The sequence below is a fragment of the Cydia amplana genome, chromosome 3, assembly GCF_948474715.1.
Source record: "Cydia amplana chromosome 3, ilCydAmpl1.1, whole genome shotgun sequence".
In the NCBI taxonomy this organism is placed as follows: Eukaryota; Metazoa; Arthropoda; class Insecta; order Lepidoptera; family Tortricidae; genus Cydia; species Cydia amplana.
The window spans coordinates 18,322,435-18,394,523 of record NC_086071.1 but is presented as its reverse complement, the minus strand read 5'-3'; the positions used below and the strand labels follow the sequence as shown (position 1 = coordinate 18,394,523).

General features: G+C 37.4%; 3 protein-coding genes across 5 annotated transcripts; 1 reads left to right on the top strand and 2 right to left on the bottom strand.

The window, feature by feature from the left end:
• Window positions 1–27,436: 27,436 nt before the first annotated feature.
• On the bottom strand, window positions 27,437–37,662 carry LOC134662774 (cytochrome P450 CYP12A2-like). 2 transcript variants are annotated; one of them, XM_063519068.1, is made up of 10 exons: window positions 37,572–37,662; window positions 36,085–36,206; window positions 34,481–34,614; window positions 33,693–33,808; window positions 32,964–33,080; window positions 32,531–32,809; window positions 31,939–32,107; window positions 31,116–31,328; window positions 30,129–30,300; window positions 27,437–27,603 (listed from the first exon to the last, which is right to left on the bottom strand). In XM_063519068.1, exons 1-10 carry the CDS (start codon window positions 37,628–37,630, stop codon window positions 27,452–27,454), a joined length of 1,533 nt encoding a protein of 510 aa, XP_063375138.1. In that variant the 5' UTR covers window positions 37,631–37,662; the 3' UTR covers window positions 27,437–27,451. The 2 variants fall into 2 exon arrangements, with proteins under 2 accessions (XP_063375138.1, XP_063375139.1); XM_063519069.1 differs by lacking the exon at window positions 36,085–36,206 and having other exon boundaries at window positions 37,572–37,647.
• Window positions 37,663–43,216: 5,554 nt separating this feature from the next.
• Window positions 43,217–47,929, bottom strand: LOC134662976 (carboxypeptidase Q-like). The gene is made up of 3 exons (XM_063519282.1): window positions 47,693–47,929; window positions 45,020–45,149; window positions 43,217–44,317 (listed from the first exon to the last, which is right to left on the bottom strand). Exons 1-3 carry the CDS (start codon window positions 47,911–47,913, stop codon window positions 43,217–43,219), a joined length of 1,452 nt encoding a protein of 483 aa, XP_063375352.1. The 5' UTR covers window positions 47,914–47,929.
• Window positions 47,930–58,703: 10,774 nt separating this feature from the next.
• LOC134662584 (carboxypeptidase Q-like) lies at window positions 58,704–63,381 on the top strand. 2 transcript variants are annotated; one of them, XM_063518857.1, is made up of 3 exons: window positions 58,704–58,948; window positions 61,408–61,537; window positions 62,250–63,381. In XM_063518857.1, the coding sequence occupies exons 1-3, from the start codon at window positions 58,749–58,751 to the stop codon at window positions 63,342–63,344; spliced, it is 1,425 nt and encodes a 474-aa protein (XP_063374927.1). In that variant the 5' UTR covers window positions 58,704–58,748; the 3' UTR covers window positions 63,345–63,381. The 2 variants fall into 2 exon arrangements, with proteins under 2 accessions (XP_063374927.1, XP_063374928.1); XM_063518858.1 differs by lacking the exon at window positions 58,704–58,948 and adding an exon at window positions 60,722–60,930.
• The last annotated feature ends 8,708 nt before the right edge of the window (window positions 63,382–72,089 follow it).

The window sequence follows — 72,089 nt, the reverse complement described above, 5'->3', positions numbered from 1 at the left end:
TCCTAAAATTCAAATGTCAAAAGTTATTATGCATGAGATACCATTATTTTACCTATAAATAATAAATAAATATTATAGGACATTATTACACAAATTGACTAAGCCCCACGGTAAGCTCAAGAAAGCTTGTGTTGTGGGTACTCAGACAACGATATATATAATATACAAATACTTAAATACATAGAAAACAACCATGACTCAGGAACAAATATCTGTGCTCATCACACAAATAAATGCCCTTACTGGGATTCGAACCCAGGACCGCGGCTTCACAGGCAGGGTCACTACCCACTAGGCCAGACCGGTCGTCAAACCTATACCCCGTCTTATACCTATATATAACGTCGAATGATGGTTCCTAATATGATGCTGGCTTAAAAAAAATTGAAGTTATACCGGATGTATCCTGTAACACGAGGAAATTATGAGGCAAAAAGCGGCCAAGTGCGAGTCGGACTCGCCCATGAAGGCTTCCGTATTTATAGATTTATGACGTATGTATTAAAAAAATACTACTTACTAGATCTCGTTCAAACCAATTTTCGGTGGAAGTTTGCATGGTAATGTACACCATATATTTTTTTTAGTTTTATCATTCTCTTATTTTAGAAGTTACAGGGGGGGGGGGGGGCACATTTTACCACTTTGGAAGTGTCTCTCGCGCAAACTATTCAGTTTAGAAAAAATATGATATTAGAAACCTCGATATCATTTTTGAAGACCTATCCATAAATTCCATTTATTATTTATTTATTATAATTACCCCACACGTATGGGTTTGATGAAAAAAATGTTTTTGAATTTCAGTTCTAAGTATGGGGAACCCCCAAAATTTATTGTTTTTTTTTCTATTTTTGTGTGAAAATCTTAATGCGGTTCACAGAATACATCTACTTACCATCCAACAGTATAGTTCTTATAGTTTCGGAAAAAAGTGGCTGTGACATACGGACGGACAGACGGACAGACAGACAGACAGACAGACAGACATGACGAATCCATAAGGGTTCCGTTTTTTGCCATTTGGCTACGGAACCCTAAAAAGTACAGTAAATGGTATACTTTTTGCCCTTTAACAAACGTAAGTACCAGTATGTTATGTACTCGTTTGTAGCCAGGCTCATCGATTAATTATAGAGGACTTAAGAGTAGCTTTCTCGAGATTAACTCGAAAAGTCAGTAATTTGTCGGGTGAATCCGAAGCATTTGCTAGGTTAAGTGCGCAATATATCTCACCCCAGAGACGGGTAAATAACAAAGACTGGTAGAGATAGATGTCGTATAAGTCGCTTATACTTAAAGTTTTTCTAATATCGAAAACAGGATAGGATGGTATAGTTGGTCAAACCAATTTGTCAGTCAGTAAGAACCAGGAAAACTATACTCATCCTTTTCTTTTGGGTGCTAGTACTAGTGTAAGACAAAGATAGTATGATTCTCTCTGTTTATGTTTGAAATGAAACAGTCCTTTGACAAACTATAGTTGGCATCCGTCGCTTTCAATCCCACGGTGTTAAAAAAAGAAGCATAATTATACTATTACATCAAATTCCTAATAAAATGAGAAAGGCGAGCATCATTATAAATGAAGTTCCTAATAATTTTGAACAGCGATCTATCTACTATATCATAATAATTTACACTACAAATAACTAAATGAATAACTAGCTTACTCGTAAATCTAAAATAGGCCCTTGAAGCATTGTACCAAGAATGCTTGCCTTTTAAATATCAAGTAACAAGAACCTGTATATCAAGATGACAGATACCACGAAAAGTCACGTGAGCATTTCCATACATTATTTAAGTTTCGATTAGCGTTTTCCATCAACGATTGTCTTGGATAGGCTCCCTGATGCTTCCAAGAAAGAACGAAACGAAACGAACGAAAGACGAGGTACCTACGCGCCGACTTTATGGACATTAACAGTCTTTGTTATCTACTTGTCTGTGCGCCTACGACAGGATTTTTACGACTGACCGATTTTCAGCTCACACTAATTGTCCGTACTTTGGATGCTAAATAAGTATTTATTAACCCCGTGAAGGATAAAATACATGTTTAATTTAAAACTAGAGAAAACTCCTCATCTCAGCACTTCTCTGAAGACTAATAGAAATTTGAAATCTATGTTAATTTGATCGCATTGCGATATTGGTGTAAACTTCATCTTATTTTGTCAAACTTCTATGAAATTATTATGTATGTATAAATAACACTTGCACTACGTATGCTTTCAAAATCGTTGCAGACTTTTCTTGGTCTAACTCTACGTATTTTTGCATTTTAAATTTGTTTAAGCTGGGGAAATTATTGTGAAATTTGGTAAGCAGGTTCGGTAGTTAGATAGAAATTTTCTATTGTTTCGTTTTTTTGGAAAATATTCAAAATGGTAGAAATTGGCATAAAGGACAGTAGGGTCTATAGCATTTTTAAAACTAACTCGAGTTCGCTGTGATAATGAGAATGACTCAACGAAGTATTTGACATTTTTAGGGAACCCTAAAACCCAAAGGGTAAAAACGGGACCCTATTACTAAGACTTCACTCCGTCCGTCTGTCTGTCACCAGGCTGTATCTCATGAACCGTGATAGCTATTAGACAGTTTAACAGATTATATATTTCTGTAGCTGCTATAACAACAAATACTAAAAAGTACGGAACCCTCGGTTGGCGAGTCCGACTCGCACTTGTCCGGTTTTTAAGCTTACAGAGCCACTATAGTCTACTATGTTTAATAATAGGCAAGTAACATAAACTTGTCGTAGTTATTTCTTTATTCACTACGTGTAGAGTGCTACATTGACAGGGACGAAAAACTTTGTAACCCTTATTTTAGATGCGGAAGAGGTAGCACGTAGAAAGGGTATATAAAAAGTGGGCAGCTTCGTTAACTTGAATAGTGGGTAGAAACGTGACTCAATGTTGGGCATTCACTAGTATTTTGATAAACTGAGAGGTCAATTCTAACTCAACAATTTGTTGTTAGGTCTGGTTTTGATACGACCGCAACGATCTTGGTGATTAGCGCACCTCACACACTTTCACTTCAAATGATAATAAAGTGTATAAGTATTCAATTTAATTAATTGGAAACTGGATGTATTGTAAATAATTGATTGTTAATGTAAATGTAAATGTTGTTGTTGTTGATTGTTGTTGTTTGTTGTAAATTAATTTTAAGATCAAAATGCATATTTTCATACTTTAGCGGAGCCCCTTTTTAAAATGCTAGAACAATTAAACAAATATACAATTATAATTCATTCTTGCGGTCTAAGAATGCTCAGTCTAATAACGAAGTTCATTAAAGAAGTAACTGCCTCATTCACAGATTCCAGCTTAATTAAGTCTAGACCACTTAAACGATCTTTCTTTTAGTTGGCAGCGAAGATAAGAGAATTCATTTATCTTATCTTTCATTTGACTCCATGTATGTGTACGGGAGTGAGGAATTTAAGGAATTAAAGGAGTTCGTGTCAGATATAATTGAAGGAAAATATAATTCATGCCCAGTGCTACGTCAAGTATGGAGCTTATTAAGTACGGATAAGGATGCAATGCATTGTTACCTACTGTCGAATTTTTGCAAAGTTAGTGTGGTCGGAGTCTAGAACGGGAGGTAAATATTAGTCATAAAAACCTCCTATTGACTAATCATGATCATAACTTAAGAGCTTTGCTCTTGTCGGTGGAGTAATCGCCAACCATTTATTTCTATTGACTATGTTAACAAATTTGTCGTTTGCGACCCGCCCCGGCTTCGCACGGGTTAACAAATTATACATAAACCTTCCTCTTGAAACACTATATCTATTAAAAAAACCGTATCAAAATCCATTGCGTAGGTTTAGATCTTCTAAGCATACATAGGGACAGACAGCGGGAAGCGACTTTGTTTTATACTATGTAGTGATGTATAGTTAGTTTAGATAATTTTCGAGGTTATATTTTTAAAGTTTAAAGTTCAAATATAGTTTAAGGAGGAAACCTATTTTCTGACACTAACTAACGAGAAAAGTTTGTAAAATCCTAACAGGATTAAAGTTCTTATAATACGCTATAACGAGGTGCTGTGCTGAACTTCTGGAAAGTTCCTTTCGGTACGGAAGTTTACGTTTTCTCAAGGGACATACTGCCGTATTCGAACTTCAAGATATTCACAAGAGACGACACGTACTAGATCCATTCTAGATACGTTATAGTTTAGATTTCAACTAGTTCTCTTTTGCAGCGCAATTCGGGCAACCAATCTGCAGTATTCGAACTTCAAGATATTCACAAGAGACGACACGTACTAGATCCATTCTAAATACGTTATAGTTTAGATTTCAACTAGTTCTCTTTTGCAGCGCAATTCGGGGAACCAATGTCACTTTTACTATAGATCGTGTTAGATATCTATTAGATGTGAATTAAATCTCTAAGTAATATCTTGTGGAAATCGTTCAAAAGTATCTCCAATCGCGGAAATGTCAAATTTGACAGGTTAGATCTTAAACATATCGTTATCGTATCTTGGCGATGTCTAATAGATATCTATTACAAAATCCGAATCGGGCCCTGAGAATGTGATTTTAAAAAACCGGCCAAGTGCGAGTCAGACTGGCGTTCTAAGGGTTTAAGTCCGATCCACGCTTGACTGCACATTTCTAATAGGTTTTCCTGAAAGATCTATTTTGTGTAGGTAAGTATTATATTCAAAATTTTAGACTCAGTAGTTTCGGAGATAAAGGCGGGGGGAATGGTCGGACAGACAGACAGAGGCACGAGTGATCCTATAAGGGCTTCGTTTATTCCTTTTGAGGCGCGGAACCCTAAAAAGTAGTTTTTAAAAGGCTCAGCGACGCACTTGTGAGACGTGATGGCAAAATACTTAAAAAAAAAACATTTTTATAAAAAAGCTTATAAAGGAGGAATAAGCTAAGGACAGACTAAAGCCCCTTTATTGAAAGTAACAGTATATATTATAATTATTACAATACCTACTAATAGGTGAAAAGCTAGAAGGGCGTACGAGTATATATATGTCGGAGCGAGACACCAGAAAGACGTATTGCAGCATTACAGTTCATAGTTAGACGCCTGTAAAAGTCGATTAGCAATGTTTGACTATGTATTATTTGCTTGTAACGAAATAATGAAGCTGCGTAGTGAGTAACGCCACCATCTATTGGCGTATTATTGAACTAAAATGACAGGTAGAAGGCTTTGGAACGTCAAGATGTGTATCTTGAGTGAAGGTAGGCACGAGCAGGCATTTTTGTCGTTATGTTGGTAGACTGGTCAGGCAGGTTTACCAACTTGAATTGGAGGCGGGAGCCGTTGGCTCCGCCGCTGGAACTGGCTTCCTTCTTCTTGATCGGACCGCGCTAGAGATCGGACGTTAGCCAAGCTCGTGCCTAATTCGCTACGTTCCTGAAGGCTTACACCTGAAGGATTATTCTGAAAGCTTATAGATTCTCACGTTGTTTAACCGTTTAGCTAAGTGTTTTATTCCAAGTGTTATTTTGATTTCTTATGTGCCATTAGAAGCTTACTTTTGTAAAAATAAAGAAACTATGTGTTGTTTTGAAAAGATATGTCCCGCCGAGTTTGTTGCCGGGTTAAATCTTCTCGGGTCAGAGGTGTAGGGTTGGAACCGGTTTAGTTTGACTTAAATAAAGATTTGAACGATTTCATGTGATCTTTTTATTTTTATTGAATTCCGATTCCATCGTAAGATCGTTTAGTTATTTTTATTATTTAGTACTCAAATAATAGGCACTAGTATGGTTAATGAGTCCGAATGTTTATTTCATGCGTTTGTAGCATACTTACCTACTATTTTGGCTGTGAAGTAATACATCTAGGTACTACCCCCACGCGCCCACCGCCATCGGGACCATCCGTCCCCGACATCAGCAAGTGGGATAGATGCGGAGTTTCATGTATTGCTTACACAGCCACCTGGGAGCGTGGTGTATTTCTGGTGACCTACATTCCATAATCTGGACACTTTGTAATGGTAAGCTCACGTGTCTAACCTTGATTGAATGGTGAGTGTAATTCATTGTTATTTGGTGAGAATTATTGTGAAATTGTGAATTATGATTGAGGCAGTCGAGCATAGCGGTCGTTACGTGACGTCATCTCTGGTATCGCCGCGTTTCTTTACAATTAATTTTTGTAATCCATTTAGATCGAGGCGATCTCGAGTTATTTTGATTTGAAATCCATACTGTTGATTAAAACCAAGTATTAGCTATCACGACGTGATATTATTTCATCGCTCACTTGTGAATCTACCCTCAATAATTGATTTGAAAATACAATTAATTTTTAAAATCTGTTGAAATCTAAGTGATCTTAAGTTATTTCGATGTGAAATCCATATTGTTAATTAAAATCAAATATTGGCTGTCGCGACGTGATATTATTTCATCGCTCACTTGTGCATCTACCCTCAAAAAAATATTTTTTTCATTAAAATACAATGCACCGTTAGAAATTGATCCTGCTGATTTGCCAATGCAAGGATTATGTAATCTTTACCCTGTAACGTTTAGTAATTAATAAAATTGTGACAAATTATTGCTCGTAATGCCGTGATAGATCACAAATCGTGCACACTATGGAAACATGAGCTACGCATATGAAAATTAATGTTACAGTGTCCTGCAGCCAGAGCCGAGCGAACTTGCAGACACCATTACGCCCGTGACACAGAGACAGCTGTGCAGTATCTTCTGTGCTGGAGATTTGGAAATAAAAGGACAGGTTTCGTTCTAATTGTATATTAGTGAATTTTATTCTGAGTGTAATGGCGAAGCATAACAGTCGAACGTAACTAATAAGCTGTCACTTTTCACATTGGCCCATTTTTATCGTGTTACTTATTTTTGGAACACGTGTTTGTTTGTTCATAGAATGAAATAAAACACATTCATTGAAGTTTAAATTTTATTCTGAGATTTTTGAAGTCCCGTATACATTGGAAATTGGAAACATGTTTTTTGTGTCGGCTACCTTGCATTTCATAAACCTTTTGAGTTTAGCCTGCATACATGATAAACCTGATACCGTGCAAATGATTTCAGTAACAGCCAGCTATGTTGAACCACATCGTGTCTCTCGCAATCTGCCGCAGCAACGGCAACGGCAAGCGGAAAGGATCAGCCTCCGTGCTTGGGTTGGACCTCACCACCACCACCTTTGACTTGGTCGCGTGCATCATACTTTATTAAGCTGGTGAGCAGTTCCCATTTCGTTGGGATTATTTTGAGATGTTTTACTTCTGCATAGAAGTCTTGAGCGAGTTTCTGTTGTTAAAGCTAAGGAAGAAAGCTATCTTTAGTGATTTTGATCAGTAATGTTCAGTTTCAGTTGATCAGTTGACGCTGATAGTACCAATGGTTCTGAGTAACATGATTTAAAGACCTGTTCTTATTTTCTTTTTTTTGGAATTCACTGTTAACATTGTTTTGCTTTCGACGGACTGAAAGCTTGTACTTTCGTAGGACTGAAATTACGCCCGATGGACTGGGCACTACTGTTTTGCTTTCGATAGACTGAAGGCACGCCCGATGGACTGGGCAATACTGTCATGCTTTCGATGGACTGAAGGCACGCCCGATGGACTGGGCAATACTGTTTTGCTTTCGATGGACTGAATGTATGCCCGATGGACTGGGTATTTTTTTAGTGACCGCATCAGAAGTGCCGGAGCATGTAATATGTGCACGTGGTCTGCTTTTTATGTGCAGAATGCTCTTTGCGAGGAGTAGCACTTACGCAGCTGAGATGGTTACTTCTGACGAGGGTCTGGTATCTGCCGAAGGACTGGCAATGTACCGAAGGACTGGTGTTGTTTTGTTAAAAATGAATTCCCGTTTATGTACTGTGTTCATATGAGTAAAATTGGAACTATCAATTCAGAATGTTATTTATTTTAAGATGTCTTACAAAAATTTAGATCACATATGACCAATTTTTTTTTTATGCCAGATTAATTTCCTCGTAAATTGGTATTGACGACAATAGTAGTGATACTGTCGAGCAATGAATTAGAGCTGTTGTGATTTGTTTTTGATGTTTGGGATTGTTCTGTTTTTACATAAACTTGAGAGTACCCGCCAGATGGAGGCGATGATTATTGGAGTGTATCCGTTAGATAGCAGCGATGATTACTGACGAGTATTTTTATTTAGTCGTTGCTCGATGGACTATTTTTGACTAGAGAATTGAGGATTGTTAAAGTAATTTTGAACAATTATTTTTTCTGGTTTGATTGATAACAGTTTGATTTTAATAGTAATTTGAGTGAGACCCAAATTGTTGGTCAGGAATGACCGAGCGATGAGGTACTGTGCTGAGTATTTTGTTACAGAATCAAATGCATACACCCACACACGAGGACGTGTGTAGCGCAGGACGGCCGGGTCGGAGCGAGACACCAGAAAGACGTATTGCAGCATTACAGTTCATAGTTAGACGCCTGTAAAAGTCGATTAGCAATGTTTGACTATGTATTATTTGCTTGTAACGAAATAATGAAGCTGCGTAGTGAGTAACGCCACCATCTATTGGCGTATTATTGAACTAAAATGACAGGTAGAAGGCTTTGGAACGTCAAGATGTGTATCTTGAGTGAAGGTAGGCACGAGCAGGCATTTTTGTCGTTATGTTGGTAGACTGGTCAGGCAGGTTTACCAACTTGAATTGGAGGCGGGAGCCGTTGGCTCCGCCGCTGGAACTGGCTTCCTTCTTCTTGATCGGACCGCGCTAGAGATCGGACGTTAGCCAAGCTCGTGCCTAATTCGCTACGTTCCTGAAGGCTTACACCTGAAGGATTATTCTGAAAGCTTATAGATTCTCACGTTGTTTAACCGTTTAGCTAAGTGTTTTATTCCAAGTGTTATTTTGATTTCTTATGTGCCATTAGAAGCTTACTTTTGTAAAAATAAAGAAACTATGTGTTGTTTTGAAAAGATATGTCCCGCCGAGTTTGTTGCCGGGTTAAATCTTCTCGGGTCAGAGGTGTAGGGTTGGAACCGGTTTAGTTTGACTTAAATAAAGATTTGAACGATTTCATGTGATCTTTTTATTTTTATTGAATTCCGATTCCATCGTAAGATCGTTTAGTTATTTTTATTATTTAGTACTCAAATAATAGGCACTAGTATGGTTAATGAGTCCGAATGTTTATTTCATGCGTTTGTAGCATACTTACCTACTAATTTGGCTGTGAAGTAATACATCTAGGTACTACCCCCACGCGCCCACCGCCATCGGGACCATCCGTCCCCGACATATACATATAATCTAGCCAACAATATCCGTTTACAAATTAATTGTAACGTGTGGAGAACGTTGTCTGTTCACAATATACGAGGTTATTATCGCAACCGAATTAAACAGGTGTCACAGATTAACTACCAGACTTATTGTACTGTGAAAAGTTTATTTACGAGTAAGGCAGCAACACAGAGCTTCTTTCCATTAAGTATATTTCTATTGTTTGTTCTTGTTCGTTTTGAATTTATTTAAGTGTTAATTTGGCGATACAGGCCATGCCTAGTGCGGGGTTCACTATAAAAAAAATGTTATTGTTATTGTTATTATTTAGCACAGACAAGACATCCTCTAGACTGAGCATAGTAACGCTACCCCCTCTGCCACTATATACGGTAGTTTTACTCCATCTTCGAGTCAAAGTGTCAGAATCCCGTGCCGTGATTGGTCCGTGTCTTCGAACAGACCAATCACGGCACCGGATTCGCTCACCTCGTCTCGCACCCCCGTATTTTTGGCAGCATCGGTTTCATGAAATAATTGCTCTAAACTCCGTCTAGAGGATTCCTAGTCTATGTTATTTAGTTACTACCTATTAATGTGTTGTATCTTTAAGGATTTTCTTATAAAGTGGCGTCCTCAGAAGCTGACCTGCCTCGAAAGTAACATTCTAAGACAGTAACCCCCGTTTTAGAATCCTATTTAGCACCAAAATGACCACACACAAAATAATGAACTATTTTCATTCACCTAGATTACGTCAAGTTCCTCTGCGGATTTTCATCACTAAAGAACAAAAACGTCATTGTTCTAGAAAGAAACTCGGCTCATGCAAATATAGTGCACAAAGGTTGTTTGTCCAATGCTACTGGGGCGGTTTACAATTCAAATTGCACGTCGACTAAACGGGGTTGCTGGGTTTAATAAGTCCTTGGGGTTCCGAAGGACAATAGAGACTTGAAAACAAATGCAAACGTCTCTTGCATCATCTTTAAAACGTTTCATAAATATATTTACCTACACGACCATTTTGTCAGTATCTTAGAATGTGCACATACATAAATATAATTACAGCTACTTTCCCACTAATAAGCACTTTCCGTGCCTATGTCGAAAATTTAAAGGGCCATAATGTACTGTAAAACGTTGTACAATACTTGTGCGAATAGGTAATTCGCAACTCGTCGATTTAAAACATATTCTTCGTCGTATCGCAATGCTGATACGTTGTGCGAGAAGCTCCTCGGTTACCAGTTACGTCAACCCGACGCTTCGCGATTTCTGGAAAAAACTTGTGTGCGCTGGGACCCCATAGACCTAGAGTTTCCACGCCAAAGAGTACTCTCTACCGGGGCTCTTATATTTATTACGTTTTAATATTTCGGCGCTTTCCGCCGCTCCGCCCGCTTTTACTTTAGTCCGTTGGAGGTGAGAAGGTGCCAGTGTGTCTAATCTCATATTACATATTAGAACAAATTAAATTATTTTCAGAAAATATTTACTGTTCTACCTTAGACCCAGGCCAGGGGGCGCCATAAGCCTTCAGTAAGATTTGCATATACTTGGAAAAATTCCACATATTACCGCTGTGGCCCGGTGGCCGAATGGTAACAGGCACCTGCCGCGATAGCAGAGGACGTTGGTTCGATTCCAGCCTGGGGCACTGGAGGCCTGGGTCACTTTTTCTTAGTCTACCTATGGCATTTATTTCAGTTTATAATTTCTTATTCATTGTCAGGTTAGATAGGTATTACTGAACCCTTGCACTAGTCCGGTTCACACTTGACCGATTTAAAACGTGCCACGGGAATCAAATTGGACGGCACGTTGTCACAGGAGCCGATGAATACGAGGGAACGGTAATTTGCGTAAAAAGGTCTCGTGTCCAATGGACTATGTTGTTACAGTGCATTTCGTTCGAATGTTACGTGTATTTATATAGTTTATCAAAGGACTGTCTCCTTTCAAACATAGACAGAGAGAATCATACTATCTTTGTCTTACACTAGTACTAGCACCCAAAAGAAAAGGATGATTATAGTTTTTTTGGTACTTATTTACTGCCATATTGGTTTGACCATCTATACATGTAACGTTAGCTACATTTTAAAGGATGACACGCTAGACCGGGCCGGGCCCGGGCCGAGGCGACCGACATGTAATTTTCTATGACGGCTGATCGGTGATCACGTGGTGCTTTCCATAGAGTGCATTTATTCAGTGAGAGCGAGAGAAGAATCTGAGGCCACGGGGCCTTAAGGATGACTCACGCTAGACAGGGCCGGGGCCGGGCCGGAGCTATGACAGAGATGACAGGTGATGTTTTCCATAGAAAACGAAGCGCCACGGAGTCATCACCTATCTAACGTGAGTCATCATTTAAGGCGCAGAATGCAACTAGCACTACCGACATAAAATTATACACATTTTAAAAATGTGTTTGTCGAGTATAATTAACCATTTTTAACGAACTAGATGACTAATAGTGAGTTAAGTAACTACCGTTAAGTATTTATTTCTCTTGAAGCACACTTCTAACTCCCTATAGGCCAGCCTACTCCAATGATAGCATAATATACAGCCAATTACTTTGAGTGGCTGCGATCCTCGGGGTTGATGTATCGAGGAAATAAAAAAACCGGCCAAGTGCGAGTCGGACTCGCGCACGGAAGGTTCCGCACTATCAACAAAAAATAGAGCAAAACAATCAAAAAAACGGTCACCCATCCAAGTACTGACCCCGCCCGACGTTGCTTAACTTCGGTCAAAAATCACGTTTGTTGTATGGGAGCCCCACTTAAATCTTTATTTTATTCTTTATTTTATTTTATTCTGTTTTTAGTATTTGTTGTTATAGCGGCAACAGAAATACATCATCTGTGAAAATTTCAACTGTCTAGCTATCACGGTTCGTGAGATACAGCCTGGTGACAGACGGACGGACGGACGGACAGCGGAGTCTTAGTAATAGGGTCCCGTTTTTACCCTTTGGGTACGGAACCCTAAAAAGAATAACGGCTGAAAAAGTTAACTAGATGCGGGTTTTTCTTTGAACCCTCCTCATTCTCAAGGTATAACTCACATGTGTTCTAAATTTGTTAAAGATCGGAAACGCACTTACAACCCCTCTAGTGTTGCTGGTCCATGGACGACGGTAATTGCTTACCACCAGGTAGTTCGTCTGCTCGTTTGCCTTCTATATAAAAAAAAAACAATCGATTGACCGCTTCTTCACCAAAATCGATAGTTATGTGGCGAGGCTCCCCGCCACCACCATAACATATGTATCCGTAGTATATAGGTATAGGATAAGTTAGAGCCGACTGCGCTCGGCGCGTAAGATTAGTCTCATAGTAAACACCAACTAATGGACACGCATCTTTTAATTTATTTACCGTACCTTCTGATCCCATAGTAGTACCCAATTACATATACTTACTTACATACGGTAAAGTGGTGACTCCCGACGTGTCTCAAGTGTTCCGCGCGCCAACTTAGAACTTTTGATTAAATCGGCTTCCGTACCTCGCATCACCATGACGGAGGAAGTAACTCAAGACCAGCTGCAGCCCAACCAACAACCTGTCACCCAGCAGTTCCCGCAGAAGCTGACCGCCATCACCCTCTCGTCGCGCATCCCTGAGTTTTGGCGGCAACAGCCAAGGCTCTGGTTCCACCAGTTCGACGCCATAGTGGATCCACAAAAGGCAAGTGACCTTCATAAGAGTCAACTTTTAATTGCTAAGTTGGGGAGGGACGAGTTAAGGGACATTAGTGACATTTTAGAAAATATGCCCGAAACCAATAAGTTCGAAACAATTAAAGCCCGATTAATATCTGTGTATGAAGAGTCAGAGTCGAGGCAGTTAAATCAACTTTTGAACGAAATTGAGTTAGGAGATCAAAAGCCTTCGCAATTACTCAGACGTATGAGAGAATTAGGTAAAACTCGCGTCCAAGACGACACATTAAAATTACTATTTGTCGGTCGTCTCCCTCAGTCAATACGTGCAGTGATAACGGCGTGTGACTCGGGGGAAGTAAAATTAGATACTTTAGCTGCGATGGCAGATAAAATAGTAGAAAGTACCAAACCATCGGAAATGGCCGCTATAGCATCATCTTCCACAACCTCTTTTAAACCCGATAACGACAAATTATTACGGGAAATAGCCAACCTAAAATTAGAAATACAGGCCATTACCAATAAATTAAACACGACAACGACTAGGAAATCGCGAGATCATGTCCGCCGCACGCGTTTTCAAAGAGATCCATCGCGAACACGTTCGAAAAGTAATAGCTCGAATAGAATCGCATTTATGTCCCAAGTAGCAAAACCAGGTGAATCTAATTATAAATGCTAAATACTACCATTTCACCTACGGACAAGATGCTCGCAAATGCGGTGATCTTACTAATTGTCGTCATACTTCCGGGTCGGAAAACTAACTCCGACACCGGCACGCATATACCAAGTTGTCGGTGTCGAAAATACATACCGTTTATGCGTTACCGACCATAATACAGGCACGCGATTTTTGATAGACACTGGTGCTGATGTGTCTGTTTTAGCCGGAAAAAGGCAAAACACTCAGTCAGACTACACTTTATATGCTGCCAATGGCTCAAAAATTAAGACATACGGCGACAAAACTTTAGCAATTGATCTTGGCCTACGTCGTACATTTATTTGGAAATTTATATTAGCAGACGTCCAAAGATCAATTATAGGTGCCGACTTTCTAGTAGCTAACAAATTATTAGTAGATTTACATGGTAAGAAACTAATAGATAAAATTACTCTACTATCACGAGCTGCTAGTATCTGCAAAGATGTCGAGCCAACAACTATTCGGTCAATTGACGTCAATAATGAGTATCACAAATTATTAGAGAAATTCCCTGACATCACTAAAAAAGAGAATTTCAAATTTAAATCCGAAACATGAGGTCCAACATCACATTTATACAACTGGTCCTCCAGTTTACGAAAAAGCACGCCCACTTAATCCAAAAAAATACAAATTAGCCAAAGCCGAATTCGAAAGAATGACGCAATTAGGCATTTGTAGACCATCTAATAGCCCTTGGGCAAATCCACTTGTGTGTGTCGATAAAAAGGACGGAAAGGAAACAAGACCTTGCGGTGATTATCGTAGGTTAAACGCACAAACAATTCCTGACCGTTATCCATTACCAAGACTTTTAGACTTTACATACACACTTAAAGGTAAATCAATATTTTCCAAAATCGATGTGCGCAAAGCCTACCATAATATACCCATGGCACCAGAGGATATTCCAAAAACAGCTGTAATCACGCCTTTTGGATTATTCGAGTATACTAGGATGAATTTTGGCTTACGTAACGCAGCGCAGGATTTCCAGAGGTTAATCAACACTGTACTCAAAAACCTCGATTTTGCATTCGCATACTTAGACGACATAATTATTAGCTCCGAGTCAAAGGAACAACACATTAAACACTTAGAGTTAGTCCTAGAACGACTCAACGACTACGGACTTACCATAAACACAAATAAATGCGAATTTGGGAAATCGGAATTAATTTTTCTCGGCTATCATATTAGTAAGGAAGGTATCAAACCAAGCGAAGAAAAAACGCAACTCATTTCAAACTTTCCGCTACCAAAAACAGTCGAGGAACTCCGGCGATTTCTAGGAATGATGAATTTCTATAGGCAAAGCATTCCAAAAGCCGCTGAAATTCAAGCACCATTAAACGCTTACTTACACAATGCTAGAAAAAACGATAAAACTAAAATTACATGGTCTGAAAGTGCATTAAAAGCGTTCAGCCAATGTAAGAAAAGCATTAATGAAGCTTTAGTTTTGTCACATCCGGAAGTGTCCGCACCCCTAGTTCTAATGACTGATGCTTCCGGAAACTGCGTAGGTGGCGCCTTACATCAACAGATAGGTGATAAATTAGAACCTCTAGCTTTCTTTTCGAAAAAACTCACCGAAACCCAATGTAGGTACAGTACTTTCGACAGAGAGTTATTAGCTATTTACATGGCTATAAGGCATTTTCGTCACATGGTAGAAGGCAAAGAATTAACTGTATTAACAGACCACAAACCATTAACATTCGCACTTACAAAAAAGGTCTCACCTTCAGATTCACCTAGACGCCTCAGACAATTAGACTTTATATCTCAATTTTGTGACAAAATCCAATACATCGAAGGTGATAAAAACACAGTAGCCGACGCCTTATCGAGGATAAATGAAATATCAATACCTAGTTTAATCGATTATAAATCGTTAGCCGAAGCACAAGAAAATGACGCTGAATTACAGAATCTGAAAACTCAAAATAATCTACAATTTAAATTAATCACAATGCCAGAATCCGGGATAAAAATAACTTGCGAAACATCAACTGATAACATCCGACCTTACTTACCATTACGTTTCAGAGAACTTGCGATTAAAACAATTCACAACGTGAGTCACCCCGGCATCTCTGCTACAAGGCATGCAGTTAAAAATAGATATTTCTGGCCGAGCATGAACACAGATATCAAAAATATTGTAAAATGTTGTATTCCGTGTCAGAAGTCAAAAATTCAGAGACATACCATCACACCAATAGGCGAGTTCGACAACGCTTCACGTTTCGAACATGTGCATATTGACATTATAGGTCCGTTGCCGCTATCTAACGATTTCAGATATTGCGTCACAATAATAGATAGGGTAACAAAATAGCCTGAAGTGATCCCTACAAAGGATATAACAGCCGAAACGGTTGCTAAAGTGTTCGTAGAACACTGGATAGCTCGTTTCGGTTGCCCCAAGCGAATCACCTCAGACCAAGGCCGACAATTCGAGTCCGATTTATTTACGCAATTATTAAAAAGACTCGGCATCGAACGTGTTCGTACAACAGCGTACAATCCGAAAGCGAACGGCATGATCGAGAGATTTCATAGGACATTAAAGGCCGCCATTACCGCCAAATGTAAAGATAATACACAATGGTCACAGGAACTACCTTTAATCTTACTAGGTTTACGCTCAGCCATAAAGGAAGACCTAGGTTTTAGTCCATCTCAATTCTTATACGGCACAAACCTTAGATTACCAGGAGATTTATTTACCAAACATAATACAAACATAAATACCAACGAATATGTGAATAATCTCGCTCACATCCTCTCATCCGTTCCGAGTATTGCGAACGCTACTGGTTCTCACAACAAAAACAACATCTTCATACACAAGGACTTAAACTCTTGTACACATGTATTCCTGCGTAACGAAGCTCGAAAGTCCTTAGTACCTGCGTACGAAGGTCCATTTCAAGTTTTATCTCGCCATCCAAAGTTCTTTATTATCACAGTCAACAATAAACATGTCACTGTGTCACTTGACCGTCTCAAGCCGGCTTATCTTTTAATGGCCGACGATATGACGGTTACGAGCCCCAGCATTCAACGAAGTGATACTGTAGCCGCATCTCCGGGTGTCATAACATCATCAACACCGACACCGCAGCGGAATGACACTAATGGCACCACTTCAACCGAACCGCTGGTGAGAACAAGATCCGGTCGCACGGTAAAGAAGACCGTGCGATTCAACATTTAGCATTCCATCACTCACAGTCTACATCAGTACATATTCGGACGTCGAGCTATATACATCCACTCTCAACCAAACATGGGGAACCCACCAAGCAAAACAATGATCGTGACCCAGAATGGTGTCGCGTTGGACACCAAGCTGAGGACATCGGAGAAGGAGGACACATCAGGAGACAACACAAACTTTAAGATGTCTCTCGCAGCCGTGGTGCTGGTCAGCGCCTTAATAACGCTAGCCACCCTATACATTGGCTGGCGTTACTGCAAACAACGCATTAGAGCAACAGTGGACTATCGGATAGAGAAAACCATAAGAAAGAGGACCGCAGCCGCCGTGCAAACCGGCGCTATTGGAGCGCCGCCGCCGAAACAACAAACAATCAACCATGTGATAGTGTAAATAGTGTAAATAGGTGAGGGTGGGGAGGGTCGATCCCTAGGGGACACTTGGTAAACTTCATTTTTAATCAAACCAAACGAGATACATTTTTTTGCACTGGTAACACTCATTCATTCGTTCCTAACTTCACGTTCTGTCATGGCACTGTATCGGAAAAGTCAGTGGTTCAAAAATGGCGGACGGTGAAAGATTTTCTGCGTACTATATTCAATTTTCGGTAAGCTTTAACTGGATTTATTTTATAATATGAGATGGAAATGATGTTAGTTAGTGTGCTTATTTTATTTGTTGTTTATTGAAGTGATGATTAACTTGGATTACATTGATATACGCGAACACACGTTTCGAGTACGGCACGTTTTATAATCTTACTATGTATGGGGAGACTTTGTCTTTTTCTTCAGGGGAGATATGATTCCGGGATCATGTCACCCCCAAAGCGATCAAGTATACATTGTAATAAATTTACTTACAAAATGATTCATAGAGATATCATAAATATTTTCTTTTTTTTAGTAAATCATGCCGCAAAAGTACGACCAGAGAAACACTGATTTAAACTTTCAAGATTTTTGACTCATTATTGTTTATTAAAACGGGATTTAATGGCGTATAATTCAGTTTTTAATTATATAACCGACTCCGAACTCCGAAAACGGAATTATCCCCGTGGCCTTTGAAAAGACTAACTAAACTTGACATCAACATTTTACGAACTACCCGCACATGGTCTTGTTTATCAAGTTAAACGTTTTACACACAGGGGATGTTACTCGGTCGACAAACAACACTTATAAGCTTATAACGATATTTGGTTTTCAACCGGCGATATTTGTTTTTATGGATGAAATGCTATTTCAATGGCTTTCCGACCTTATGTACTATAGAACCGACGGTCCATAGAAAGGATTTTAGGATTATGCAGCTCAAACACCGTCCTCGAAACGTGAGCAGTAAATTTCTAAACTTATTTATTATAGTAAACAATAACGACCAGAGATGGGTAAAAAATTTAAAATTGTTGTAGGTATCTGACGCTAAAAATACCTTCATAATAACTTTAAAAAATTTAGCTTGTTACAAGAAATTTTATGTTAATAACTTAGATTTTTGTTTTTTTTATGGATAGTACGATTACATTGTTTTTTAAAAGTACAAGATTATGGATTAATATGTGTTTGATATCTTCATATATTAATTTTCTGTAGATAAAGTGAATAAATTAATGTAGATACTACCCTCGAAATATGACATTGCCGCTTAAAATCTTTTTACCAAGTGTCCCCAAATCTGGAAGACTTGATCCCTTCGGCTTAGTCATCTGATTACCGGAAATACAACTTCAAAGCATGGAAGATGCAATATATATATGTTTGCTGTGTATTTTACAAATTATAGATGCATTGCTAATAGCGATCAGAGTTATATAATCAATGAGAATCTGGTATGAGGAGACATGGTAAAAATCTGTTTACCATGTGTCCCAAGAACCAGGGTCACTTGATCCCCCTAGGATCAAGGCTCCCGACCAGGGGTAAACAAGTCTCCCTTACATAGGGGACACATGGTAAAAGTCAACAGTATGGGTTTTCATTAAATAATGGTCTAATTTATCGCACAAATCTGTTCTTATTCAAACTATTAATGAAGAGATAAATTCTGAATCGTATGGTCTATAAAGTTTTTCAATACTACAAATAGTTAAGAAAATGTATGCTAAAAACAAAAGGGGTGATCAACCCTCCCCAGTTTCCCCTACTTAGTGCAATCCTAAGATTGAAATAAAAAGTGCGGGCCGGATTTTTAGCAATAGTTTTTTCTAGATTTTTCTAAGGGTGGAGGACTGTGGCGAGGCTCCCCGCCACCACCATAACATATGTATCCGTAGTATATAGGTATAGGATAAGTTAGAGCCGACTGCGCTCGGCGCGTAAGATTAGTCTCATAGTAAACACCAACTAATGGACACGCATCTTTTAATTTATTTACCGTACCTTCTGATCCCATAGTAGTACCCAATTACATATACTTACTTACATACGGTAAAGTTACAATAGTTATGGAACGGTGTGTCGTAACACACATAACCACATGTACATTATTACACGCCTACACAGAATGCTAACAGTCACATTAAAAAAAATGCGGGTAGGCTATTGTCAGGAACACAGCCGCACGTGAAACATGATAGTGAAGGCCGAAGGTTGTCTCCCATGTAGGGCCGAAGGCCCGAGGCGGACGGAAGAGGTGTGCCTACAAGCGAGGCCGAAGGCTGTGCTGCAGGAGGGTTGGTGCTCAAACCAAGAAGTAATAAAGTGCATCCACACAGTGCGTTTTACAAAGACTATATGCTTGTATTTAAATGTAGGTATGTACCTACATAATGTAATGTTGTATTGTGTGTACTAAATACAGGAGCTGAAATTTCTGCTCAAGGCGAAAAGTCTTCATATACTTAGCAGAACCTCATACAACACAAACACTACTTAATTGTTTCCCACCGTATAACGCTGACTGGGTCTTGGCCGGATAAAAGCAGGGGCAAATTAACACCCCTGAGTCACTAATAAAATCCCTTTTACCGAGGTTGTAATCTATCACAGCAGTGATGACTAGTGATGTGCCAAACACATTTTCATGTAAAATGTTGCCATATGGCTCACACTGTCAAAAAGTTATCAGAGCTACCGCGAAAATCGAAGTTCGCAAATTGCGGGCATTTTTGTCTGTCACTCTAATTACGCCTTCATTGGAGTAAATGAGAAAGATCCCCGGTTTTCGCGGTAGCCCCTCAGGTCTCATGTTCTCTACAAGCTGTTTTAAGGGTGACCCTTATAGAATATGAAACTTTGTGTTACCTTGACCACTTTAATTTATATTTTTTTCATATTTTTCATATTTCTTTATTCAGTGTTGATTATACATTGTCAAACAGATAACTTAACAGTAATATGTACAGATAGTGAAATTAATAAATTTTTATCAATATAGGTATTTAAACATTGAAAATTCTAATATTATAATTTAAACTATGATAAAAAATTTGCATTATGGGACACAACATACAATTATACATAGGTATCTAAAGAAGTTATTTTAACTTCAAGATTGACACGTCATGTGGAATTAGAGGTCAAACAAATGACTGGCTTAGATCTTATTTAATCAATAGACAGCAATGTACTGAAATATCAAAATTTGTTGAGATTGATAATAGCTTGCATAAATTAGTATACAGATCACCTTTACGTACGGTTGTTTCAGGAGTACCTCAAGGAAGTAACTTAGGGCCACTTTTATTTTTAATCTTTATCAATGATCTTCCTAAAGCCATTAAGCCTAAAACCATACTTTTTGCAGATGATACAACCATCGTAGTCAGGAGTCAAAACCAACTTACATATGAGTCAGATATCAACGATGCCTTGACAGAGATGAATGATTGGATACTTGCAAATGCAATTTATGCAATTTCATTCTTCCAGAACAACACCGCCACAAATTAACATTAATATTGACAACATTCCCTTACAGAAGAGTAATATCATGAAATTTTTAGGTTTAAATATTGACTCCTCACTAAATTGGAGAGAACATATTAGCTCAGTGTGTAAAAAACTAGACCGTTTCATATTTTCCCTAAGAAAACTACGTCAGTCTGTGTCTTATGAAGCCGCCCTCACAGCTTATCACGGTCACGTCTCATCTATTCTCAACTATGGCCTCATCATCTGGGGTAACTCTGTTGAAGTGGAAAGAGCGTTCAAATTACAAAAAAAATGTGTACGTGCAATATCTAACGCTCGAATTGGAAGTAGCTGTAGACCATTATTTAAAAACTCAAAATCTTACCTCTAGCATGTATGTACATTCTAAAAATCTGTATTTTTGTTAAAAAGTTTCCAAAGTATTATGTCAAACGTTCCGATATATATTGTTCAAGCAACCCTAGACCACAATACAAAAATATGCTAAATCAACCGCGATGCATGACTGACATTTATAGAAGGAACGCTTACAGTGCAAGTATAGTAATATACAATAAATTACCAGTCCAAATAAAGGAACTCGAGGGCAAGGAATTTACTAAAAAACTGAGATATTGGCTCACTGATCGCTGTTTTTATACTGTAAAGGATTTTATGAATCATACGGATTCTGATTCTTAAATTTTACTGATATAACTCATCGTTATGTTACCAATTGTCGCATTTATTTTGTATGTAGAATTTAAATGCTAAAATATCCTTTGTAATTGTAAAATTTGCATACTGTTTAAAACGGTCGGAAAAGGTGAAACATACTTATTTATTACACTAACACATGTAATCTTAACCCTTTTTCTGCGAATAAATTATTGTTTGTTTGTTTGTTTGTTTGTCAAGATTGTTTACCTTTTTTCTAATGCTAAAAAAACGAACTAAAAAACCAACCTTTGCCCTTGTAAAACGAATAAATAATTATTTTATTTGTCGTGCGATATCGTATTCAGTTCAGTGTTTGCTTGTTGACTTGTTTAGAAAGTATTCCCGGGAATTCCCCGGAACGGGATTTTTTTCAAGGCACGTCACTAGTGCTGACTGTAATTACGTTAAGAAAGTCACACGTGGGCATTGAGTGCCTTAATCATGTGCTTCATCACATTTAATGGGCCGGTGATAGCTAATGTACTTGGAAAAGGTTTTTGCTAACTTAGGAGTTACTCCCTACTATCCCTATAGTTTGTACACACAACACTTTTATTTAGCTTCCTACCGAACTATATCTCTTTGTACCTATCTAGGTGCTTCAAATCTTGTAACTTAAGTTTGAACCACTTCCCGGTGTCTGATTGAGCTGAAATTTCGCATACTTCCATATTTCCGATGATCTTCGATCAACACGGGCTTCCGACACGTCGAAACGAAAGGGATAGGCCCAAGCGATATCTTGACATTCAAATCATTCTGCCATTTTTCGCGGGGGGGAACGTGCACACAGTCGCACTTCTCACACACGTACAAAATCCAATCTGTAATGACGACACAAATACATAGAAAATGACACCCTACACAGACAAATCTTGCACACCTCGATCTGTTTTTGTGTACGGACAGTCACAAGTGTCACAACACGCACACTAACACATTTTCGTCAAGAGATGAGAAGTCGGATTTGTCGCTCGACCGATCCGCAATTTGTACTGGGCGAGAAAAATCGATAAATCTAACAATTACATGAAACTAAAATATACTAATTGTGTTTAAATGTAATTAAACGTATGATATGTAAAAAAAACTATTACATGTGAAATGTAACACCTTTTTTTTGTAAATTTGATGTCCCCGACCTCTTTTTACAACAAAAAACCAAGCAATTGGCATTTTTTCTGCTGCTGTGTTCACTAGCGCGTCTGGACTCGGTCTAGTTTAAAATCCGAGCGCAACTAGTTTTGTTACCCGCGCTAGATCAGTTGATCTTGTACCTAGGCAGAGGGGAAATAGTGCGAATGCCGCGTCCCTTCCGTGTTCGTCGAAGCCGATGACAGTGCATATGCTAACATGGCAGACATTTCAAGTAAAATTAAAAAATATATATATTTCAAAGTTTCGCACTTACATACTTATTAGAATTAGAACGTGACAGGCATGGTGACAGACGATAAAAATCCAGAATCTAGGCTACCCAGCCACGGTAATACTACTTGCCCCAATTCTTCGAGTACCTATATGCAATTTTACAAAGACTGCGTCTTTGATTTAGATATTTATTCTCATAATATGAAATGACATTAAAAATTATGCTAGACTAATCTACAATAATCTACATGAATTTGTATTATGATTGTTATTTAAATTTACATAATATTATTTAAAAGATACAAATTAAAAATGTCAATCTACAATAATATACATGACTTTATATTATGATCGTCATTTATATTTATAGCTGGTCAAGCAAATCTTGTCAGTAAAAAATGGCGCGAAATTCAAATTTTCTATGGGACGATATTCCTTTCGCGCCTACATTTTTCAAATTTGCCGCGTTTTTCTACTGACAAGATCTGCTTGACCAAGTATACATAATATTATTTAATAGATACATATTAAAAATAATAAATCTTTTGTCAACAATTTGATTTAATTTGTTCCCTAAGTTGTATTTTATATTTATGTCATCCATACCTCCGTTCTAATTATAGTGCAATTAAACTAGGTCGTTCACCTTCTGTGGTCACCGAGTCAAATTGGTATTGCTAGGCAACCAGGCAACCGACATTGTTTGATGTGGCAGACGGGACAAATCAGAATAGACTTAAAACTAAAACCAAGTATTCTATAGATATTTCACATACAGTCAGCTTTTTTATAACACTACAAATGTTAATAACTATTAAACTATAGGTAAACCAGAACTTTGGGAGTATTGTCAAGGGGGCGCTCGTTTTGAATTTTATATAGCAACAATTTGTATAGTGGGGACAATGGAAATTGGCAGATGATTTTTGTTTTATTCCGACAACTTTAATAAGTGCGAAGTTTGATGTTTGGATATTTCTTCGATTTTTACGCTTAAATGGCTGACTCGATTTAGATAAAATGAATAGCGTGAATATCATCCAAATCTATTTTCTTTTTTGCTTTCTTTTTTTTAGGTTTGGTCATTTAATTCCGCCCTTACGCCCTTCGCTAGCAATCCGTGATACCGATGCATGCAATACACCTAATACACAAATCAAATTATTACAAGACATCAACCAAATCGTGACGACCTGACTATAGTGACATTTGTCCATAAGTTTGAAACTTACCCGTCAATTCAGATGCTAATTTCGTTATGTTTTCTAATGGAAGAAATTTCTCTCCCGCACGTTTTTTTTCCAATAAATAACTATATACACTATTTACAACTTTTTTTCTCTGTAAAATCTAAAACTTTCGGCATGATTATTGCAGTCTAATAATAATTCACACGAAACTAGACAAAGCAATGTTTACATTGTCAATATTGACAACTATCATAGAGGGTAGATGTTGTCTATTATTAAAATTGTTGCCATTGCTAGAAATTAGTACCAACAAATTTCCGTAACATGGCGCACCCTCAATAGATCCTGGTTCACCTATATCTATTACCAACGCTTAAATGAGACTTTAATCTCAGGGTCGTGGAATTGGGCCCCACGTTGGGCGCCATGTGAAATAGAAAAGGCCTTAGAAAAAAAATGAAATGGAGTATTAAAGGAAATGTTAATTAAATAAAAAAATAATCGTTAGTAATGGCGGCAATATTTAAACTGCCAAAGAGGCGGGGAAAAAAGTAGCATCTTTTTTTCTTTTTTTTCTAACTTAGGCCGCGAATATTTCAGCCTGGTCGTTTCAGCCAGCAGCTTAAGTTTAACTGAAAAAACCCTGCCATTCTCGACACAGTTGTTGCTAAGAAAATAGGCGTTCTCTTAAGAACATAGCATCGTTAGAGCCGTGTTAGAGCCATATATTGCCGTGAACAAGTGATTGGCAGTGAGAAATGAACATGCGTCTTGCGGCTAGCATCGTATTTGTTCCCAGCAAATGAAAGAAAATAGAAAAACTTTGTAACAAGGAACTGACTTTAAAAAGGTTGACAATAGGTACTTTACAAGTCTTAATTACCTAGTTAATTTATGTTTTATCCTTTTCTTACTAATACATTAGTCAAGATTAGACATTAAGACAAATGAAGCGTTTAAGAAAGCGCAAGGTCACACAACATAATTCAAAACAAAAAGGCTCATTTGGGTGAGTATTTAGTATTATTCTTTATTTTAATTCTTAGGCTAGGTGATTTATAATATGAATATGAAAGTAAAATATAAAAAAACTTGCAAAACAATAAAAAATACATATAAACACATTATAAAAAACCTAACCTAGGGTGCCGCCGACAGCGGGGCAAGGCCCAAGCTGCCAGTGGTCAGGGCTGCAGAGAGAGGAACCGGCGGACTATCCGCGCCGTGTCCAAAATTACCGTCTTCTGCATCTGGCCCTTGATCCAACCACCTAGCGAGAGTCTCTCAAGATGTTGGTCGAAACTCTTCGCTATTATTATAATTATTAATTGTCGCATTTATAGAACTTAGGCACTGTGTAAAATCAGGTAGATTATCTGCACACTTGCACAGTCTGTGGGCATATAGACACTGAAGATTAACACTTCATTATCCTGTAATGATAACTTAACACCTTGGCAGACGGGAAAACACACTATCTCCATTAATAGGGCTGTGCCTCTATGTGGTCTATCTCGAAGAATCCCCGCCGCTTCTATTTTTTACAATAATAAAAAAATCAAACGTAGGGCATAGCTATGGTTAATATACAGCAAACTATCTACAATTTTTGAAGTGAAAACTTCTTTAGCGGCGCTGGGCACTTTTTGAGGTGGGGAAAAAAAGATAAACTCGAGACAGCGTAAGGCGATCACGTGACCGTAAGGGGCGTAAGGTTTAGATGGCCACTCATAATTTAGATGGCATTTAAATCAATAAAGAAAAACTCAATATTATTTGACATTTATGTTGCGGACTCCTTTTCAAGACTCTTTACCTATGTTCAAATAATTTGACGTTGTCATGACAGCATGTAAATAAACATGTCAATGAAAAAGTGTGATCTTATTTGAGAATGATAATAATATATAATAAACAAATAGAATACCTCCGCTAAACGTATGTATCGTGTTACCGGGCGTCGGTAACATAGTGAGGTGAGTTTTCACTTTTATCGGCACTCCCGTTGTTGCTTGTTTTTCATAATGTCAATATCCAGAGAGGGAAATGGGGACTACGTTCGTATGGAGAAACGGCCGTCCAATTTTCTCGTAAACAAAAGTATTTTTAGATAAGGATAAACGTCTGTTACGCGGAGCCAAAATTCATTCCGTAAACAAATGAAAGTGTAAAGCAAGTCTTTGTTAGCCTTTTGTAAGACAGGTTATCTTTCAAGAGGTGATACAAGTTGAATAGAAATGGGGCCCTTGGCGAGATTAAAATAATCTCAATGTCCTAAAGTTCTCAGTAAAAGGAAATTTTACATTTTCAAAATTCCGGCTTTCCACTTTTGGTTGATTTTTTTCAGGCTTAAGGATGACTCACGCTAGAACGGTCCGGGCCCGGGTGGAGCTTTCGACACTTCAGTTTCCTATAGAAACATCACGCGATCACCGGTCATCTGTCCTATAAAAAGAAGTGTCGGAAGCCTCGTCCCGGGCCCGGACCGTTCTAGCGTGAGTCATCCTTTATGATTACGAAACTTGGGTACCGTAAAACCTACCAAGTATAGTCCATAAGCTGCCAACTGAATTGCATTTATAGGCACCTACATGTTGAAAAAACCGGCCAAGTGCGAGTCGGACTCGCGCACGAGGAGTTCCGTCCCATTACGTAAAAAACGGCAATAAAATCACGTTTGTTGTATGATATTTACTCACTTAAATATATATTTTATTTTGTTTTTAGTAAGTATTTGTTGTTATAGCGGCAACAGAAATACATCGTCTGTGAAAATTTCAACTGTCTAGCTATAGTAGCTATCATGGTTCATGAGTTACAGCCTGGTGACAGACAGACGGACAGCGGAGTCTTACTAATAGGTTTCCGTTTTTACCCCTTGGGTACGGAACCCTAAAAATGTGACTGTTAAAACATTAGTAAACTAGTTGTACGTTATAGGTAGGTACCTTTCTAAATTCTAACTCCTAATAATTCTAACTTACAATAAAACTTCAGTTTGAGTACTACATTATGGTGTTTATCTTAATATTTTTTGTGAATGTCTGCTGGTGTCTGATTTACAACTGATGCAATGTCATGGTTTTGTTTTGTATCAGAAGTAGGTATTTTTAACTACATTTTTTAACTACATTACTTAAACTTTGTACAACCGGTTTATAGTATTTCTAGCGTATCGAGCATTTGTGTGTATTCTACATTCTCGTTGTTTTCTTATCTTTGCTATTTTTAATCGTTATACAATGTAATTCAATGGATGACTGTTATTGGCCTTATTTTTATGTAAGCATTAATATGTCTTAGTTATATTTACGGCTGTTGTTGTCCTGAATACCAATAAAATAAAAAAATAAAAATAAAAATTATAAAAGTGTATGTTGTTTATTATTATAAAAACTTATTCATTATTTGTCTACAAGTCTTTAAATACAAAATAAAAAGGTCCTGTTATATAGTTGAGCGAATTGGCAGTGACGTTGATGGATCCACCCGTCCAGTCGATATCGAAATTCTCTACGACTTTCGATATGAGTGTCTGCATCTCTAGCTCTGCGATGCGGCGACCTGGGAAAAAATATTATGTTGTTACACATATATAGGTAGTGATAACCGATAATGAGCTTTCGCGTGTGCAGCCCAACAATCGGTATTGGAAAAGGTCACATCACTATAGCGATAGCGCGGCAATGACTGACAGGTGAGCATTGCCGCAATGGCGGCGTCGTAGTGGAGTTTCCCAAGTTATGCCTTTTTAGGGTTCCGTAGCCAAATGGCAAAAAACGGAACCCTTATAGATTCGTCATGTCTGTCTGTCTGTCCGTCTGTCCGTCTGTCTGTCTGTCCGTCTGTCCGTCTGTCCGTCTGTCTGTCCGTCCGTATGTCACAGCCACTTTTCTCCGAAACTATAAGAACTATACTGTTGAAACTTGGTAAGTAGATGTATTCTGTAGAAAAAAAACAATAAATTTTTGGGGTTCCCCATACTTCGAACTGAAACTCAAAAAAAATTTTTTCATCAAACCCATACGTGTGGTGTATCTATGGATAGGTCTTCAAAAATGATATTGAGGTTTCTAATATCATTTTTTTCTAAACTGAATAGTTTGCGCGAGAGACACTTCCAAAGTGGTAAAATGTGTGTGTCCCCCCCTGTAACTTCTAAAATAAGAGAATGATAAAACTGAAAAAAATATATGATGTACATTACCATGTAAACTTCCACCGAAAATTGGTTTGAACGAGATCTAGTAAGTAGTTTTTTTTTATACGTCATAAATCGCCTAAATACGGAACCCTTCATGGGCGAGTCCGACTCGCACTTGGCCGCTTTTTTTATTGCATTAAATCCTTTATTTGATGATGATTGGTGTTTTAGTTTAACAGTAGGTAGTCACAAAATAAGTTAAGTGTATTCGGGTTTCTAAAAGTTAAAAATGTCGGGTGATTCCACATAGGGATTCTATTCTAATATTATGGAATTATGGGTGATTTATTATCACAATTTGACGACATTTTGAAGTACTACCCCACGCCCTAAGGAAGTTACACACCCATTGTGTATATAAAGACAGGATTTGATTTGAGTTCACAGTTTTTTGATGATATTGGGGCGTTTTTAGGGTTCCGTAGCCAAATGGCAAAAAACGGAACCCTTATAGATTCGTCATGTCTGTCTGTCTGTCCGTCTGTCTGTCCGTCTGTCTGTCCGTCCGTATGTCACAGCCACTTTTCTCCGAAACTATAAGAACTATACTGTTGAAACTTGGTAAGTAGATGTATTCTGTGAACCGCATTAAGATTTTCACACAAAAATAGAAAAAAAAACAATAAATTTTTGGGGTTCCCCATACTTCGAACTGAAACTCAAATTTTTTTTTTTTCATCAAACCCATACGTGTGGGGTATCTATGGATAGGTCTTCAAAAATGATATTGAGGTTTCTAATATCATTTTTTTCTAAACTGAATAGTTTGCGCGAGAGACACTTCCAAAGTGGTAAAATGTGTCCCCCCCCCCGTAACTTCTAAAATAACAGAATGATAAAACTAAAAAAAATATATGATGTACATTACCATGTAAACTTCCACCGAAAATTGGTTTGAACGAGATCTAGTAAGTAGTTTTTTTTTTATACGTCATAAATCGTCTAAATACGGAACCCTTCATGGGCGAGTCCGACTCGCACTTGGCCGCTTTTTTTTTGTTGTCCCCTACACTTTTTTCAAATTTGGGATTTTTTATGTTATTTCTACTCAGAATCACGAGCTCTTTCTATCCTTATAGGAGAAAAAAAGTGTCCTAAGGTTTTTATTTCCATTACGTCACCATTTTTCATAGACTTTGTATGGCGGTCGCGGAATGGAAAGATCAAAAAATGTATGGAAATTTTGGGACACTTTTTTTCTCCTATTAGGATAGAAAGAGCTCGTGATTCTGAGTAGAAATAACACAAAAAATCCCAAATTTGAAAAAAAAGTGTAAGGGACAACAAAAAAAAACGCCCATTGGGATACAAAAAAAATACACACACATAAGAATAATGAATAAGAATTCGTTTATTCATGGCAAACTAAACTACATTTAATACATAACATCATATAATTACCTTATGTTTGTTCGTGAGATAGCTACTTATTGCACAGAGACTTAATAATAAGATTATCGGACACGGCTGATATCTTATCAGCCACTTTTATATAAGTACATATAACAATATTTACATATCAATATTATCAGCACCGCCTGTCGTTTACCTCTGCTTGTGTTTGCAATACTCTTTAGTATTTGTATTGTATTGTACCTAATAAGATTTTACCTAGTGTACGTTCAGTTGACGATCTGTTATATGCTTGCATGAGATTAGCTTTTCTGGTTATTATTGTACATAATCTTACCTAAAAAACAATCGAATTTTATGGCTTCGTATGCGGTAAAGGGTTAAAAATAAATAAAAAGAATACTTACCTGTATAATTCTAGTGTAGTATGTAAGTACAATTAACCTTGTTTATAAGTAGCCGAGTAACAAATGTGGACTGTATATTATCTAAATAAAAAATAAAAATAAAATAAATAAATAAATAATCTTACCTATGCACATTCTCACACCATACCCGAACGGACTGGTAACGAAGGGGTGAGTATTGCCATGATAAAAGGGATCCTCCTTGTCAGATAGCCATCTTTCTGGTATGAACTCATCCGGTTTTGGATAGTGTTCCTTCATATTAGACATGTACTGGTGGGGAAATATTACCACAACCTGAAATGTTTTTGAGTTTTTACGTTCGACACTGATCACAACTTATGAGTGATATTACTAGGAATTGTTCTGGATTGTTCTAGATCGTACTGTACTACAAATATGAATTATAATGTTATTTTAAGCTTCGAATAAATTTAAAAGTGGAAAAATTACTGTGTTGACTGTCGAGACTTGAACTCACGGCCTCTGGATGTTATTTTACTTAAGATTACTGATGTAACTAGCGATATATCTGCCGATTTTTTTAACCCTTTAACCGCCATAGAATTTGTCATCGAGCGTGCTCGTGTCGCCGGGGGGTACGAAGTTACACGAAGTTTTGTCTTATTTATCAGACAGCGGCGAAATGAGCCAGAGTATGGTTTATCATATCAGTCTACGGCGGTTAAAAGGTTAATAAATTGCGTTTTCCCGTGACCACAGTGCTGCGGCCATAGAACGTTCAATCCGTCACTCACTTTATCAAGCACATTGATAGTGATCGCTGCAACAGTGATGTCGCATTTGAAATCGAAATGATATCGTTATTATGTGTTCCGTTCCACGTCTGAGATCCTCATCATAATATATGCATATCACGTTTTCAAGTAGGTACTCACTAATTACAGTAATTAAAAGAATTTGCTAGACTTGATTACACATTTTCAGGTCAAACCAGTTTAATCTGATAGGTATATTTCATTTTTTTTAACAAGCAGAAACGTCTGCGATCGATGTTATTGATTGCAGAGGCCGTGACTTCAAGTCTCACCCAAGACAGTAATTTTTCCACTTTTAAATTTATTCTAGATATATTTCAAACCAAAACTAACGTCCTTTGGAATCCTATATCCCAGCAAGTTGTACTCCTTAGTAGCCTGTCTCATATTCCCATTAACTACTGGTAGAATCCTCATAGACTCCTTAATGCAGGCCCTTAAGTAAGGTTTCTGAGATTCCTTGGCTAAAACTTCTTCTCTAAGCTTCTTTTGTTTATCAGGATTAGCTGCAAGAAAGTACAATGTAGCAAGTGCGGTGTTTGCAGCCTGAAAAGAAAGTCATATTTAAATACCTAGGTTACATCAGGAGCTTTTGGCTGGTTTTCTGTCAAAGAAATGTCAGATTCGTAACTGCTTAAGAACAATGAATTATCATCAGAACGGGCCCCTGGATCTACACATTGAACATTGAACTATTTAATTTTAAAAAGCAGCTTCGTCTAGGTCCCTTTAAAACATCTCATATCGCATTACATTGACAATGAATTCATCGCCGTCGTATTAATTCACATTTCCCAGAACATTGGATCCAATGTATGTTAATGGTATGCAGCTTGTACAGGTAATGTTGATGACTTAATTTCTGTTGTGAAACACCAGTTTGTTGATGTTACGCCAAGCAAGATTCTTGTCCCGAAATTGTACTGAGTTGTCAACATTTTGTGTCAGCTCTCGTGATTCGTCCTATTAAGATTGTACTTTTGCCAATATTGTTTAATAGTTTGTCAAAGGACTGTCTCATTTCAAACATAGACGGAGAGAATCATACTATCTTTGTCTTACACTAGTACTAGCAGCCAAAAGAAAAGGATGAGTACTTATAGTTTTTTTTTTGTTATTATTTACTGACAAATTTGGTTTGACCAACTATACTTACCGTATCTACTCCAGCCATAAGCATGTCTGATGCCATAACATGTGCTACTCGAACGTCAATCTCGAGGAGCTTTTCCAAAATGGGCTTCTCTGAATTAGGAGTGTCAGTTGAGTTATTTTTTGACTTTTCCATATTTTTTATTGCTTGGTCGATAAAGAATTTTGTTAAACTAACAATAGAAGAAACATATACATATTAATAGACGTATACACGTAAAGTTATTGTGTGCATTTTTAGGGTTCCGTAGCCAAAGGGTAAAAACGGGACCCTATTACTAAGACTCCACTGTCCGTCTGTCTGTCTGTCACCAGGCTGAATTTCATGAAACGTGATAGCTAGACAGTTGAAATTTTCACACATGATGTATTTCTTAACAACAAATACTAAAACAGTAATATAAATATTTAGCTCCCATACAACAAACGTGATTTTTTTGTCGTTTTTTTGCTCGATATTACGGAATGGTACGGAACCCTTCGTGCCGACTCGCACTTGGCCGATTTTTATTTATAGAGTGTATGGAGTTACTTAATTCGGATTTTATGGGTAAAGAAACTAACGTAACTATTTTTCTTGAATGAGTTTTGTTTACCTTTCTTGTTCTTCAAAAACTTTCATAGCTTTTTTAAACATCGGTGTGGAAAAAAATCTCCAAGGGCTTGGTCCGAAGTCAACCTTTTCCACTATTTCAAAGGTATCATGTACATTTTGTATCAGTTTCCTTGCAGGAGAATCCGCTGGTAGATTGGGGTCAAAACAATTTAATCGGGTCCCCAGTGCTACCACTCCAATAGACTCCAAAGCCCATAGATTCATCTCAATGTCTATTTTCTTCGTTATCATGTTGTTTTCGTCTCTGTCAGATCTTAATCTAAAATCAATAAAAGAAAAATGCTTTATTTATGAAATCAAGAAAAAAATACACACACATTTTGAAGTAAACCGGTTAAACCTGGAGTTAAAGTACAATTTGACACTGGGTTAACGGTTAACTGCGGGTTAGTGGGATAATCTTAATGTCTTACTTCGCAACCATATCATTGGCAACATCTTCTAGAACATCCTTGTACAATTTGATCATCTTCGGTTGTAGCATGATGTGATTAACCTTTGATCGAAAATCTTTCCAGTTTTCGCCGTGACTGAAACAATGAAATTAAGAGTGTTTTAAAAATCCAGAGGTATTCTTTGCGCTACGACATAGGATTCTTCAAGAAGCGGGTATATATAAGAAGAACCCTAAGTTCTCAAGATGTCGCTTATGTGCAAGGGCGACGATGACCGCTGCCCAACAGGCGGCTCGTCTGCTCGTTTGCTGACTATAACGTAAAATAAAAGCCAGACTAGAGTTCGTGCTAACTTTGCACCGACTTTGCAGCAACAAAGAGGTGCCACTATGAAAGCGACAGTGGAAAATGGGACATGTCAACGTTTCTTTTTTGATAAATTTCGTTGCTTCTATATTTACACTTTTCGTTCTTATATATAGAGAAATATAGTAAGACAAGAGTGCTCACTCCATACATCAGTTTTAATACCAAAAAGACTATTAATTTCAGTGTCTACATCTAGCAGCGGTGCTACATCTATTGTCAAGTAGCAGTACTGATAGTTCTGCTACTCGATGCTAGATCTTTTTGGTATCAAAACTGATGTATGGAGTGAGCAATCTATGTATTTTTATCTCTATGATTTAGGTTATAAGTATATATACGATATCCTGTAAGTGATGTAAGTTATAAGTACATATTTACTCGGATATCAGGCCGGTCTGTCGTTTGGGATCGTAAGTCTTGTTGTGTTGCTTGCGATAGTACTCCAGGGAAGGGAAGCCTGGTCGTATTGGCATTGTGTTCTCAGATCTGAGGACCTACAATGTATTTAAGATTAAGTATTAAAACAGGTAACAAAATAACTTGCATGCTAAAATTATGGATATTTCAAATCTTTTATACTAAAAACCGGCCAAGTGCGAGTCGGACTCACGCACAAACGGTTCCGTTACCATTACGCAAAAAACGGCAAAAAAATCACGTTTGTTGTATGGGAGGCCCACATAAATATTTATTTTAATCTGTTTTTAGTATTTGTTGTTATAGCGGCAACAGAAATACATCATCTGGTAAAATTTCAACTGTGATTTCTGTGTGATGTATAACGGTTCATGAGATGCAGCCTGGTGACAGACAGACAGACGAACAGTGGGGTCTTAGTAACAGGGTCCCGTTTTTAACCTTTTGGGTACCTAACTACGGACGGGTAAGGAACCATCAATATATATTATAAATCCCCTGCCGCGTATGTCTCTCTGTATGTTCGCGATAAACTCAAAAGCTACTGTACGGATTTTCATGCAGTTTTCACTTATAGAGTGTTTCTTGACGAAGGTTTTGGTGTATAATTTGTACCTAAAGGTTTTGTGTAAATTCGTTGAACTAACCGTGTGAAGCCGGGGCGGGTCGCTAGTAAAAAGTAAAGTTATAAAATTGGGTATTTCTCCTAAATAAATGATTTATTTATTTATTTTGTTTTGTTTACTTACATGTTCAACAGCCTCAGCATCGAATAACATAACCATTGGGAGCGCTCCCATCAGTCCTTCCAATCTCACTATAGGCCCGTATAGTTGATACAACTTTTGATTTAACTCAACGCCCTTGTATCCTGACAGCTTTCCTGATAATTTGATAAACAAGTCACAGTTATCATAAACTACATCATCCTACACTAGAACAGGTGACGCGGCAAAAAACTGTAGTGTAAGTACTGGAACATATAAATCTATGGCTTTTATAACGGAAACATCCTCAAAGTAGGCATTCTTTTTAGAAAAAACGTTACAAAAGAAAACATTTTAATCAAACAAAATGCTGCAGAAATATTGATAAAAAGCTTCGATCAACACGGGCTTCCGACAGGTCGGAAGGGATAGGCCCAAGCGATATCTTGACATTCAAATCATTCTGCCATTTTTCGCGGGGGGGAATGTGTACACAGTCGCACTTCTCACACACTTGCATACAAAATCCAATCTGTAATGACGACACAAATACATAGAAAATGACACCCTACACAGACAAATCTTGCACACCTCGATCTGTTTTTGTGTACGGACGAGTCACAAGTGTCACAACACGCACACTAACACATTTTCGTCAAGAGATGAGAAGTCGGATTTGTTGCTCGACCGATCCGCAATTTGTACTGGGCGAGAAAAATCGATAAATCCAGCAATTACATGAGACTAAAATATAATAATTGTGTTTAAATATAATTAAACGTATGACATGTAAAAAAAATATTACGTGTGAAATATAACACCTTCTTTTTGTAAATTTGATGTCCCCGACCTCTTTTTACAACAAAAAACATCGGTTTATTGATCGCAATTAGGCATCTTTTCTGCTGCTGTGTTTACTCGCGCGTCTGGACTCGGTCTAGTTAAAAATCCGAGCGCAACTAGTTTTATTACCCGCGCTAGATCAGTTGATCTTGTACCTAGGCAGAGGGGAAATAGAGCGAATGCCGCATCCCTTCCGTGTTGATCGAAGATAAAAGTCACAATATTTTTACTAAAATTGGGTTGACAGTATCCAGAAAATTGTTAAGGGTGTTTTAGGTTAGGGTTGCGAAACCACCAAAAGAGAAAGTAAAAAAGAAGGCACGTAATGAATAGCAAAAATAGTTGGTCAAACCAATTTGTCAGTAAATAGGACCAAAAAAACTATACTCATCCTTTTCTTTTGGGTGCTAGTACTAGTGTAAGACAAAGATAGTATGATGCTCTCTGTCTATGTTTGAAATGAGATAATCCTTTGACACATTATAGTTGCTATACAACCTTTTTTGGATAAAATGTAAGGGATCGAATGGTACCCTTACTTTTTTTCCTTTTAAGAAGTAAACAAATAACTTAATTTATGAAACTTTCAGGTCCTGTATTTGTGTAGTATTTCCATGTATATAATTTTAATATCCACATCATTGTGATTTTCTAATTTGCTATGTATTTTACTAGATTTTGTTCTAAAACTCAACATGTGTCATCCCTATTAATGCGAGTGCAATAGAGATGTCAACTGGTGGGTCAATGACCGTAAATCTATGTGGAAAGCTTTACTTTAGAAGGAGAGACGAATAGTTTACCTCCAGGTAAAAAACTTAGTACAGATCCCAGAATAGGCACAGCCGGTGGCCCGGGGATTTCCTTCCACGGTTTTATATTCTGGATGTCTGCTGCATTGTCTTTGGTTATAGATGTGGTGCTCCTGAAAAAAAAAGTGGTCTAAGTTTACAGTAATGAATCAAGTAGGTCAATTGGAACCCAGAAAGATAATAAAACCGGCCAAGTGCGAGTCGGACTCGCGCACGAAGGGTTCCGTTCCATTACGGCAAAAATATCACGTTTGTTGTATGGGAGGCCCCACTTAAATATTTAGTTTATTTTGTTTTTACTATTTGTTCTTTAAATACCTACATCATCTGTAAAAAATTCAACTGTCTAGCTATCACGGTTCGTCTGGTGACAGACGGACGGACGACAGACAGACAGACGGACAGCGGACTGCCTGTTGTTTGTGAAATGTGAATATTTATACAAAAAAACTATAATTTGCAATGTTTTTGGGAAATATGTAAGCTAATTAATTAATCTAAGTATAATATATGCTTATTAATATTGTTTTTTGTATGTACATTAATTGTAATAATTAAAGTGGGCATTGTATTCAATTCAATTCAACAGTGGTTACTCAGAGGTACTCCTCTGAGTCTGAATGTCTGTCAAGTTAAACCAGTCTGACAGCACTGGCTTCCCTCTGGGGGCTGTTCATAAATTACGATCTATCGAATCAATTTTTGACGATTTTTGACCCCCCCACCCCTAAAATCATCCAAAAATCATGCTTCGAATGACCCCGTTTCCTTCTACGTAATGCTACCATCATCCGATGTCCAGACCCCCTCCCCCCAATTTGAAATGACGTAATTTAATAGCCCCCTGGCTGGCTGGTATGAGCGCATAAGAAGATGGTCAATGTCAAACAACAACTATTCAATCGTAATAGAACAGGTAAAGCGAAATAAACAAATCAATTAAAGTTCTAAAACCAGTACAAATGTTGATATAACGCCGGCTGAGAAATTGAGAATACGTTTGTGCCATATCCATTTTTGAACAAAATCGTTTTTTAGATTTCTAAAATAACAAAAAATATGCCATAATTGACACTAATCGGTATATGAAAATTAATAGTTTTCAAAAATGTGCCATATCCGCATTTTACTATAGGATAATTACACTCTGTTAACAGATAATTATCACAAAGTGTGACATATCCAACACTTTTGTGTCATATATTATCATACATTGTAAGTTTAACATTTACTCATCAAAAACGGATATGGTAATAATAAATATGGTTTTATTACATGATTACTACTATATTCACAATATTTCTATAGTACTATAAATTGTTAACATATGTCCCTAAATGATAATAAGTTCAATATTTCCTAAATGTAAAACTTTTCGAAAACTATTATTTTTTTGCTCCTTTTCGCTCTCCTGGTAAACCAATGTAAGTGGCGTACCTATATGGCACAAATGTATTCTCACCCGGCGATAAACTAACCTTAAAAAAGTTTTCTTCATCGCTGCCAAATTTACTACACGCACTTTAGACATCTGCATCTTTCAATTAAAAAAAAAAACACTTTCACAAACAAAACAAAACACTACCAACTATAAAAAAATTCAAAAAATTATACGTTATCTCTCCTAAAGCCCCATCGCCATACTAAACGTCATATCAACATGCAATCCAACGTTGCTTATGATGAACGGTGACACAACTCAAAATGAAATGCTATTGCATTTAATATTCTATCTTCTACTGGTAAGATTTGAAATCGAATGGCATTTCATTTTGTTTTGTGCCATTTCATGATAAGCAACGAAGAGTGTTTTTAGAATTAGACCTTGACTGCGAGTTTAGACAGTCATTTGGATGCGATTCCCACGTCGCTCTGATGTTTGAGCGAGACAACGCTATGCGAGTATTATAGCGACATTCCGCTCGCGCATCGCAGCGACGTGCGAATCGCATCCATTGTGATAACCGCCATAGAACGTATTTATGCGGTATTGACACTTTATGGGAACGGACTAGAGTTGAATGTCGTATGATAGTGTTTAAATTTTAAACGTTTGTTGTTGATTTGTTGATGATTTTTCCTGGTATATTGTACGGCCCAATTCGAACAATGCTTTTAAGGCGTCACAGCGGTACGATACCGATCTGTCAGTGTCAAAAGTGACGATTTTTGGTTGAAGAAACGTCACTTTTGACACTGGCATATCCGATCCATGTCGTATTTTTAGCAAATTTTTAACGTATCATAAAGTTCAAATCAAGCCGTAAGTCATCATTACCTACCGTAATATTTTCCTAGGATAAGACAACCTTCGTGTTATTGTCGATAAATCTCCATTTAGTCCGCTCTGACTGATTTATGCCGGCCAGTTAAGGGATGTAAAACCTTCATAAATCTCTAGAGAAAAGGACTTACACTTTCCACATAGAATAGTATCACAGAATAAGTAATAGTACTACCGTATAGAAAAGAAACTTCCTACAAAAGCGAAGTTTGTCCCTTTCTAATCGCACTATCCCGTTTCGGCTATTTAGGGTTGCCAAAATACAAGTCATTTTTTTATCTGTGGTTGTGCACGCAAAGGGACTTCAAGTTGAGCCAACCCTAATTTGCTCGTAGCAATTTTTTTTATCTTTATTTAATGAGCTTAGTCTAAAAGACCAGCTCATGCCGCTCAATAATACACATCAAGAAATGTTCTTACAATAAAACATTTAAAAGCTAAACTGCAGTTAATTATTTTCCTCTCCGGATGCCTTCCCATTACTATACAGAGCTCTCGCTTCCCATGCTGAGCCGAACGGAGCCAAGAATCGAAAGGAGGAGTCTCGCCCCACTGCTGGCAAAGTTGACGGAATATAAAGTGAGCCGATCTTGTTCAAACAGCACGGCGCGGAATGAAGCTCATTTGAGCACGGAAAAAACCGACACAATATGCAATAACAGTTTCGAATGTTTCACGGTTAGTTTCCACTAGACTTATATCGACCGGGATATGAACCGTGATTACTGATTACCTTTTGTATTGTTTTCGAGCGCGATCTACACAACTTTGACACCCACCCACTATCTTCAGTTACCCGTGAACAAGTTGCATGTAACTGCGTCGAAATATCGGGAGTTCGAAAACAATACAAAAGGTAATCACGGTTCATATCCCGGTCGATATAATTTTACAATTTTACATCGTGTCGCGTGCCTCAGGATGAGGCAGCGTCTCCACTTGCGCGGCCTCGGGGTGAGGCAACCGACCCGAGGCTGCCTCTAGTGGATACGCGGCTTAAGGGATGTGGAGATTACTTTGTCTTTCGGTTAAGGAAAACAAAAAAACCCAGTGTAATCTCACCTGAGTTGTTAGATGAAAGTCGCTTCCGTAGAATTATCTATGCCAAATCTTGAGTAAGGTTGCTTGTCAAAATGACATTGTCAGCCATGTTCTTGAAAAGTTTTCCGTGGAGGGAATGAGTTTTTCTTTTTTCGCGAAAATAATTCTTTATATTTTGTGACGAACTGGGGCCCGTTCTGGGAAAACATAAAAAACAAAGATTGAAGATTAAGGCGGTCTTCGCATTGCATGCGGAACCGCATGTCGCTCGGTACGAACGGGATACCGCTATATCTATATTATTATCTCTCAGATATTTGGAATGATGTCAGATCCATGTTATCAGTATCACATTATATTGTTGGAGTTGACCTCTCGGCCGGCCATCTTGGGCATAGCTCCGCGTCTGTGTGGCATTTCCAATATTATCCCAACGAGCGTGCCTGGACGCGTCTCGGGGGATTTACCGAAGCTATGACGTTCATATGGCAACAGCAGCTGGGTCATTCTACTTTCATTCCCCTGGAATCTTATCCCCTGACCACCTTACCTATTACCTACCTGAATATCTATCTATTTGCAAATTCCCAAGAGATTTCGCTTAGCTGTTTTAGTTGCAGATGGAATTTGGCAGACACAATCACCAAAAAAGAGATTCTAATAAAGCGGAATTTCCTGGGAATACAAGTTACAAGCTTTTGAGAAACGGGCCCCTGTGGATTATACAGGGTGTTTCCTGTAATAGGAGCAATAAATTAAACTGTAGGCTGTACTCCTCAAACTGACCAATATTTGTTCAGCAACTTTTGAAAATAACTCATGTTTTGATTTTTATTACACTTTAAAGTTTATTCTAAGACGCAATGTATTACAAATTTTGTTATGTTTCAAGCGTGACAAGCAACTTCAAACACACTGATGTCAGCGTACACATTGAAGGCAATATTTATTTTGTATGAAAAAGAGGAAGTCTAAAGAATTCATAATTTTTAAAAGTTGTTTAACAAAAGTTTTATAGTTTGAGAAGTATAATATATGTTTTAATTATTTGCTCGTGTTACAGGCAACATCCTGTATAATTATTAGCAAAGGAATTTGATAAGGTAAATAAGTATACCTACTTACTATAAATGTTCCTAAAATGAAAGTGAAAACAAAAGCACCGTTTAATTAAGTTAATCTCGTGACAGCTGCTAAAGAGCCGTATAAACTTTATATTCGCTGTTTTTGGCTGGAAACGACGAAACAAGTAATTAATAACTCCCACCTGGTGCGCTGCGTAATTAACTCGTTTTACAACCTCATGCTAACAGTACGAAAACAGAGAAGTAACATACAGTGGAACCGCATTAACTCGAACCTCGATAAGACGAAATCCTCGTTAACACGAAATAAAATGTTATTCCCTTCCCTTCAAAGCCCAAAACCTCCATAACTCGAACTATTTAACCTCGTTAAGATGAAGTAACCAACGATTCCCTTCACGGCTATCCCAGTACAAATCTATATAACCTCCATAACTCGAAATCTGAAATGTTCCAATGAGTTATATTCATTCTTAAAAATTGAATATAACTCATTAGTTATATTTATACAGGTACATATACCTAGGTACTGTTTCCTTAAGCTTTGGATTCCTCCAAAAGCGGTGCCGTCATATAGCGGCCGCAAAAAGACGGCCGTCTTTACGGTGACGACATGTGGGAAGTACCACGGCGTCATAACACACCGTCAGCCACCAAGGTCAAACGAAACGTATCCAGGAGAGAAAATGGACTACCTTGATTTAGCTTTAATAATTACTTGGAGGATTAAATATCATCAGAAGAGGAAAATAATCGTAGTACGGAAGATCATTTATTGAAATCTCGTGGTACAGAAGGTGGATTTGAGATTTTAGTACAAAATGGCTTCACCGCTGTCTAATAAAACGTTCACGAAACTATCCAAACCGTCATGCAAATGGCGGCACCGCTTTTTGACGTTACGGTGTCAATCACCGCCCTCTAGGAAACCGCGCCATTTGGTTTACGTAGACACCGTTCTAGTGACGATGACGTCATTCACCGCTATATTACGGCCGCTATATGACGGCACCGCTGTCGGAGGAAACCAAAGCTTTACTATCTTAGTTACACTGTGATGTGACCTGTCTGCAGCATATGCCGCCTTTACCACAACAACTTCAATATCGTCGCTTATTCACATAAGTACTCTACTTAGGTGCTTACTTGCACAAATTTGGATAATTTATTTACAAACTAGTTTTTGCCCGCGACTTCGTCTGCGTGGAATTAGTTCCAGCAGTTAAAGTAAGTTCAGCGCCTGGATAAAATCTTATGGCAATAATTTTGAGCATAATAATGCTGTATTTCTTTACATCAATTAACAGGCAATTCATTAATTCTCATTTCCATCCCCCTTTTCATTTTCACCCTCTTTAGAAATGACTTCCGACATAAAAACTATCCTATGTCCTTCCCCGGGATTCAAACTATCTCTATGCCAAATTAAAACTAAATCCGTTCAGCAGTTTAAGCGTGAAGAGGTAAACGACAGGTAGAAAAACAGAAAGACAGACAGACCGACACATTTTTCGCATTTAAAATATTAGTATGGATAGTATGAATAAAGTGTAAATACTCTGTAAGAACACTAAGAATACACACATTGGAGCCTACGAGTACCTTAATGGTCACGCACTGTGCGGTTTAGAGGTGCCGTTAGAATTCAGATTTCAGACCACATCAGCATAACTGCTGCAGTAAGGCGACGCGACAATGCTGCCGCTAATGTTAAAATCCGAGCAACACGAAAAACTTTTTTTCACTCGGGGGCAAATTTTGTTTAATCCTCGTGCTTTGTACTTAAACCCTCGCGACGCTCAAGATTCCATATTTCGAACCACTTGTAAAACAAATAACTATTTCATCTTCTAATTTCGCCCCCAAAAGTATAGATTATCGATTTCAGCATAAAATTATCAATAAATACAAATCCATCCTCTCGAATCTCTAGGTAGGTAGTCTAGGTTGGATCGGTTCGTGTTGCTTGTTCTCGTGTTACCAATTTCCAGTGTTTATTTTTGGTGTCAATTATGTAGGTACTTGAGTGTTCTCAAGTATCGTCTGAAAATGTCACAAACAGCGCTTTGATCTAATTATTCAACACTCATTGATTAATTGTTAAATTCTGTGCGGAAAGAGAAGAGCCGTGGATTGTAAGGGAGCCCATACATTCTACGACTTTTCTCTTTCCGCACAGACTCTACTAAGTATATTAGGTATACTTAAGACCTTATTGCATCTATAGTTACATATTATGTAAGCTTTGATCTGATAAATTACGCAAATACGCCTTTTCTAAGTCATAATTGCTAGCCTTCACAACCCTAACTGAACACCTATTGTACATTTCATTCGATAGCGTGACGAGCGTTTGCGTTTGCGTTATGTCTAATTTAGGATTTTAAACAGCGCGCCAAGCGGGACGTTGTGGAAGCTGAAAATGCCATACAAAAAAACTGTTACTTCAATGTCATTGAGTTTTTCTTTATTGATTTAAATGCCATCTAGTGAGTTTCCCTCTAACTGGTAATCGAGTACTAACAGTGATGTGCTTAGGGGTTTCAAGTAATGCGACGAAATAACGCTAGATGGCGTTAACCTCAATTATACATAGTGCTGCAGACATTTTTCAATAGTGATTGAGTTTTCACTTCTGCCGGCACTCCCTGAGTGCAACCCGTTGTTTTTTTTTGTCTGACGATTATCCTTCATTTATTACTAATATACCCAGTTAAACAGCTTTACTTTTACGAGGAATATCTTCTTTCATATCTGCAATAACGTATGAAGCTGCCGTCCAAAACGCGGCACACTCAATGACATCTGTCTCATTCAAGACATTCAATGTATCCCCTTCACTATGATGGAACCAGAAATACCTCTCATTGTCATTCATTAAAGAAGCCCCTGGCACCCCTTTATTGATAATCAAATTTATATCCGAACCGGGGTAGTCGCTTTCCTTTAAATTGTCTATCGGAGAAAACAGTTTAAGTACTTCTACTATTAGACACTGAGCCTCTTTAGATCCAGCTACCGTTAGACCACGAGGCTTAAATGTACCTTCATCTGATTCCATTACAAAATCAATATTATTAAGCTCGTTTATATGTTTGTTTAAGTATGCTTGAGCACCAATTAGCCCAGGTTCTTCAGCTGTCCATAAAATAGCACGCAAAGTCCTTCTTGGTCTTAAATTTAAGTGATGCAAAGCTATTGGAGCTAGCCAACTGATGATCATTCCACCTCCGTCATCCATAGCTCCTTGTCCTACATCCCAGCTATCAATGTGTCCAGAGACAATCACTACTTTATCAGGATCATCGTTACCTTTTACGTCTATAATGGTATTCCGTGACTTTTTCATATCAAATGTGCTGAACATTTTAATTTTCAGAATAATCTTTTCACCTTGATTCTGAAGTCTATTTAACAAATCTGCATCTTCATGAGTGATTGCCGCTGCTGGAATTTTTGATACTTTAGCGTCATAATACTGAGCGCCAGTATGTGGGGAATATATAGAAAAAGGAGTAATTGATCTAACCAGTGACGCTATACCTCCTTTTTTAGCTGCTTTAGAAGCTCCTTGTGATCTATATTGCACAGTTTCTCCGTAACTAATGTAAGGTACATCGTAAACAACTATTTTCCCCTTAATATCTTCATTAGCTTTCTGGTCTAGTTCTTGAAAGCTCTGGACAACGATAGCTTCTGCTGTTATTCCTTCCTTTGGAGTACTCACGCTGCTTCCGAGACCAATTACTGCGATATTCTTTTCACGGGGTGAGATCATTGACACCGATTCATGTCCACGAACCCAGTGTGGTGCCTGTAATATGTATGTATGTATTACATAATTATTCTTAGAAATTAACATGTTAGGTTCTACGGGTCTAATTTTAGGCACAGTAGAATTTTGTTAAGTATGTGAATCAACTTTTTCTTTTCACTTGTTACCATGGTTACATCCTTCTTAACTCTATTAAATTTGTTATCGTATTTATCTCATATGGTATTTTAGTCTCAATCATTATGGTATTAAATTTTAGTCTCGACATTTTATGGACAGTTGTTCTAAAATCTTCCCCCAATCTTGTTTCAAAATAAGCGTCACTTCGCTTAGCGCCACTTGCATCATTCCACTAGCCCGGAGAGTTAAGTTAAGGTTAAACCTGGAGTTACCATGGTTACCCCGGGTTAGTGGGATGACGCAAGTGGGCCTTAGTGGCTTAATCCCACTACATGGGATTATTATATTGGGCGCTTTTAACCTATCGTAGTCGACATCGTCTACAATAAATATAAAAGCAGCCATTAAATCCCTTAGTCCCTCCGCAATCCTGACAAAGCACCAATCAAAAATCCTGGCAAGTCATGGAAAATCCTGATTCCTGACTAGGGTTTGCAATCCGGATCCAAAATGTATGAAATTATCCGGATCTGTATCTGGATCCGCGGATCTTCCCGTACATTTCAGATCCGTCGTGCAAACCCTAGTCTTGACATGGCAACCTTATATATAGGTACCTACGTCTACTTCTTCAGTAGTAACATCAGTTACCCCATGTGTTCTTGTTAGATTAATCATGTGATCAATAGCTTTCTCCAATCTCTCTGTCCCGGATGGACGAGCACCAAATTTGTCCAAAAACGCCACAAATCTGGAACAACCATACAATACAATAAACTTTATTACACACTTCACATAGTCATTATATATCACTACATTTACTACATACCGTAAAATGGGGTGAGTAAGGTTCGCGGGGAAAGTGGGAGATTGGGGAGAGAGAGAGATGAAAGGGGGGTGAGATGGAATTTTAAGGCTACTGCTACAAAAATAATGTATTCCAATTTAAAATGGAGCTATAGTAATACTCATAATAAAAAAAGATCCTTCCAAAATCACCTTTGTTGTATGAAATCCCATCTCACCCCAATTACGAGGGACTACGGGGTGAGGTGGGATTTCCTGTTTATCGTCAAAGTTATGAAATGGAACTACCGAAAATAAAATAAAAACTAAAATACAAACGTCCGGAACACTTATTATATAATATACGCCATTCAGTTTGCATAATGTACCTAAAGATAAAATGTTATCGAGGTTTGAATGTTAGTTTTGCCCCTACTCACCCCATTTTACGGTAGTATAAAACAAAGTCGCTTCCCGCTGTCTGTCTGTCCCTGTATGCTTAGATCTTTAAAACTACGCAACGGATTTTGATGCGTTTTTTTTTTAATAAATAGAGTGATTCAAGAGGAAGGTTTATGTATAATTTGTTAACCCGTGCGAAGCCGGGGCGGGTCGCTAGTTTGCAATAAATGTAGGTACAGTAACATAAACAAAGAAAATTGGATAGAGGTAACAACAAGCGGTCTTATCGTTTAAGAGCGATCTCAATATTTAGGTCTGGGTCAAAAACGATTGGGAAAACCGGTTCTTCTGTGGACATTACAAAAGGTAACAATTTAGGTACCTACATAATACTTTTCTACTCAAAGGTTAACTGGAAGAGATCCCTCAAAGGGATAAGTTCGCCTTTGTACTTCTTACAATTTTTTTGCTATTTTTAATATGTCTTTTTGTACAATAAAGAGTTTACTATTACTACTAGGTACTACTACTATTACTTTTCTAAGATTTTCATCATTTTGAAAAGTGGAAGTAGAAACATGGTGTATAACGATAAAGTACGAAAATTAGGCTTTATGATGTATACAGGAAAGTTCCATAAAATTAAAAGTACGCGTAACCTTAACTACTAACAATGTTTTTGAACCTTATTATGGCCAGCTAATTAATAAACTCAATAAGGTATCTATTATAATATTTTCCCATATACCTACTAGTTATCCCTCTACTCTAGTTATCCTAAATTTCTAAATATAAAATCAGGGATCGGAACCGGATTTTTGCAAAAACTTCGAAATAACCATATTTTTCGAAATATTTTATACTCGAAATGTAGGACTCAGTTGTGTTTTACGCCTTCGTATTATTAGATTGCCCAATTAGAAATGAAATAATTAGCAAAGAACGAAAAAATACCGTTTTCATTCCCATCCAAAAAATACCGGTATCCAAGCCCTCCATAAAATCACGAAACGTATTAAAATGTATAATCCCATTAAATTTAAATCGAGTGCTATTTGATATAACGGCCCATTAGATGAACGATTGGGTTTCATAGCGTCCTAAAATCCGCTTCTCGAGCGTTAAATATTTTACGGTATCAATAAAAGTGTACCTTGAATATAAAATGTTAATTAAAAAGGTTGAAACTTTGCCTGAACTGATTTCTCATTTATTTGAAGTAGTTGCAAGTTATTTGAAAACAGCGCAGAAGGATATTCAGGCCAACACATATTTTTAAGATCAGAATTAGAAAATTAGGATCAGTTGCAATCTTTTCAATTCATAAAATCTCATGATATTCATGCTCGAACACTTCAGTAAAAGTTTCGTACCTTGTCACAGTGACAATCAATATGAAAGTCAAGAGACCTCATACTATTCTCACAATATAAAATGTACAAAATAGGTAAAAAAATTTTGAAATTAACACACCATAACATTTACACCAACGTGATTAGCAACAGTGGTCATCTAAATATTTTAAGTTAACTTTTACGTTTTGCAAAATACCCACTTAAACATCATTATAGGAATGATTACCTTAGTTACTATTAGTTAATAGTTAATACATAGTTATAATATGTATTTAATATTAGTTTTTATTTTATAGATAAAATAGTGAGTACCTACTAATGTAAACTGCTCTTTTGATGCTCTTGTAATTTAAGATAAATACTTGTATTTTATGTAATTTTTCTCATTAAGCGAAATGTAAATTTCTTTGAGAAATAAAGTTCTTTAAACCTAAAAAAAATTGACTGTACCAATTTTTCTATTCGGATACGAGATTCAGATAACTTTGTAACAAAATTAGGTAAGTGTGAGTGTAAGTCACAAAGGTGCAACGGTCCAATAAGTTTGTCAGTGCAAACTTAGTAACAATAACAAATTAAAAGTGAAAAATTCACTGTCTTGAGTGGGACTAGAACCCCCGATCACCGGATCGCTAGCCCGATGCTCTTCTATCTAAACTACCAAGACCCTCCCCTTATCCAGCGAATATTTCTACCTTTTAACAGCATCGTTCGCAGCCGTTTCTGCTTGATACAAAATCAACAAACTTACTGTTCAAACATTCTCTGTCCCAATCCTTTATTCTTAATCTCATCCATAATTGTCTGCGTCACATTTTTATATGATGCTATATCGCTTACAATTTGAGGATCTATATTACATTCACTTTCATCATGTCTGGTTATTATTGCAGCGTCTATATTAATTAAGGTTAAAACGAGGAATATCACTGATATATACATTTCGGTCAACATTTGGCCAGAGTTAGTCATGTACTAGATAAAATATTAATCGTTTGCTCGTAGTGATGTACCATGGATTATTTTTGTTCCTGTGAATATTTCCTGTACCTGAGAATATTATATCTAGGTACCTCTTAACCCTCCTTTTTCGTGGAAAAAGTTATTCAAATAGACCAAACCTGCATACAATATTTTTCATTAAATAATAATATATTTGATTCATTTTAGATTACAGTTGCTCTTTGTATTAGCCAAATAGTATTTTTTTATAATTGTATTTCTAAGAAAAATGAAAGATTTACTTTAATGAAAATTGTTATAAATATTGTCATTGAAAAAACATCCGCCTTCCTTTGTAAGAAGTAAAAATTAAATTCTTTTATTGAATAGGGAGACAATAATGATGAAATATACTAAAAGTTAAAAATAATATTAGGTGGGTTCTAGGTTCTAGTTATCACACTACTCTCCTCAACAGTCTACAAAATACAATAGTGGGTCGTAGCCTAGTACTCATATTATCACCAAGGTGCGCGGCCAACGTGTGATCGTTAACGCTCCGTAGCGAACGAAACGCAAACGTCGCTGTCGCACTAGTGGGGAAGAGTGATAGAGATGACTACGATACGCTATGGAGCGTTAACGATTGGCACGTTGGCTACGCGACCAGGATTGTGTGTATATTTACTATATTTATATCAGATAAGCAACATAATTTTAAAATATTATTAAATACGTGAACTCCAGAATTTCTCAGACATATTTCCGGTAATATTTTCTGAGAAGTCACATCACTAGTTATTATCACATTTGAGAACACTGTTATCGACGTTCGTTGACGGTTGAACTTATCCCGGGGTCAGCCGAATGGAGATTAGTTGCAAACTAACTACGTGTTTAACTAATGAGTTTGCTTAACTATCGGAAAACAATAATAAAAGTGTTGATTGGCTAAATTTTTTTTTATGCCGCAATATTATTTAGATAATTAGATGTCGTTGTCAACGTGAACGCTGTACAGGCCACGTAGCCAACTTACGCTCCGTAGCGATCGAAACGCAACTGTCACTGTCGCACTAATATAGAAGAGCGATAGACAGACACTAAAGCGTTTCGTTGTCGAAGCAGCGATTGTCAGCTTGGCTAGGCTGTCAGTTTAGTCGCTCGCGGCACAATTCCGTGGGCTCATTTTTAAGCACTCAAAAATAACATAGGTAACGCATTTTTAGAAGCAATTTTCATGTTAGGTATAGCTTTCGTGCAAAAATAACTAGATTCTTTTATGCTGATCGAGATTGTTTTCGAATTCGAAAAGATCAAGTGAAAGTTGTTTAATCAGATTTCGAATCGATAAAGTTTATAGAGAGAATCCTCAAGATGTGCTATTCAATATTTTTGGCAACCGTATTATGATGTAAAAAAGTTATCTTAAGACAAAATGAAAATTAGTCATACCTACGTGTTATGTATATAAAGAGTCTATATATACTCTTTATTGTACAAAACACAAATTTATGGCACAGGATATGCAGTAAAAAGGTGAAATTATCATTGTTATTATGGGCCCGATTCGGATTTTGAACTAGAGATCTATTAGATATCTATTAGCATCCTAAAGATGATAGCTGATCATGTGTGTTGTCCTGTAATTAATGGAATAATTTTAAATGTCAAATCTAATTTAGCTTTTAAGTACTAACATTATTTTTAAGAATGTACTAACAAATATAAGATCAGTGTTATCTTTATTGAATAAATAAATTGAATTGAATTGAATTAGACATCACCAAGATACGACAACGATATTTTAAAGATCTAGCCTGTCAAATTTGACATTTCCGCGATTCTGGATATACTCTTGAATTTCCAGAATGTCTAAAACGTCTTGTTAAGTAGAAGTACTATGTATTTTTAGATCTCAAAACAATTTTTTAACGATCTTAATACGATAATTTAACTTAAAAGTGACATTGGTTGCCCGAATTGAGCTGCAAAAGATATCTAGTTGAAATCTAAACTACCAAGTATCAAGTACATATCGTATCGTTCCCTTCTCTAGAAAGTATGTTGTTTTCTAAATAAGGTTTATTCGGGTAATTCCGGAAATCGAGTAATCCCGAAAATCATTGTAAAATCACTCATATTTCGTTGTAGTAAGAGTCAGCTTTCGGAATTATCCGCCACTATTCGTTCATTCGGAAATACCCGAATACACCTTACCGCGGTTTGATTAAGAAATTTTCGAAATTGCATCAAATCGATATCGATAACACTTCAGTCACTGTTTCATCAATCACTAGCACTGGCGCACAGTGTTGTGAATAACGCTTATTTTTAGCCTTAAAGACTCGAGCCCTCAAGACTCGTAAGTCTTGAAGCCTCGACTATATTTGAGAATTGTATTTATTTATCGCATATTCATCTTCCTCGCGTTGTCCCGGCATTTTGCCACGGCTCATAGGAGCCTGGGGTCCGCTTGGCAACTAATCCCAGTAATTGGCGTGGGCACTAGTTTTACGAAAGCGACTGCCATCTGACCTTCCAACCCAGAGGGTAAACTAGGCCCGTATTGGGATTAGTCCGGTTTCCTCACGATGTTTTCCTTCACCAAAAAGCGACTGGTAAATATCAAATGATATTTCGTACATAAGTTCCGAAAAACTCATTGGTACGAGCCGGGGTTCGAACCCGCGACTTCCGGATTGCAAGTCGCACGCTCTTACCGCTAGGCCACCAGCGCTTATTTATCGCATATTGATGTAAGAAATCGTCTTTGCCGCCAAGCCTCGAGAGTCTTAAGGGTTCGAGTCTTTGAGCCTCGAAATGAGCGTTATTCACAACTCTACTGGCGCATTTCTGCCCCCCTCGAAGCGAGGTATCATCATAATATTCCGACGAAACATAGTTTTACTACCAACATAACGAGAAATGTGCTTTAACGAGCTTAATTAAAATGAAATGTGATATTATAGCAACTTTGTGACACGGAAGCTATGCTAATTATGAAAGTTAGCTGGAAGTTACAGTTAGAGTACGTAATAAAATAAATTCTCGCTTTTTGCAGTCAAAGAGAACATGACGTACAGTCACCAGCATAAATAAATGACTATGGGCAGCCGTGCAAAAATATCTGATGCTCCATTGGAGGCATAAGTATATGACGACACTACCTCGGTAAAAATATGTGATCCTTTGTGACTAGCAAAAATATCGTTAGTCCGTATCCGCATAAATATCGGATCGGGTCGCTTAAAAATATTTGATTACTCAGAAAATTCAAAATTATGTGATTACTCTCATCTGGAATAAATATCTCTCCACTGTAAAAGCAAATACATCGGATGGACGACAGACCGCCTATTTATCTGACACGTTGGAAAATCACAAATATGTTATCGACCTTTAAAAACGAACCATACATGTTTGGTATAGAGCCGTAAATTGTATAAAATGATTTGACATTTCACGAAAAGAGTGCCGACTTGTCATTGTATATGTCTGTCTCACATTATATTCTATCATCGATTTGACGGAATAAACTGGATATAATTTTGAATTGTAACGTATTGCAATCATGAATCTAGTATATAACTGGATCTGGCATGAGGGGTGGGGGAAATGACAAAACGGGATAGTCTTATGTATCTTTCAGTAGGAGTAGCAGCGAAAGCGCTATTATTGTTTGTCCTTGTCAGTCTCACAGGTTGTCAGTTGTCAGTCGCACATCATTCTTTTTTATGTAAGAAGGAGGTTTATTACACATTGTCTATTAAAAGTCTACCTGAATTATGTCACAATTTTAAATTGCAAATGAAATATGTGAGACAGACATATGCAATGACAAGTCTGCACTCTTTTCGTGAATTGTCAAATCACTTCAAACAATGTAAGGCTCTATGCTATCCAGGTATGGTTCGTTTTTGCCGATTGATGACATATTTCATAATTTCGTGTCAGATATATAGGCGGTCCGTCTGCCATCCGATGTATTTGCATTCACATTGGAGAGATATTTATGCCAGATGAGAGTAATCACATAATTTTGATTTTTATGAGTAATCAAATATTTTTAAGCGATCCGATCCGATATTTATGCGGATACAGAGTAACGATGTTTTTGCCGGCCACAAAGCATCACATATTTTTACCGAGGTAGTGTCGTCATATACTTATGCCTCCAATGGAGCATCAGATATTTTTGCACGGCTGCCCACAGTCATATATTTTTGCTGGTGACTGTACCTACGCGTTTGCGTTAAGCATCATTTTGTATGGGATTTAGTTTCCAAAACGCCCCGCTTGGCGCGCTGTTCAAAATCCCATACAAAAACAGACATAACGCAAACGCGAACGCTCGTCACGTTCGTCACGGTGGGCGTTTCGCGTAATATTCCCTATGAAAAAAATATATTTCAACTTTCTCAAAACTGCGCAATTTTCTTAACTAGGTAGGTATTTGAAGTTTTTGTAACACGGCCACGCTCAAAAGGATTATCGAGGAAAATCCAAGTCCCTGAAAAGAAAGAACATGTATACAGTTCAGTTACATTATACCACCGATCAGCGCTTATCACTAGATGGAGCGATAAATCAATTCGCTAACCCCTTGGAACCATACGTAAGTATAATAGTCAGGCAAACACAACTTATCAGTAAATAAGAACAAAGAAAACTATACTCTTCCCTTTCTTATAGTTGCTAGTACTAACGTAAGACAAAGACAGTATGATTGATTGTATATGTTTGAAATGAGACAGTCCAGTGTGCGTAGCCAACGTGCAATCATTTACGCTCCGTAGCAAACGAAACGGAAGTATCACTGTCGCACTAATATGGAAGAGTGATAGAGAGAGATAGCTACGATACGCTACGGAGCGTTAACGATTGGCACGTTGGCTACGTGGCCTGGGCCAAGCATTAAGTAAAACATTTGAAAAACTTCGATTATGGAAGTAATTTTTTAAGTTTTTAAAATTCAGCTTAGAAATCTATTTTCAAGGCGTTAGAGTGCGTGTTCAGATTATTTGAGCACCTTGGCCGCTCCGATATAAAGAATTTGATGGCGACTGTAATAAGTTAATAACAGGTTATGGTAATGGCTTTTTGGCAACAGGTTCGTGTGACTCATGTAAAGCTTTCTATTGCGATATCTCATGAGTGACATCTATGATTTTTACACACCGGAATCTTTTGAATGCCGGTCACGTTATGTCAAATTTTCGTCACACCGTTCAGTATGGGGACGTGACGGAATTACAGAAATCAGACCAAATTGAATATTTACTTATGTTATGATCTATTGAATAGTGCATTGAGACGTGCTAGTAGTTACAATTTAGTTCCTTGTTAGTGTAAGAATAGTTATTTAATTTTATAAACTTCCGAGCGAATAGGTAATTCGTAACTTGTGTCGATTTAAAACACTCGCTTCGGTCGTGTTTTAATTTATCGCTACTCGTTTCGAATTTCCTCTTTTCCTCACTTGTATCGTACAACGTTTTACAGTGCATAATATGGCACTTTAAACTTTCGACATACGCACGGAAAGTGCTCTTTCCCGCACTAGTTCGGGAAAGTAGCAATCTTATGTACCTTACTCAAGAGTACCTAGGTATTTATTAAAATAAATCGGTGAAAAGTTAGCTTGGCCGGACTCTAATACTTAATAAAATTACAAGTTTGATTAATTGTAGCTGTTTAATGTCCCGTTTGCTATAAATCATCTCCACGATGCGCGGTGGAAGAAAATTGAAAAAGTTTTTTGCTAACGCAAAGTAACTAGATATGACAAAGTTGTAATATCGATTATTCACCAGCTAAAGTTCGAGGTCAATTCGGATTTACATTCCGATATCAAAATTATGTAATTTTGTTAACATTTCGGTCGAACTTGTTTGTTTATGTATTTACTAGCGACCCGCCCCGGCTTCGCACGGGTTAACAAATTATACATAAACCTTCCCCTTGAATCACTCTATCTATTAAAAAAACTGCATCAAAATCCGTTGCGTAATGTTAAAGATCTAAGCATATATAGGGACAGACAGACAGCGGGAAGCGACTTTGTTTTATACTATGTAGTGATCGAATGTAAATTCGAATTGGTCTTACGAAGGTTTCTCCCAATTTCAAGTAGATGTGGTAAGTATGCACTATTCAGCAGTGTAACGTGTAACTAAAAAAAATACTTTGGGACAAATCTTTCACAAACTGTAAATTCGATCACCGTCACTCGTCACGCTATCGAATGAAATTTACACTAAGGGTTCTGATCCACTAAGCCTAGAGTAGAGTTGTGCCGTTCTAGAGAACGTGCTCCGTTTTGTAGTCGAGCAAGAACATTCCCCGTAGTAAACGGAGAACGTTCTCGTCGGCGCAACTCTAACCTAGCCCCAAACTTGCCCAAACCGTGGGACTCGACCCCACCACTTGAATTGCCGGTCCAATTTTGCCAGCTAACCATCCGTCATTCACCGCTATTTTAACCATTGCAACCATCACAACATCACTAGCGACATCTGTACTTTAAGTAGGTACAAAATCTTAGAATCTAAATTATTAAAATCTATGTTAATTATTCAACGCGGTAACGCAGCGAGTGTGATGGGCACTTTTGCGCCGGGGTTGCGCGGGGAGGCCTCTTTCACTAGTTTTTATATTGCGTGTTTAATTTTAGAATTATTTAGGGTTCTTAGATTTAGATTCATGGATATATTATTTTTAGTTATGCCCTTTCACCAAATTCAACGGACGCATCGAAGACCCCGCGAACCTCAGTAAAAGGGCCATCGAGTACCTATCTGAAGAGTGCAAACATCAATCTCTAGAATAATATTTAAATTAAATCCATTAACTTTAACGCCATACGATAAATAAGTACATAGTAGGTATTAACTCTTAAAGTGTTATTTACATAATTAATATAATTATATTCCTTTACTACATAAAGAAAAGAGAAGAAATTTTTTTGATTCGCCGCGCCACTTACCTTCCTAAAGAATGTAAAGGGGCCACAGATTACCAGTCCGCCGGACGATATGAGCCTGTAATTTGTTTAGAACTGTCACCTTTTACGTATAACTGACAGGCTGATATCGTTCGGCGAACTGGCCCCATAGACAACATAGTTCAGTCATTATAGATTTTATTCTTTACAAGTTTAGTCCTCTTCATTTATGCCGTAAAGTTGAAAATAAACGACATAATGAAAATATTTTGAATTCGTCGCTTTTTTCAAATTTAATTTCCAAAATATCGATCCTAGAAGAAAAATTGTGAGGACCAAACTTGTAGAAAATCAAATTTCCTACAATTTTTGTCCTCACGGTTTTACTGTAAAATCAAAAATGGCTGAGTTATTCAAGAAAAACCGTTTTTCGAATATACACAGGAGCCTGATTGTCTACTTTTTGAATTTACACTCCCAGTGACCCCCCCGAGGGACCTACGAAAAAAAATTCCAAGAACTGATTATTAATTTTTGGATATCATTATATCCACTGGACTAACATGCCAATCTCTAACGCTCCGTAGCGAACGAAACGCAACTGTCACTGTTACACTAATATGGAAGAGCTGAAGAGTGATAGAGAGACTCAAATCGATTCGATGGCGAAGCGATAGCGATTGACACCTTGGCTAGAGGGCCTGGTAATCTGTGGGCCCCTTTAAAGTAGGTACATTATTTAGCATCATCTAAATGGCCCTTTTGGCCCCGGGGTAAATTATTGCCACTCCCTAATTAACTTTACATTAATTGCAGCCGTAACGAACACCCTTGTTTCAACAAATGGATGTTTTTGGTCCGTAACTTTGAATAACTTTGTAAATAGGTTAATTTTCTGATTGGGTAATACAGATTAAATTAATGAATGAAATATCTATATTTCAGGCTACTAGCGCCCCATATATGTATAAATGACTTATAACTCGCATACGTTATTATAAAAATATATCAAAAAACTACAAAATTTACGTTGTTGATGTTAAAATAATGTAATTTTGTTATCAATCGTGCGATACAATATATTATGTAGGTAGGTATACATACAAACAAATACGAGCGAAATTCACGCGCTCTTGTTAACAAAATGACATCATTTTGACATCAAAATGTAAGTTAGAATTGGCCTCACGGTCGTGTACAGTCAGCATCAAAAATAGCAAATCAGACTATGCGTCAAAATTAATTAAATTATCTACCATTCTCGAATAACTACACAAACAGAGATACGACTCTATTTACCTATGTAGAATAATTAGATTGTGACAGATACTTTTGATCAAGTACTCTAGAAATATATATCTATTTGGAAGATTAAGGGTGGCAGACACTTTCCACTTACTTTTACTGTACTTACACATATTTTCGACGCTTTGTTCGCATCGATATTTCAAATCTCGACTGTTACATAACAGTGCCCCACATGATTGCGACGGATGTGCACTGTTCGCTCCATTCACTCTCTTTGATGCATGTGAATGCCACAATCAACTTTAATGTTGCTATTGTGTGCCATAGAGGATGCATAATCGCTTTGTTAGTGTGTGTGAGCGTTGTCTGCTTTGCTATGGGGATTTTGTTTCGTGGAAATTTTAGAGGTTGTGTTAAATGTTTTATAATATAATTCACTATCACTTCCACTACGTATATAAAAACTTTTACAAAAAAATGAAAACCGACTACAAAAAGGATAAAATAAAATATTATCCGTTTTCCAGTATATGCGTTACCAACTGATATGTTTGAAGTCGGTGCCAAGACAAATAGTAACAATACCGGTCAAAATTAATCAGCCTTATGTCTATAAATCACATTACAACTGTATTAATATTATAATGGTGAAAGGAATTCTATCTGTCTCTTTGTCACCTTTTCGGCTAAACAACTGCCATGTAAACTGGTGAACCAACCAACCAACCAACCAACCGACCAACAAAACAAACAACAACAACCGAAAAACGAATTAACGCGAGCAGCGTTATAGGCACAAGCTCATCGGAACCATCTACCGCAAAAGTACTGCAAGTTCCCGGCCCTAATTCTGCATCCAAAAAGGAGTCCAACAGGATGATTGACCCACTATCTCCAGAGCTGTTTACCTCTTGCCTACAGGTTTAATATAATAAGGTTCAAAAACCTGCGTTTTTCCGACGACATAGTCTTGTTTTCCCACACTGCACCTCATTTAGAGAAAATGTTAGACCTTAGACCAGCAAGTCTTGAAGTCGGATTCGAAATGAACAGAACATAAACCCAGTTAATGGTCAATGGCGTGAAACGTAGGGTCACGGTAGATGGGCAGGATATACAATTTCGTTGACGAATACACCTGCATGGGTCAGATAGAATCCTTCGATAATATGCAGTCCAAGGAAATCGATCGACGCATCGAAAACGCCTGGAAGAGCTTCTGGTCCACGAAGGGCCATCTTCCACTGGCATCAAAACACAAACACTTCAACATGTGTATCCTTGCTTATCCTAACAACCTACAACGCATAAACTTGGTCATTAACAGAAGCCCAATAGTCCCGACTCAAGAATATGACAGTACTAAAAATCTCCATGTAAATAAAACTTAGCCAAATTCGAAAACTTGAATCTCATAAACGGCTTAACCGATTTTGATGCGGTTTTCAATATACGATAAGAAATATGTTTGATTTTATCGTTTAGTGCTTTTTGTAGACTTTTTTCTATATCGAACACACTATTTGCAAATATTAAGTGTAAAAGGAAAAAAATGGTTTTCAATTGTTTAACCATTATTTTTGTATTGACATATTTTGTTTTAATTGTTTTTACGATAAAGAAAGTCATTTTCTTACAAATGACACCAAATTTAACGAAATCGGAGGATCCGAAATATTTGTAGATTTTTTTTTCTGTTTATAACAGACCTCGCTTTCACCTCGGCTCCTAAGTGACGAAATTACGGGTTCTTCGAAAAAAATCGTTTTATTGGGTCTCCACTATCATCGTACAATGCGGCTTGCTTTCCTCTCAAAATGCAGCTTTCGGGCAAAAAAGTTTCATAACCAGTAAGACTAGTACCTAGTAGATATCGATATATATATACAATACAACATTCCCTCTAACAAACTATTATGCTAATATTATTATCCCCTGGCTGACGGGACAGTAGTTAATCAACCCATAATTACAAAACGTTCAATTTTAATATAAAAAAAACCAGTTGGTAACCTTTTATAAATTGCCAATTAACCAGTTTCCTCATTGTTTCTGCCCTTATAATTAATACTGTCTTTTTCAATAGCTTTTCACCATCAAAAGCTCAGTATTTTCACGATTAATTACATCTTGTATTATTAAAATTGCTTTGGGCTTGTTTGTTTAAGCGTCGTAAAGTTTGTTAACATTATATTAAATTAACATAAATTTTTCTGAGAAAGCACTTTTTGGGTTCCGTCTCTGAAGGGTGAAAATTAAACGAAAGCTTTAAATTTTACTTGAAATTGAATGTAACTAGTAGAGTTAGACCAAGATTTTAATAGCACACGCAAAAATGCAAGTGTTATTTACCTATACGTCATAATTTAAACTGATGTAAGTACCTACCTAATTTGCACGCAATATGTAGAGCAGTACTTTACTCGTACCATAAGTTTTCCGCGGCCATAAATGAACTCAAACGCAGCTTGCTTACACCAATGTCAGTACAAGTGAAATGCATTGTGAGTTAGTGTACGCAGTCGCAAGCGAATGTCAGTGTCATACTCGTGGTAAGGATACTGTGGTCGTGTATGCGAATAGCCTAAACATTCGAGTCATTCGTATTGTGTCATGGCCAACAACGCCCATTCACACTGCAACGTAACACCACACCAGACGCGCCGATAAAATGTTTACATACAACATATATTCATACGTACTTATAATCCTTATCGCACAGTGCAGTGCTAAGAAGAAAAAAAGTTATGTGGAGTTGAAATCGTGTGATAATTCGGCCATTGCTGCAGAAATCGCTTCTTATGACTCCATTGTGCAAGATATTGTGGACTATGTTAGGACGGGGCCGTTTAAGGGGAAAACTTATGAAGAGTGAGTATTGGATGTATATTAATAAACAGGCCAAGTGCGAGTCGGACTCGCGCACTAAGGGTTCCGTACCATTACGCAACGGAAAAAATCACGTTTGACGGGAGCCCCACTTAATTTTTATTTTTATTTTGTATTTAGTATTTGTTGTTATAGCGGCAACTGAAATACAATATAATTAAGAATTGAGGGGTGGAATTGAGATAACTAATAAATTTCCTGTTAATTGATGTAAGCAATTCAGCAAAAGTTCATATTTAATTTTAGCATTATCCAGGCGCTATACTTACTTTAGCTGCTGTCACTAATTCCACGCCGGCGAAATCGCGGGCAAAAGCTAGTTATAATATAAACACCGTTCAAAGGGAAGACCTAAGAATAGTGAGTATTGTGAGCTAATGAAAAATCATAAGGTTTCGTACTGTTGGACAATACAATAGAATATTGGATATCTGATTGGTTATGGCCTCGTATTCAGTTTCGCAAATGGATGTGGTCTTTGTTATTGTTAAGTAAAAGATATTTGATATTGACTGGTGTAGTGGTGTCAAGAGCTTACTCTTGACACCACTCCGTCTCACTATACTTATACCTATGGTAAGGGAGTGAGGAGACGGATTTTGAGTGTAAACTTATAATTTTTCATGATATGCAGGTATATTGTAAATGTTTATTTTGATGTATTTATAAACTATAATTATTACTCATGGCAGATTTTAAGTACTTACGAATTTTGTTATGGAAGATTTACCAAAGTATTTTGATTCTAAACTGTGTGGGTTTAGAATCAAAATACTTTGCTAAAAATTACATAACAAAATTCGTAGGTATTTAAAACCTGCCATGAGTAATTATAGTTTATAAATAAATCAAAATAAACATTTACCTACAGTACCTATTACGTTTGAGTTAAGGATGACTCACGTTAGAACGGGCCGATCAGATCAGCGCTTACTTTTATATGACAGATGACAGGTAATCACGCGATGTTTTCCATAGAAAACGAAGCTCCGGAAGCTCCGGCCCGGACACGGCCTGGTCTAACGTGAGGCATCCTTTACCCCGCTTTCCAAGTTAAGTTCGTGGAATTCAGTCGGTCCCTATCTCTAAAGTATCGTTCAAGTGTCCGCGGATTATACGAAGATGGCAGCGACTGATAATTTAGCGATAAGATTTTCGAATTGACATTGGAAGGCGAGGCAAATGCTCAGACCAACCAGAATAACGCGTTTTCCCTAGATAAAACTAGTTTTCCGAAACGCCTTTTGAAAACGCGTTTTTACGGTATTAGGTAGGTATGCGTTCTTAATCGAAAACATTTTAGGCAGAACCATAGAAGGAAGGATCCTATAGAAGTGGTATACGCGTGCCTCCGTGACGGACAAAATATACGCAATGCGACACTATGATTGGTCGAATATATTTGTTGCCTACCATAATCCATACTAATTTATGGTGGGGATTAAAAAAAAATGTGAGACTGTGACAAGGACAAACAATAATAGCGCTTTCGCTGCTACTCCTACTGAAAGATACATAACACTATCCCGTTCGGTCATTTCCCCCCACCCCTCATGCCTGGTCCAGTTAAAATACTAGGTTCATGACCTACTACAGTCAAAAGCTTGTACCAGAAATGTCATTTTTGTCAAAAACTTATTATATTAATAAGTCACGGCCTCGCGTCGCCCGTTATCTGTAAGCAATATGAATACTACTTTAGATTAATACCGATAAACCAAACTACAAAAGCAGATATCCCTATCGCAGCATCTCAGTACAAACGGGTTAGCAATGGTCCTCAGAATATTACTAGCCCTTTGCATTATAGCCATAAGCAACGCAAGGGTTTTATCAAAAGAAAATGTTTGTCAATCATTGTTGGGTGAAGAATTGATAAAAGAAATCGCGTCCTATGAAGATATTAGGGACCAGATATTGAATTATGTGACCAATGGCGATTTTAAGCGGAAAACATATGACGAGTGAGTGTTACATTACGGTACAAGTGCGAAAAATAGGAAATTGTCAACGAGTAGCGATAAATAATTAAATCGACACGAGTTGCTAATTACCTATTCGCAAATGTATTGTACAACGTTTTACAGTACATATGGCTCTTCACGGTACAAATTTTCCACATAGTTACGTAATGTGTTAATTATCGCACTGGTGCAGTAAAGTAGTACCATATGTACTGTAAAATATTGTTTCTGTTCTCCGTGCTGAAAGCGTCTACTTCCGGCACGCCGCTAAATAAAGTTGCCGCTTTCCGGCTCGGTCGAACAGTAAAATAGTATACGGCCAGTAAATAAGAACGGTTGATAATCGTTTGTCATTTTGATATTCATGAGAAAGAGACAAAACTTAAGAGTCTGGTTTGTAAGAGGTTGATAAGTTTTAAGAATAAGGGGTAAGCGTCTCTATAACTGCGTGTAACATGCCTTAATGTATCATTACAGACTCGCAAAATTCGTAGACACGTTTGGCGCTCGGCCGTCAGGGTCAGAAGTTTTGGAGAGGTCCATCGATTACATGATAGAACTGGCTAGAAATGAAGATTTAAATGACATCACCACTGAAGAGCTAGAGGTAACATTTGATAATACATACAAAATTGCAGATGCAAGAATTTAGATTTAATTTAACAAGCAGAAACGTCTGCGACCGATGATATTAAGCTTAGAATAAATTTAAAAGTGGGAAAATTACTGTCTTTGGTGAGACTTCAACTCATGACCTCTGGAAAGATTCCTCTGGTATGGTGGAAAGATTTGCTGGCTATGGATGAGGTCTTGGTTGCTCAGATGGCAGAGCGCTAAAGTATCGATCCAGAGGCCGTGAGTTCAAGTCTCACCCAAGACAGTAATTTTTCCACTTTTAAGTAAATTTCGATTTCTTGATGTTTTGCAAGAATATCTCATCTTTGAAGGTTTGAAGGCCACGAACAAACAAAATAAAATCTAATAAGAGATTCTTGTGTAAACTTGCAAAAGTTTTGTTTACCGTTGATGTAATAAAATATACACAGACTTTTTGTATTTCTCTTTAATATAAAGACAAAAAAAACATTGAGATTTTGATCCAACATGTAATTAAATAGTGCGATTGCATAAATGTTTATAAAATACTATTAAAGCCAAAGATAACCAAACGGACCCCAGGCTCCCATGAGCCGTGGCAAAATGCCGTGAGGAAGATGATTAAAGCCAAAGATAACTTAAATGAAATGTCAATTTCAATTATATCAGCTATATGACAGATCCAATATTTTCGCAAATGTACCTATGGTAAATATTTTCAGGTACCCCATTGGGTTCGAGGAGAAGAAAACATCACAATGTTAGAACCACGAGTGAAAAACATACCGCTCCTAGGCCTGGGGCGAAGCGTGAGCACACCACCAGAGGGAATCACAGGCGAAGTTATAGTCTTTAACGATTTCGAAGAGCTTGAAAATGCAACAATTGATGAAGTCGCTGGTAAAATAGTTCTATTCGATCCCGAGTTTACAACTTACGGCGAAACTGTAGTTTACAGAAGCGAAAGTGCAACCAAAGCGGCTGCCAAAGGCGCTGTAGCATCACTTGTTAGATCAATAACACCGTTTTCCATTAATACTCCTCACACGGGATCACAAGTGTACGGTGATGGTGTAAACAAAATTCCAACGGCAGCTATCACTCTTGAAGATGCTGATTTGATAAGAAGATTAGTCGATCGTGATGTAAAAGTCAAGTTGAATATCAAAATGAAATCCACATTTGATACTAAGACATCAAGAAATACATTGATAGATGTAAAAGGCACTGTTCTTCCAGATAAATTAGTGATTGTTTCTGGTCATATAGACAGTTGGGATGTTGGTCAGGGTGCTATGGATGATGGAGGTGGCTTATTCATTAGTTGGGCGGCACCTGTAATTCTAAAAAGGCTAAACCTAAGACCTAAAAGAACTATAAGATCGATATTCTGGACTGCGGAGGAACTAGGTCTTTTCGGTGCTTACGCATACGAAAAGAAACATAGAAATGAGAGTGATAATATAAATTTTATTATGGAATCAGATGAGGGAACATTTGCGCCGCTTGGTTTGGCCGTAGCAGGCAGCCAGAAAGCCAGATGCATAATAGGGGAAATCTTGAAGCTTTTCGAATCTATAGGGGCTTCAGAGCTGGTTGAAGACGATAGTCCTGGTTCAGATATAACGGTTATAACTAATACTGGCGTACCAGGAGCTAGTCTACACAACGCTAATGAAAAGTACTTCTGGTTTCATCATACCGAAGGTGATACGATGAATGTGGAAGATCCTGATGAGTTAGATCTGTGTGCGGCGTTCTGGACTGCAGTGGCTTATATTATTGCTGATATATCTGATGATATACCGCGAGCTTAGACACAGTAAAAAGTCTAAATTGTGATGATAAATACTTATTTAAATAAAGTGATGCAAATTCAGTTATTAGATAATGTTTCGAATAACCTTATTAAATTAATTTCCTTTATACAAGTACCTAGTTAAAACAAAATAAGGATTGATTCCTAAAGAATTTTTTTTCAGTCATGAAATCAATTTATGACGTAATACGGAATTTCTCTGTATTACAAATTTTAACAACGAAAACTAGTGCCTTTATACGTAATAGTACCTAGTTAAAACAAAATAAGGATTGATTCCTAAGGATTTTTTTTTCAGTCATGAAATCAAATTGACGGAATACGGAATTTCTCTGTATTACAAATTTTAACAACGAAAACTAGTGCCAGACATAATGTCACTTGAATATTCATGTAAAATTTCATGGTCTTTCAGAATGTTTTAAAATGGGAACGTACCTAACTTCTGTATGCTAGCAAGCATACAGTTTGTGTAACTCAAAATTTAATGCTCAAAATATTGACGTGATAACGAAAAAGTGTCACGTTGTGGACAGATCTCCATGGTAACGTTGTGGACAGATCTCCATGGTAACGTTGTGGACAGATCTCCATGGTAACGTTGTGGACAGATCTCCATGGTAACGTTGTGGACAGATCTCCATGGTAACGTTACGGCCACGATAATAATTGAATAATAATTCAATTCAATTCATAAATAAAAATATGCAATTTTTCATCAACGTTTTCTTATGACGTTATCACGCAAAATTATCGTCGGTAAACCAACTTTACAGACAACCATATTTTTTTTAACAATTTCTTATCATTTGATTAACTCATCTTCTTTTATCGTTGATACACCCTATATTTGATCCCCAATCCCGTAATCATAGGCAGTATAAGAATACTTTTAGAGGGACAACAAAAAAGGGAATTTTTGTGCGCCGATAAAGGCCTTAAATTCTGTTATCGTTTATTGCCTTCTTGATAAAAAGGAAACGGTTCTATGAAGAGGAAATATTGAGGTAATTGATTTTATTTTTTACTGGTAAAAGAGCGCTGCTACTGCAGTGCTGCTAGATTTTTGGGAAATACTTATTTGAATTCGCGCTACAATGCTGATGCAATGCATCTGACTATATTATATTGCTGCAGAAAACTTGATACTTGACATTTGCGGCAACAATAGGAGGTATTACTGCAATATTCTGCCGCCAGAGTGCAGCACTAGCACCCACCGTAAACCATAGCGTACTGCAACAAAGGTGACAGTCCATTTCCAACGACAGCTGCACTACTGTCAATTTTACTATGGAAATTGACAGTAACAGCGACGCGTTCAGTACCAGTATTGCAGCTGCGGTCAGAAATGGAATGTTACCCTTATACATATTATTGTGCCATAAACTGTTTTTGACAAGTTTTCACAGACAATAAAATATGATACATCAAGGCGGTTTGTTCACAAAGGGCCTACCTGGCCGCGTAGCCAAGATGCCAATCGCTTACGCTTCGTAGCGATCGAAACGCAACTGTCACTGTCGCACTAATATGGAAGAGTGATAGAGAGACACAAAGCGTTTCGTTGTCGAAGCGATAGCGATTGTAACCTTGGCTAGGCTGCCTGGACACGCGAAAATCGAAACTCTGCTATCTGCCTTTTTATCGCTAGAATATGCAAGAGTGATAGAGAGGTTAGATAACAAAATTTCGACTCTCTCGTTTGCAGTAGACCCTCAGATTGTGAGTAATTGTGGTAGTGGCGCCCGTACGCAGAGTTTCGCGTAATATTCCCTATTCAGTTGGTAGCAATGTCGCGCCGCATTACTGCTGCAGTAATATTGGTGTAGTCTGAATCTGAACGGTACCTTTATTGCTGCAGGGTTGCAGCTGATGCCACGGTCAATCTCCTTGATAAATTGCTACAGCAATGTACGAGTAATGCAATTTATCAAGGTTATTGACAGTGACAGCGCTTTCTCGCTGCACCAGCAACGCATAATAATAGAATTTAACAGTGAAATTGACTTAATAAAAAAATATCCTTTAACAAAAAATTTTTTAAAGGCACTCCACCGTATTTTAACAAAATACAAAATCCCGAATTGAAAAAAATATATATTAGTAATAAAAATAACAGAACATAATGTTAATCTTTACGAGTAAAAATGACATTTAAATTCAATATTGTTTCTCATATCGTTATCTTATTTCCCTTGAGTCTTCATGTCGTTTCCATATTAAGATCTTGGATATAATCTGGATTTCATAAAACCTACAGGGAATAGAGAGCTGATCCAAGAAGTAAGTAAAGAAATATATTCCTATTTCTATAAATATATTTCGACGAATATATATAAAATTTTCTCGGCTCATCTTCATAGTCCCCATTTTTAGGATTCGTACCCAAAGGGTAAAAATGGGACCCTATTACTAAGACTCCACTGTCCGTCTATAGGCTTGTATCTCATGAACCGTGATAGCTAGACAGTTGAAATTTTCACATAAGATATATTTCTGTTGCCGCTATAACCCGCCGCAACAAATACTAAAAAGTACAGAACCCTCGGTGGGGGAATCCGACTCACACTTGTCTAGTTTTTCTCTCGGAATATTGACATTATTTCATGAGTCACACCACCATTATACATTATATAATCGAAGTTATACGCTCTCATTTCAAAAGGATAATTTGGAACAACAAAATTGGCATAATCTATGTCTGGAAAGTACCAAGAAATTAGAGCGAGTAGATGTTGTAGATACAGTCGCCATCAGATATATCGGAGCAGCCAAGGTGTTTACAAAATCTGAACACGCTCTCTAACGCCTTGACAATAGAGGCGTGTGCAGATATTTGTGAGCACCTTGGCCGTTTCGATATATCTGATGGCGACTGTACTATACTTCTTCTTGCTCTATTTTAGTTACTGAAGTGAAAACTTCTTTAGCGGCGCTGTGCACTTTTTGTGATGGGAAAAAAAATTTAAACTCGCGAGAAACTGTTAGTACTTCAATGTCATTGAGTTTTTCTTTATCGATTTAAATGCCATCTAGTGAGTTTCGCTCTAACTGGTATTAATATAACTCGAATACTAACAGTGATGTGCTTAGGGGTTTCAAGTAATGCGACGAAATAACGCTAGATGGCGTTAACCTCAATTATACATAGTGCTGCAGACATTTTGCAATAGTGATTGAGTTTTCACTTCTGCCGGCACTCCCTGAGTGCAACCCGTTGTTTTTTACTCCTAGTTCTACGTGTATGATGGTCGCGTTATCTACGTGACGGTGCGATAATATCATTATCTGTCTTTTTCAATCGCGCGGTATTAAGAAGTGACTTGCTTTCTTTTGTCACGTGGTCGCGTCCATCATACACGTGCTTCTTTAAAATTTCTCGGCTAAAATCCCCAGCCAAAATCCTAATCCAGATAAGAAAAGTTCATAAAAAATATCCCTTTTATTTTAGTCTGTCGTCTATTGTGTTTCTTCAAAATTGCCTGGCTTTATTTAAATATAAAAGGAAGGCTCGTTAGTGGCATAGAGAAAAAAATACATAGATTGCTCACTCCATACATCAGTTTTAGTACCAAAAAGACTATTAGCATCTAGCATCGAGTAGCGGAACTATCAGTACTGCTACTTGACAATAGATGTAGCACCGACCGGAAAGTCTTATGCTGTCTATTATTATTAGTCGTATGCTGTCTATTGTCAAGTAGCAGTACTGATAGTTCCGCTACTCGATGCTAGATGTAGACACTGAAATTAATAGTCGAACTGATGTATGGAGTGAGCACTTTGTCTTACTATAATTATTTCTCTATGTTAGTGCTAAAGCTAACAAAGGTCTATCCTCTTAAGGCCCAAGGTCTTATTAATAGTACTTCTTCAGTTCAATAAAATTTAAACCATAATATTCAATTGTAACAGAGTGGCATTCCTTTTTTTCGTTAAATTTTAAAACAAATAAAAACAAATGTCACACAGTCTAGACGTGAAAACAAGATCTTTTGCCAGGTACAGTCAGCAGCAGAAATTGCTAAGCGGGCCAGGTGTCAAAAGGATCTTAACGCGACTTTATTGTTAAGAGAATAAGAGCGTGTCAAGGTAATTTTGAACACCTCGCCCGCTTAGCAATTTCTGCTGCTGACTGTACCAAATTCCAGGATTGTTCTAGAGATTTCGATATTTGTCCTATTTCGATTGTGCTATCGCTCGTTTCAGGTGAAATGTTTACTTAATACTGCCGTGTCACGCGCATCTCATGTAACTTTAAAAATTAAGTTTTGAGATAATTACGTTTAAAGTTTTAAAGATATCCCTTAATAAGTATGATTTAAATAATAGAACCAATACCTGCGTTACGCAAAAATGATAACCCCGCGTGCGCATAAACAATACTGTATTTACTAGATAAAACTTGTCATTTTTGCATAATCAAGCGAAATAATTATATTGTTGTCGTACAAAAAACTGGTTCATTGGAGAATTTTAACTCGTTCCCGCTCGAGTAATCTCGCCTATTCTCGGTTCATCAGAGCAGAAGATGGCGGCAAGCAGGCATTTGCCGGTTTAAATAAGGTCAATGTGGCTAATTCAGTCATAGGGACTATTCCGTCTACTAGCGTTTTTCTTAATTAACAAAATTGATAGGTTATCGATGGAAAGATTTGAAGCACATATATGTACATAGATACAAAGAGAATACGGCGTCAAGCTAAATAAAACAATGAAACCGTTTAATAATAAAAACGAAGCGCAGGAAGCTCCGGCCCGGACACGGCCCGGTCTAACGTGGGTTATCCTTAAAGCTAGGTACTTTGGTAAGAAACGGAAGCCGACTTTCAAATAACATTTATAGTCCATTGTGATACGGATTCAAAAATAATTCAGTTACAAAAGTCGCAAGAGATGAAAAGAATTGTCAAATTGCTTTGAAATCAAATTCGATTATTCCAAGCATTTATTCCACATTTTTGTACAGACTACAAAGAGGCGCTAAAAGCATTTCGTGTTACCAATTAGGGTAATTGGAATAAAAAAATAGGAACGGAGCACGCGAAGTGTGACTCGGCGTGTTTCATATTACCTAATACCTACTGTTTTATTTTGGAGCATCCTTCTAGCTAGCTAGATGGATGACCAATGCTAAGAGGACCATCTCCCCTGTGAAGAAATTATAAGTAGCTGTGTGTGTGCGTGCGTGCGTGCGTGCGTGCGAACGTGCGTGCGTGCGTGCATGCGTGCGTAACACCATAAATCGTCTGCAATAGACGCTAAGGCCAATAATGACTGTTTTATTTACCTACACTCTTTTTAATATTAATAATATTATTATTATTTAACTCGACGCTGTTAACTGTACATCGGTGGACTTTATGCCATTTGTAATAAGGTCCAGGTCCACCGATGTACTGTTAGGAGTGTTGCTGTCACCACACGGGATTCTTATGCCATTTAGGGTTCTTGCTAAATTGGGAATAGAAATTCTATAGCGTAAGTAAAAGTATTGAACAACCAATTTAACTAGGACCCTAAATGGCGCAACACTCGCGGAGTGTGATGGTACGTAAGTAACAAAACATTTACATCATTGAAAAGATGTGTCCCTCAGAGTTTGTTGCCGGTCCCATATTAGGATACCCTCCTCCAATTGAGGGGTGATTTAAATATTCTCGAGGCAGAGGTGTAGGGTTGGAGCCGGTATGTAGCTTTATTTGACGTTCATAAGCGGATTGTAATATTATGCCTACTTGAATAAAGTAACTTTTGGGTATCTTATCTTATCATTTTTTGCTGCCAGTTTTATCAAATTAATACCTAATAAGAGTTCTTTATTTACAGAAGACCTTGTAATTCTGTAGCCTAGTTGGCTTAAGTCCCAAACTTAGTAACTCCATTTCAACACACAAGGGATTTGCAACCTTAGCCAACGATACCTAAAGTTGCAAACCTCTTAACTCATCCGGAGGAGATACGAGGTTTGCAAGATTAGCCGACGTTGTAGGATACTAGACTGCCCTTTACGCGTCCGTGTCCATATGTTTGAGAGGAAGGGTTGTAGGGTTGGGAAAAACTCGAGACTTTTCTTTTGTCTGAGTCTCGAGTTTTTATTTTCGTGTAGGGTAATTCGCTAGTAACTGGCCACCGGCCAATAACTGGCCACTCTAAACTAAAACTGAATTCTATTCACCTGTTAACAGAATTCATTTTAGTATACGTTTTCAATAACTGGCCAGCCTACAATAACTATAGCAACCTTACTTATACTAAAATGAATTCTCTTTATATTAGGTGAATGGAATTCATTTTTAGGGTTCCGTAGCCAAATGGCAAAAAACGGAACCCTTATAGATTCGTCATGTCTGTCTGTCTGTCCGTCTGTCCGTCTGTCTGTCCGTCCGTATGTCACAGCCACTTTTCTCCGAAACTATAAGAACTATACTGTTGAAACTTGGTAAGTAGATGTATTCTGTGAACCGCATTAAGATTTTCACACAAAAATAGAAAAAAAAAACAATAAATTTTTGGGGTTTTCCATACTTCGAACTGAAACTCAAAAATTTTTTTTTCATCAAACCCATACGTGTGGGGTATCTATGGATAGGTCTTCAAAAATGATATTGAGGTTTCTAATATCATTTTTTTCTAAACTGAATAGTTTGCGCGAGAGACACTTCCAAAGTGGTAAAATGTGTGTCCCCCCCCCCTGTAACTTCTAAAATAAGAGAATGATAAAACTAAAAAAAATATATGATGTACATTACCATGCAAACATCCACAGAAAATTGTTTTGAACGAGATCTAGTAAGTAGTTTTTTTTTATACGTCATAAATCGCCTAAATACGGAACCCTTCATGGGCGAGTCCGACTCGCACTTGGCCGCTTTTTTAGTTCTGTTTAGGGAGGCCAGTTACTGGCGAATTACCCTATTTAGCAAACCAAACAGGAATTTAAACATATCAAAAATGCAATAATACTAAATATGTTACGCAACAAAAGAAAAATACAACAAAAAAAAACCTGGAGGTTCATAATTATAAATTATGTTAACTGGAGTTATAGTCAAAAATGTCTAGTATTTAATGAGCAAGGGGCAGAATTTTCATAGCGAAAATTCGGCCAGACCAGCTATCATGGTCGCATTTTTATCACCTGTCATGCTATGCGTCACTTTCGCACTTACATATTTGTTAGAACGTGACAGCCATGGTGACAAACGATAAAGAGCCGGCCATCTTAGCCCTACAGACCAGCTATCATGCTCGTATTTTTATCACCTGTCATGCTATGCGTCACTTTCGCACTTACATATTTGTTAGAACGTGACAGCCATGGTGACAAATGATAAAGAGCCGGCCATCATAGCCCTACCGTAGGGCCGAACTAGATATGTCAGTGTCAAAACTTTACATCAAAATAAATGTCACCTCAGTTTGTCGATGTTTGATTGTCATTTTAACTAGGCCCCACGAACCACGTGTTGCCTCCCTGTCACACTTACGTACGCATTTACAAGTGCGCAGAGAGGCAACACCTCGAACTTAATAGGCTACTTAATACGCTTATTATTTACTGCAAAGACTCTACTCTTTCTTTTCGACTCGAATCTTTATATAAGAAGTGTCACAACACTAGCGGGTTAACTTAGATCTTCGTTAAACAGCAGCTGACGTGTTTGATGAAATTCGGAAGCGGTGAGTGGATATCCATTTCGATACAAACAGCAACACTCTCTCTAGGTGGACCTTATGTGTATTGTAATAAGGTTTACTCTCAGTTAACAGTGTGGGCGACTTCATTGTACGAGCGGCTAATGGAAGGGCGTTGGTTTTGGCACGCTCCGACGTGCGAGCGGGATGTCGCTATAATACGCGCATAGCGTTGTCTCGTTCAAACTTTAGCAAAAATTAAATAGCAAAAAAAATCTGTCCGTACGCAGTTTTACTAGGCAACCTATTTGCTATGTGTCAAATGTGTGAATGTGAATATTATCTATCATTTATTTCTTATCACTACATAATATAAAACAAAGTCGCTTCCCGCTGCCTGTCTGTCTGTCTGTCTGTATGTATGCTTAGATCTTTAAAACTACGCAACGGATTTTGATGCGGTTTTTTGTAATAGAGTGATTCAAGAGGAAGGTTTATGTATAATTTGTTAACCCGTGCGAAGCCGGGGTGGGTCGTTAGTCACAAATAAATGACAGATGAGTGTAGATATTCCTTATAACGTATCTCCTACTATAAGTTCAAATGAAAAACTTTGTAAACAAAGTAAATTAAATATGAAATCGTAACAGTGATGTTTTCTTCACAACAATAAAACAATATAGACGAGGTAATAATAGACCTCGTTGTTCGATTCAATTTACTGCGGGAAAACAGGGTATATAATAATGTATTATGTGTATACTCGAAAATAAGATATAGAAAAAGAAAAATCTAATATATTGTCGACTAATAAAGGATTACTCCCGTTAGACAGGGCCGTGTCCGGGCCGGAGCTTCCGGCTCCGGCGCTTACTTTTCTATGACAGATGACCGGTGATCACGTGATCCTTTCTATAGTCTAACGTGAGTCATCCTGCTGGGAGGGTAGCAAAATTAATTGCATGTATAAATACGTAAGTAAAATGGGTTAGTTAGCATTAACACTGATTGATAGAGTTACCTATCCGTTTATTAGTTATCAATGAGAGATAGCTGTTAATGTACATTATATTATTATAGTCAAAACTATGCAATTATAGTT

Excerpts from the sequence above, each read along its gene's own strand:
- LOC134662774 (XM_063519068.1), bottom strand. The coding sequence starts at position 37,630 with ATGCAGATGTCTAAAGTGCGTGTAGTAAATTTGGCAGCGATGAAGAAA. Across the intron at positions 34,615-36,084 it reads ACTAAGTTTTTTACCTGGAG|GAAAGCTGTCAGGATACAAG; the intron begins GTAAACTATTCG and ends TCAAATTATCAG. Across the intron at positions 33,081-33,692 it reads CAGACCGGCCTGATATCCGA|TCACGGCGAAAACTGGAAAG; the intron begins GTAAATATGTAC and ends TCATTGTTTCAG.
- LOC134662976 (XM_063519282.1), bottom strand. The coding sequence starts at position 47,913 with ATGACTAACTCTGGCCAAATGTTGACCGAAATGTATATATCAGTGATA. Across the intron at positions 45,150-47,692 it reads GGACAGAGAATGTTTGAACA|ATTTGTGGCGTTTTTGGACA; the intron begins GTAAGTTTGTTG and ends TGGTTGTTCCAG. Across the intron at positions 44,318-45,019 it reads TTACTACTGAAGAAGTAGAC|GCACCACACTGGGTTCGTGG; the intron begins GTAGGTACCTAT and ends TACATATTACAG.
- LOC134662584 (XM_063518857.1), top strand. The coding sequence starts at position 58,749 with ATGTTTACATACAACATATATTCATACGTACTTATAATCCTTATCGCA. Across the intron at positions 58,949-61,407 it reads AAGGGGAAAACTTATGAAGA|ACTCGCAAAATTCGTAGACA; the intron begins GTGAGTATTGGA and ends GTATCATTACAG. Across the intron at positions 61,538-62,249 it reads TCACCACTGAAGAGCTAGAG|GTACCCCATTGGGTTCGAGG; the intron begins GTAACATTTGAT and ends AAATATTTTCAG.